This window comes from Panicum hallii, chromosome 1 (genome assembly GCF_002211085.1).
Source record: "Panicum hallii strain FIL2 chromosome 1, PHallii_v3.1, whole genome shotgun sequence".
Taxonomy (NCBI): Eukaryota; Viridiplantae; Streptophyta; class Magnoliopsida; order Poales; family Poaceae; genus Panicum; species Panicum hallii.
The window spans coordinates 11625193-11697281 of NC_038042.1; the positions used below are offsets into that span (position 1 = coordinate 11625193).

General features: G+C 46.3%; 1 protein-coding gene and 1 pseudogene across 1 annotated transcript; one reads left to right on the forward strand and one right to left on the reverse strand.

The window, feature by feature from the left end:
- The first annotated feature begins 13359 nt into the window (after positions 1 to 13359).
- On the forward strand, positions 13360 to 16520 carry LOC112894772 (ribosomal RNA small subunit methyltransferase nep-1-like). Its single transcript, XM_025962607.1, has 7 exons — positions 13360 to 13800; positions 14624 to 14716; positions 15121 to 15265; positions 15361 to 15471; positions 15545 to 15627; positions 15720 to 15777; positions 16270 to 16520. Exons 1-7 carry the CDS (start codon positions 13510 to 13512, stop codon positions 16347 to 16349), a joined length of 861 nt encoding a protein of 286 aa, XP_025818392.1. The 5' UTR covers positions 13360 to 13509; the 3' UTR covers positions 16350 to 16520.
- Positions 16521 to 18576: 2056 nt separating this feature from the next.
- Positions 18577 to 23622, reverse strand: LOC112895951 (annotated as a pseudogene).
- Between the last annotated feature and the right edge of the window lie 48467 nt (positions 23623 to 72089).

Here is a 72089-nt window from a genome sequence, read left to right on the forward strand (position 1 = left end):
AGCGATCGCCATACCCTGCGCCGAACCATATACTCCCAATGTAGTCAACCGAAATTGGTACATTAGCAGCATCTCAAGTAGGCCACTGCTTGAGAAACAGCGTTCGGTTCGCATCACCGACAGGAAGGCCAAGATCCCTCAGTTGGCTGAGGATCCTTACCTTCTTACCTCACGATCGAAGATGTCGTTACAGAAAGTAAGGTTGGGTTGTGCATAAATTTAAGTTTCAACAGAAAAGTAATGCTGGAAGTTAGTCATATATATATATATATATATATATTACAGCCACCTCTAATTCCCATAATAACATTACCCTAGGGCTTACGTACTATACATAATCCTTAACGAATCCAACGTACTTTTAGCAAAATACTTTGTTGGTCAAATTTTATATCGAAAGTATTTTTAAGGCACTTTATATCTCCAGTGTACCTTGTTAGCTCTGATACCAGCTGTGGCAGAACCAACCTGAATTATACCGACTCAAGTACGCGAGTCCTCACCGAAGGGCTACCTCGTACTTCAAACGGTATAAAACCATTGGTCTGTCGGGTAACGTCCCGATAAACCACCGAACTCAGGATCCAATAAGGTACCTCACACGAAGGTGAGTCCAGAGATACAATGCCAAAATATCTTACACCACAGGCAGTTACATTACAACAATGTACAAAACATCAGTAGCTCCCACAGAGGAGAGATTATTACAAGACAGGTTTTAATTTTTAGTCAAAGCAGCGGAATTTGAAAAGCGTAGCCATTATACACGTCGTCTTTATAGATATTATGCTAGCCCTGGCATAATATCACTCGGCGGAATCTGTGTTGGCCGGGGACGGATCCCGTTCCACGGACCAACCATCAGGCAAAGGGTAGGGCCACGGTGTAATGAAAGCTGACTCATCAGGGAGATTACCTGGATTAAATCAACAAAAGCAAGGCTGAGTATACTAATACTCAGCAAGACTTACCCGGAATTGGGTATACCTTAGCCCATAACTAGACTCATGATGGCTTTTAGCTTTGGGTAGGGTTTTCAGCTGAAAAGCAACAAAGAGTAGATCCTTATTTTAAACTTTTAGCTTTCAGGTTCTAGTTGATTAACCATTCTAGGTAAGCACCTACAACTATTCAAACATGGTAGAAGCTTTACTCAAACATCATCTTTGATAATCACATAATTGCTCTTGTTACTCTATGTGGTAAAGGGAATAAGCAGTCTCATACATCGTGAGAGGCGGACGATTCTGAATCGAGATTCAACCCTTGCAAGGTAAACCTAACACACACGCTTGGAACACCACAGGGTCGTTCCGAAGCAACCGTTTACCTTACATTCCGACTCGTGGATCAGATCCACCACAAGCGACTGCAGGTCATACGCACATCCAACGTGCAGGACGTACGTCTGTAGCGCGACTACAAAACCCGTACTCCTGGTTGCCCAGCAACACGTATGCCTACACGTCGAACAAAGTAACCAAAAGAAGCAAATACATGTGGTGGGGGTATGTCCACTCCTCGGGCCGATCGGTGACTAGGCTTACCGCTTACCATATTTCACGGCATGTGGCTAGTACTTTCAAACGCTTAACCACCGCTACCACACACTGCGACCTTATCAAATTCCACAACACAGACGGGATATCATCTTAACCATGATACTTCACAATTCCCGTCCGTCATCCTTATAGTGATAACAGGAATGTAAACATTACAATTCCTATATCGCGCGAGTGACAGGAAATCACCCGACTTCTACCGGTCCTATAAGTAGAGCAGCTATTCGGACTCAATTCTAGTGTTCAATACATTGGTTCTTGGAATAATGCAACTATGGTTTTCAAACAACTCCTAAGAACTTTAATGCATACAGATAGATATAAATAATATAGGTTGCAGTGTAATAAAGTAGGGGTTATGTCCGGGGCTTGCCTTCGTTGGTAGGGTTGGGGTTAGTCAAACTATTTTCTTCCGAACCTTGGTTCGGGGCTTCAGAGAAATCCGCGACGAGAGTTCCAGGGTCTTCAGAATAACCTCCTTCTTGTTCCGGGATCAGCTGATAATCCCCGTCGGCGAGAGTGGTCGATTCTACATGATATGCAGAATGAAGTTTAATGGATGCATACATTTGTAGTTCAGTTCACGATAAAGTTGCAATCTAAATAAAGAGCATTGCATATTAACAATCAACTTAACTACCCTGCACTGGGCAGTCATTTATCGAGTACTAACTAAACTAACTAGTCTCGTTAGGCAACCGGGGTGGGTTACCCTCAAACTCCATCTAACTCCTTTAAGTAGCGTATTGGATTACCTTAAGCAATACTACATACATTTAGCAATCTCCTATTTATTAGTTAAACATTGTAATTAACTTTTAGGTTATTATTTAATTATAGTTAACCTTGAATTAATCTTAGGCAATTTATAATTTAGTAAAATTAAATTAAGACTTATGAAAATTACCCTAAGTGGGTTTGATTGAAATAACCTTACTCTAGATATTTTATACAATAAATAACAACTTACTTAATTAAACAAGATCAAGATTTGAAATTTCAAGGTGTAATTATGACTAAAGTTTTATACTAAAATTAGGGTTCAAAATTTAAGGACATCATAAACTACTCAAGTTTAGCATTCCAGAAAAATTTCATAACTTTTTATGCATTCTAATTATTGTTTATGATTTATCTTGAAATCTAAGTTTGAAATTTATAACTCAAGTTATATTAGGCTTCTGTTTCTCAAATTTTTATGTTATATCACACCCATAAAGACTAAACTATAGTAAAAATTTCATCCCCAAATATGCATAGATACTTCTGAAATTAATTTACCAAGCTTTTATTAACCTATAACAAAAGTAATCAAATACTCTAGCTAGAGGGGCTGTTCTAGGTCTCAAAAATTTACACAGAGCTATTTACATTACCTACAACACATGCTCCAAAAACTAACAGCAACAAGGCTAGGGATTACAAGATTTAATTAATGCATCCTTTTACTAGCATTTAAAATACAGAACAAACTATGCACTTTCATGGCATGGTTATAAAATAAAAGTTGCAGAGCTCATCATAAGGTTTCTAACCCAACCAATTTCGTATTTTTCTGATTTTTCTACTATTTTCTATGCATTTTCAAAGTTCACAGCAAGAAACTCAAATAAGGTTTACACATCAGTCCCTAGAATTAACACAAAACCCCCTAGACTTTCGTTTCTTTTAACCCGCAGTCCCTCCTCCAATCCCCCCCTTCGGTCAAAGCAAAAGCTCGATGTTGACCGGCCTACTCCGGCGACGGCGAGCCCTAGGGGTGAGAACAGAGGGGCGGGGGAGCATCTCGGGCCCTATGCGCACCTGCGCGAGCCGGGAATTGGAGGGAGACGGCTCGGAGCGGCGGCGCGACGAAGGCCTGCGGCCGGCGGCGAGGTGGCTCGGTGGGGCAGTGTTCCTGTGCCTTTGGACGACGGTGGAGAGGTCGGGGAGTTGCCTGGGGGTGTGCTGGAGCTCAGGCCGAGGTCAGCTTGAGCTAGGGAAGGCCGGAAGGTGGAGTCCCACAGTGGACCGGACACAGCGGCGACAAGGATGCTCGGGAAGCTCGTCGGGAAGCCAATACAGGGCCTTAGGAACTCAATTGGCAGGTCAGGGAGCGTCGTAGGGGTGACGTGGTGCAGGCTAGAGCACGGTGGTGGTGTGAAATGGCTTGGGATGGGCTGCCCACGGCGGTGCCGAGCGCGGCCGGAGCTGGGAGAGAGGAGCAACGCGGAATGTGGGTGGAGGGTTCAGGAAATGCCACGGCAAACTGGGGAAATGGGATGTAGAGATTCTGGTAGTGCTTGTGCGCGTGAAAGGTAAGGGCTTCAAGGCCTGGTCAGGCGTCCTCCACGGCGGTGGTGTGGTGGCGACCGATGGGCGATCGGGTTACCGTGGCGTGTGCACGGGGCGACACCGGGGAAGGGCCAGTGCGGTGGGAGGGCCCTCAGGCGACGCGTGGGCATGCGCAGGAGCTGGAGGTGGTGCTCGGGAAGCTGTGCCGGCGGTGGGCGGCGGCGACAGAAGCAGAGCAGGGGAGAAGCAGGGGTGCCAGAGGAGGAAGAAGCAGATTGGAGTCAGAAGGACTCGTTTGTAATTCCCAAAAATTCCAGGGACCCTTCTGTAAACTAAGATTTCCCGTTGATACAAAAGCCTAATGAGAAAAGTGTCTAAAGCAAAGTTGTAGAGAATTTCAAACCCTACAATACTGCTTTAAGGTTCAAGTTCAAAATCCCAAAGAATATGATTTTAATTTAAACTTTAGAGCACAATTCAATTTATAAACTTTGTCTTGTAATTCAAACAAAATGCTCTAATGTTTAGGGTCTTTTTGCAAGATTTCCTGCAGTAATCATTACTAACTCTTTTTACACATTAATCCCTAAACAACTTTGAATTTGACTCCCCTACTTCAACCATTTCATATATAACCCTTATATTTGTTTTAATTACACATAAGTCCTTGATTTCATACGAAGTTTATTTCTTTTGGATTTTAACTTAACATTTGGGCTTTACTTTGCTCTAGTCAAATAAATTTGACATTTAAGAGTATTTTCACACAATTGCACATAGAAACTTATGAAATTCATAATTTGCAATTACACCCCTAGTCCTTTGTATGAAGCTTAATATACATACAACACACTAATATCTAGTGTCCAGATTCTAATTACAAGAATGTTACACAAAGATAATATCATCAACATAAATTTGACAAATAAACAAGTCTTTTCCAATAGATTTAGTGAACAATGTATTGTCAACCTTCCCATTTTGAAGCCCTTAGAAATGAGAAAGTCTTTAAGCCTTTCATACCAAGCCCGAGGAGCTTACTTAAGACCATAGAGAGCTTTTGAGAGTTTATAAACACAATTTGGCTTCTTTGGATCCTTAAAACCAGGAGGTTGTTCAACATACACTAGTTCATTAATTCTACCATTTAAGAAAGCACTTTTTACATCCATTTGATAAAGTTTTATATTATGTGAGCATGCATAAGCTAGCAAGATTCTTATTGCTTCAAGTCTAACTACGGGAGCAAAAGTTTTACCAAAATCCAAACCTTCGACTTGAGTGAAGCCTTGTGCCACCAATCTTGCCTTGTTCCTCACAACAATTCTATCTTCATTTTGTTTATTTCTAAAGACCCATTTTGTACCAATGGCATTATAATTCTTGGGGCTTGGTACTAATTCCCAAACATCATTCTGGGTGAAATTGTTTAATTCTTAATGCATGGCATTACCCAATCCAGATCTCTTAGTGCTTCATATACACGGTTAGGCTCAAAAGAAAATATAAAAGAATAATGTTCACAAAATGAAGCAACATGAGATTGAGTTTGAACACCCTTACTAATATCACCCATGATTTGATCCACCGGGTGATCTTTTGCAATGGCATGATGAATTCTTGGTTGAATAACGAGCTCTTGAGTTGATGTAGATGGTGAAGTAGAAGAGTCCAGTTGATCTTAAACTTGAGAATTATCATCATGATTTTTTTCTCAATTGGTTGATCTTGATCGTTTGAAGTTGAGGTAGAAGGATTCACCCAAATGGAAGTAAATGGACCAAATTCTTCCTCATCTTCTTCTCTTAGTCTAATATCACCAATTGACATATTCTTTACCGCATTTCTCAAACCATCATTTCTCACATCATCTAAATTTTCTTGCTCTTCATGTGACCCATTGGTTTCATCAAACTCAACATCACATGTTTCTTCAACAACACCAATGGATTTGTTATAAACCCAATAAGCCTTGCTACAAGATGAATATCCAAGAAGAAATCCTTCATCACATTTGCTTTGAAATTTGATAACTGAGTTCCCTTCTTGAGAATATAGCATTTGCAACCAAAATCCCGAAAATATGAGATATTTGGCTTTCTTCCAATCAGCAGCTCATATGGAGTTTTGTTGAAGAGTCTATGACAATATAGCCTATTTGAAGCATGGCAAGCAGTGTTAATAGCCTCATCCCAAAAACTATCCGGCACATTATATTCCGAAAGCATTGACCTTGCCATGTCAATCAAAGTCCTATTCTTCCTTTCAACAAGACCATTTTGCTCCGGTGTGTACTTGTATGAAAACTCATACTTCATCCCCTTCTCATCACACAATTCTTCAACTCTTGTATTTTTGAACTCACTTCCATTGTCACTTCTTACTTTCTTCACTTTGAGATCAAATTCATTTTTAGCCCTTGTCAAGAGTTTCTTGAACATATCATATGTGTTGGCTTTATCACGAAGAAAGAAAACCCAAGTGTATCTTGAGTAGTCATCCACTATCACAAGAGAATTAAAATTTCCTCCAATACTTCTATATGTAGTTGGACCAAATAATTCCATTTGTCGATGTTGACGTAACACTTTTGGAGGGATGTGAGCTAGCAACTTATTTCTAGCTTGACAAGCACTACATAATTTATCTTTCTCAAATTTTGCATCTTTCAACCCAACAACTAAATCATATTTCAAGAGACAATTGATTTGTCTCGTACCAACATGAGCAAGCCTTCTATGACATAACCAGCCAATAGATGATTTTGAGAATAAGCAAGTAGTCAAGTTGGCATTGCTAGAAGAGAAATCCACAAGATATAGACTCTCATGTCTAAAATCTTTGAATATGCAATTATTTCCATTCAAACTAGTAACTTCAACACCATCACTAGTAAAAGTGCACTTGTAACCATGTTCACAAAGTTGAGCAACTGATAAAAGATGGAAATTGAGAGAATCAAATAGCAACACATTCGATAGTGAGTGATCATTTGATATAGCAATTTTACCCAATCCTTTCGCTTCACCCTTGCTATTGTCATCAAAAGTGGTATTGTTGTAACCAATAGCTTTATCATCAAGAGAGGAAATCATATTTGAATCACCAGCCATATGTTGAGTGCATCCACTATCAAGCACCCAATATCTTCCTTCGGCCTTGTAATTTACCTACAAAAGGATATTAGCTCTTTTAGGTACCCAAACTTTCTTGGGTCGTTGAATATTAGTAACTAAGACTTTAGGCACCCAAATGGCATTCTTTTTAGCATCATCTATAGGTAACCCAACAAATTTTGTATAAATATTACCACTAGAATTATTCATAAGAACGTATCTAGAGTCAAAGGATATGGCTTTCTTGTTTGTGCAGTTTTTCTTATCATGACCAACTTTCTTGCACTTTTCGCAAAAGGGACAACCCCTATTCTTCACAAAGATGGTCTTTGTTTGAACAAAAGCTTCCTTCCCTTTCTTGGGAATATACTCAAAGCCTTGTTTGTTCAAGGTGAATTTTTTATTTGTCCAACAATGATTAAATTGAGCTCTACTATTATAGCACTTTCTCAAATGATATGTCAAGCATACAACCTCTTTCTTCAACAATTCATTCTCCACAAGAAGTGACTTACCACAAGAGAATTCATCACTCAAGCAAGAAAAATCACTAGAGCTACAAGATGCGTTGGTGAGAATAGAAGCACAACATTTTTCACAAACTAAGTCACAACCAACACCCACACTCAATTTTGCCTTGTTTTCATAAGAAAGCAAGGTGTTGTGAGCTTCCTCAAGCTCCTCATAGCATCAATGTATACTCACTTTTCTTGTGGACCATCCTACACTCATTTCTTCTCAAAAAATTGTTAGTCCACAAATGTTGTCATTAATTACCAAAACTCGAATTAGGGGCCTAGATGCTTTCAATCTCCCCATTTTTGGTAATTGATGACAACATTTTGAAGGAGTGATATAAAAAGGTTCAAGCTAACTTTATACCCAAGGCATAGATTGAACTTCGGCTACACTTACCCATTTTCTTGAAAATTTCAGAATAATGTATGGATAAATTTCACCAAAGTTCGATGAGTAGAGAGAACTCCCTATTGATATGTGCATATAAGATTTCAATAATACCATGAGCACATATATGTTGAACTGAGGCGGCGGATTTTCCCTACAAAGTGGAAATCGAGGCATACAAGATATACAAAATAATTTGGAGTTTTAAGCTCACATGGTTAGCACAACCTCAAAATACCACAAGAACTAGAATGGGCATACAGAAAGATAAGAGTGAGATAAACAAGCCAACATAGTTCACCACAATACAAACCAAGTTCTAGTTCAAACACACATCATGCAAGAGAGATAAATCATGCAAAGTCCATGCAAGAAGTCCATCACACGCATAAAGTTCAACATAAATGCATCAAATAAACATGAGCTCCCCCTAAATCACTCCTCCATGATTCTTCTCCCTTTTTGGCATCAATTTCTAAAAGCTAGTCATCCATCAGTGTTGGAGGTGGAGGTGGAGGATAAAACGGCTGATGTGGATAAGAATGAGGAGGAGGCACTGGAGCTGAATACACTGAGTAGAAGTGATAATGTTTCAGATTTCAATACTAGCTATTTTCCACACTTCTAGCTTTGCATTTACCGTCATCTTTTGCACATTTTAGATGGTGAGTTCGGACAGCTAAACTTTTATTAGGATGGGTGGGCACGCTCCACTTGTCTTCACTTGAGTGGCTTTCCTATGCTATTCTAAGACATGCTCCAGAGCTTGGGGCACACCAAAGCCCCCGGACTCCATGGGGCGTGATTGAGGGCATCAACATTTGCTACATCTACAAGAAGGTTCCATCTTGCCCCGCAATGACAATTGAGGTGCTTGGTCACCTCATGCTAAGGGGACTAGTCTGTGGATGCTTGGGAAAAAAGTTGCCTTGGTTGCGTTTAATCGTGCATGCGAGGATCGTCCCATTGATGTAAACAACTTGTCGGTTATTGCTTTTCCGGAGAGGAATCAGATTGTGGAGCAAGCTAGTAAGAGGGTGAACATTTTCTTGGATCCTGATTGGCATCATCTATTCGATCCTGCTGCTATTCTGCATTTGATGGATAAAGGTCATGGTTAAGAATGATTTCTTTCACCCAAGTTTCAGCAAAGCTGATCTTCAGGAGCAGCAGTTGGCAAGGGAGGTTGAGGATCTTAAGCAGCAGTTGAATGATCATACTACTACTATTGAGCTACTTGAGGGGGAGTTGCAGGAGCCTAAGAAGCACCTTGCCCTACACCACCAGCTTGAGCATGAGCCTGAGCTTGCAGCTGCTGTTGAGGACGAAGATCCTAAGATGATCCATGGGGAGACAGGTGTGGAGTCAGGTCACGAGTAGTGGAGCCCTCGTGGGGCATTAACATCTTTTGATGTAGTTTAGCCATTGCATCCCTTTTGGTGAGATATGATTGATGTAATAGGCAAGATGATGGTTTAGATGGACCTTTAGTCTTATTCATGGCATATATGAATTGGACCAATTGGTAGTGGTGGTTGATGGGATGTAAAAAATTATACATGCGTCTTGATCTATGAATGTGATGTAAATGATGTTGGCAAAAAATATGAACTGTGTTGCTGATCTGGAAATTTGCGCATTGAAAATGACGTTTGTTGCAAAAAATGTACAATATGAAAGTTGTAGAAATTTAAAAACTTATTTTCTGTCAATATTTGAGCAATTTTAGATGGACAGTTTATATGAATTTTGAATTCTGCCATTCCAGAATTCAGCATACGCGCAGAAATCTATTTGATGAGTTTACATTTAGTTACAGTTTAAATTAGTTATGGTCATGAATATGAAAGATATTGCAAATTTTCTATAGATTTTGGATACCAGAATCAAAAAGCTATGATCAAACCAGTAGGCAGACTAGTATTTTTGCATTCATTCATGTTGTCTTTAACAAATTTCTATCATGATTATACATTATGATCAATATGATGAGACTAATCACATCATGATTGACTTGCAGAATTGTGGACAATTGTCATGGGGCTGGTGGTAATGAAAATGATCCGTCACCGTTGCCACCAAATCTGAATATGGAGCAGCTATTAACACACTCATTGCGGAGCCGGGTGAAATGACCCAAATTTTACGACAGCTTGCTCAACATAATGATCTCTAGCGTAAGGGTGGAAAAATTAGGAACTAGATCCTATGGATGGTTATTAGCAATTCTTGAGCACTCAGCCACTGCTTTTCCATAAGACGAATGAACCTCTTGAGACTGATAAAATGTCGCGTGCTATTGAGTCCAAGTTCACGCTGCATCGTTTCAATGATGCAGACAAAGCCCGATTCGCATCTTAGTAGCTCACGGGTCCAGCAAGGACTTGGTGGGACACTTATAATGCTATGTTGCCTACTGACCACCGGTTTCACAGGAGGAATTCAAAGAAGCTTTCCATGGCCATCATATCCCGGAAGGTGTTATGCAAATAAAATTGACAGAGTTCCTGATCATAAAATAAGAAAACAATTTTTAGTATGCACAGGCTCAGTATATTGGATATCATGTTGATATGATAAGAAGAAGCAAGCTTGTTTCAGGCAAGGACTTAATTCTAAGTTGAAGGATTGCCTGACCATCTTCAAATTTTACAGTTTTAGTGAGCTGTTCATTGGGGCCAGTACTCAGGAGAATGCTACCATGGCTCATAAGGAAAGTACAAAGAGGAAGGAACCTTCTGCTAGATCATCTAACCATTCTACACAGAATTTCGTTTGGTTCAGACTGGTCCACAACGTATCGCATACCAGTCCCAGCCACAACGGCAGATAGATTATAGGCCACCTCAGTACTAGTACCAGTATCAGCGCCCACAGGACCAGGGGTCTTCCAAAGCTCTTGTTCCCCAATAGAATGTGCAGTAGTCCTGTGTAGCAGTTGGGCAGTCACCCAAACTTCAATCCCTGATACAAATTGTGGTAGGCCTAGCCACTTTACTCATCATGATTGTTGTATGACACCAAAGCAAGATCAAGGTTCTAATCAAAAGAAAAAGGTTCCTCATTTCAAGATTGGTTGTGTGAATTATACAACGCTTGAAGATGTTTCATAAAGGTCTCAAGTGATGGCGGTTGTGCCACACTGAAGAGATTGAATTTTTACCGATTCAGGATTTTTAGGCAAGGCACCAACGATAAATGAAAATACGGCATAGCCAAGTAGAATATTACGTGTCTTCTAAAGATCAAAAGGTATGAAAATATCAGACATGCGGATAAAAAATAAATGTCTTCTCAACAGATGGTTGTTTAAATTAGGAAGGCGATTGGCAAACCTTACTCAAAGTATCTGAATTTAAAGTATTTGTCTCAGGTTCAAATACAACTTGGAGATTCACATTTTTTGAGAGATGGATTTTCTGGGATGTGGGCCTTTCAAGATAAAGGATGGATCACAAATCAGATTTTTGGAGGATACTTGAATGAGTTCAGAACCACTGAAGGAGAAATATCATATCTTATATAATATTATTCACTATACTCATGCTACAGTGGAAAATTTAATGAGTTAAACGCCGCTGAATATCTCTTTCTGAAGAGCGTTTGTTAGGGATAGACCCATTGCTTGGAATAATCAAGTAGCTAAAATAGCCTCTCTTCAGCTTTCCTTCGGGAGGGGAACTTTTAGCTGGGACTTACATAGACATGGTCAGTTGCAGTACAACACTTGGTAAACAGTGATAGTCCCTTCAACAATAAGTTCGTATGTAATCTCAAGGTTCCGCTAAAAGTAAAGATCTTTCTTTGGTATTTCCAGCGAGGTGTTATTTTAACAAAGGATAGTTTGATGAAGAGGAACTAGTCTAGCAGTTAAAAATATTATTGCTATGATTGCAATGAAAAAATTATACATTTTTTTACTATTAGGGCGTTAGGACCATTTGGAGGGTTGTTCATATAGCTACTGAGTTAACCCCACCAAATCTATAAACCACATGCTTGGAAATTGGTTAACAGGCATAGAAAAAAAGAAAGGCTTTTAATTGTCGTGGGGGTGGCTCTCATGTGGGATATTTACTGTACGCATAATAACTTGGTTTTTGAGAAAAAAAGGTTTATCTTTTTTATACAAGCTATTTCTAGGAGAACATATTGCATTTTTTATCCTACTTCAGCATGAGGAGTCAAAAAAGACCGTCTGTTTGGCAAAAAAGCATTGGGAATCATTGCTTTAGATATCTTCGCCAATAAAGGATGGAAAAGTAATAATAGACTTTGCTTTTTAGTTTTTTCTTTTTTTAGTGTACACTTTCGCCTTTTATACCAGCTTTACTAAGAATGATGTAAAAATAAGGGTTGTATACGGTCCTAAAGGTTAGAACTTTTCTTTTTCCTAAAAAAGAACAGGCACAATGGCGACAATAGAAGAAAGAATGAAACAAGTAAAATATAAGCTTGGTTTGGTTCAAGGGTTCATATAATACAACAAGTAGAATGATTTCTATATATTTCAATTGTATTTTTTCTATTTGGAAAAGTGAAATGACATATCTCAAATGTACACTAATTTGTGCAGTATGTAATTAACATATTGATCCCCCTGCAGTTTTACTAGTTTTTATTTACTCCTTTTATTTTTATTTACATGTCGTATTAAATTTATCCTAAGTCAAATTTAACTAACTTTGACTAAATTTATAGAAAAAGATAGCATGGTCGGACCTTTATTTAATAACAATTAAATAATAATATTTCTATGTTTTCTAAAAGTAAAACGAGAAAATGAGAGTCAAAGCATGATGATATCATGCACAACCATGTAATCATGATTGAACGAGATATCATACTAGTACTTAATGAGCTTCAATTTCGATCTCTAGACCCACTTAAGAATACCGCTAAGTCTTCCTGAACTTGATCCGAACTACGTGGAAACCTAAGTAAAAATGGCTTGAGAATTTTAGCTGATTTTTACGTAGCGTTACTTTAACAAAAATGGGATACCACATTTTAGAGTCTGGTTGGGACCCACTCAAGAAGATGGTAGTTGTAATTTACATAATAAATTATAGAGTATTTTCACAACTATGAATTAAAGAACATCTTCTTGATTGCACCGTTGGACGCTTCAATAATACTGCCAGGTTGAGATACTATTAGCTATACCATATGAGAAACCATAAATAGTGTACATTGTAGGTTTTCATATGGATTTTATCCCTTATACCAAGTTCCTAGTTCATTCCTACTCCCTCTGTTCCATAGCTCACCATCCTAACTTAGAAACTGTTTACTCTATAAATTTAATTAATTTTTTAAAATATATTAATATCTGCGCTATCTGAATATTATAAATGTTAGTGTTTTTTATAAATATAATTAAAGTTAGAGGAATGATTACATTCTAGGATTAATGAACAATTAATTTGGAATTGAGAGAGTAATCCAGTAATTTTTTTTATTCACCAGATCGGGATTCCCCAAGCCAACTCCCCAGGGGCCAGGGCCCAACGCCGTCCATTTCCGTTCTCTCCACTAAACCCAAAAAGCCGCAACGCAAACCCTAGCCTCCAGCACAAACCCCAGCCGCCGGCGAGGGACACGCCTCGAGCCTCGAGCGCGGCGGGCGAGGAGGAGAGAGCTAGATAGAGATGGGACGGCCGTACGCGGTGAAGGGGCGCAAGAAGAAGCGCAGGCTCGACGAGGTGGCGGCCTCGGACGCCGCCCCGCCCGACGAAGAGGCGGAGGATCTGCCTCCGCCAGAGGAGGCCGGCGGCGAGGACAAGGGGGAGGAGGATGGGGCGGCGGCGGGGGAGGACGAGGAGGAGCACGCGGCGGTGGAGGGGCTCCCGGTCGTGCCCAGGCCGGTGGACGGGAAGCGGCGGCCCGGCGCCATCTTCGTGCTCGAGAGGGCCTGCCTCGAGGTCGGCAAAGTCGGCAAGGTACGGTTATTAGGCTGCAACAAGAAATTGCTCTGCTTTCTTGTGCTATTCCACGGCCAATTCGTGCTGGCTCCGTTAGATGATTTATGTACTGTTCGGGTTCGGTCCTGTGCTTAGATTAAGGAGGGATTTGTTCGAGTAATTGGTTTGTTCAGGCAGTTATAGTACTGTTGTTAGTAGGGAAAGGGGCAAAAGCTGAGTAATTTTCACCTTATAATGAAACTTAAATGTGCAGATTTTTGTGAGAAAAAGCACTAGCTTTGACACCTTCACAATTGTGTGGAACTGCATGAAAAAAATCAAGGTTGTTAGAATATTAGGGGATTAAGTGTATGCCTTCTAGGAAGAGTGTTTATTGTCTTGTGCTTTTTTGTAGTTGAACTGAAGGGAAACCAAATTTGAGGTGTTGGTTACTTAGTTTCATGACTCTCGATGTAGGTGTTTGATCATAATATTTGCAGAGGACCAATTATTTTATTGTGTTCGCAGGGCTTGTACCGCAGTAGGCTCGTTGTCGTTAGTTTTTGGATGTAGCTAATGCAATTGTTTCCTCAGGAAAAAGATCGTTGCTTAGCAACCTTATAGAATACCATTATAGCAATGTTAATTAAACTTTACCATTCAGTTGAGTGCAGAGTTGTATATTTGGTGTGATTGATTGTTTACAGTTCCAATTATGTAAAAAGCTTATTCAAAATTTCCTGATTTCCTGATTGTGTGCAGATCAATAGCTTCTGTCATTTGAGACCAAATTCGAGCATAAAACAACTATTTGACATACATGGATAGTAATCTTGACAATTTTGTTTACCATCCTGTGCAGACTATGCAAATCTTGAACTCAGATGATCACGCTAATTATTTGAGGAAGCAGAATCGCAATCCTGCTGACTATAGGCCTGATATCATTCATCAGGTAATGTAAATTTCTTAAAATTACTGGCTATGGATTAAAGCTGTCCCCTTTATATTTGATCATCAAGTCCTTGCTTCAAAGTAAATGTAAATCAGACAAGTCCTCTGTATGAAATCATGAAGTACTTCATTGCTTATTTGCTTATCTATTCTTGTTTTCCATTTGATCATTCCAGCATCCTATATTATCTGTTTTTTTTTCTTTTGGGGGACTTGGCACAGTTTCGACCTCTTAGTATCTGATAGATTTGTCCAATTGAGGTTACTCCAGAGAGCTGTTTTGTATGTTTTTCCACCAAAAAGAAAACTTGAGTGATCTGGTGAAAATTGGAATATAGTTGATTGGATCTGCCCAACAATAGTTCCTCTTACATACATTGAATATGCTTCCAAAATATTTTGCAGGCTCTACTGGCGATATTTGACAGCCCTTTAACTAAAGCTGGAAGGCTACAAGCAGTTTATGTGAGGACTGAAAAGGGAGTATTGTTTGAAATCAAACCTTATGTCCGCATGCCACGAACATTTAAACGTTTTTGTGGTTTAATGTGTAAGTTACTTATAAACTCATATACCTTATGTACTTTTTGTGCTTGTATTCTTTCGATTATTATGCTGATGTGCGGGTAACTAATGATATTGCAGCACAATTGTTGCAAAAGCTGAGCATTACAGCAGTTGGGAAACGTGAGAAGCTCCTTAATGTTGTTAAAAATCCTGTTACCCGCTATCTACCTGTTGGTGCACGGAAAGTTGGTGAGTTTATATTCTTTAGTAAAAACATGTTTCGATATAAGGTAGATATGCTAATTGATGTTTTTTAATCTAGGCCTTTCATTTAGCGCGGAGAAGTCAGTCAACTTGTTTGACTATGTTGCTAAATCCAGTGATGATGAACCCCTAGTGTTTGTGGTGAGTAAAAGCTGTTATACTGTCATTAAGCTGAACAGTTTTGATCTATTAGTCTTTGTGCCTCATCCCGTGCTGTCTGCACATTCTTTCAGGTTGGTGCCATGGCCCATGGAAAGATTGACAAGGAATACACAGATGATTACATCCAAAGTAAGTAGTGATCTCTTGGAACAATAAAACCATCCAATGCTAAGTAAGATCAACTCAGTGGTGATGTGACATTCTATATTTGTTAATTAGTTCTAAATTTGCCACATGCACATGTTCAGGATTATGCCATAGGTTTCCTTTCAGTTGTAATTTTACTGTATAGATGATTTGTCTAATTCCAGGAAGTTTTCTTAGAAACTCAGCAGCAGCTGGCCTTAACTTGGTAGCAACTTGGAATTATGACCCTTTTGTTTTAAATAATGAATATTATCCTGCTTCTGACTATTTTGAGCATGAGCCATTTTTTGCTGGTTCTGTAATCTCTTTTGTAGAACAAGAAAATGGCAAATTTGTTCAGAACCACACACTTCTTAATTTGCTTGGACAAACTGCTAATTTTTAGTCTCTTGTCTCGATGATGTTTTTTTTTTCTCTTTTCTTGTGCCTTAGCTGTAATATAACCATAGTGACCACTGTTCCTTATTGGTGCAGTTTGCAACTACCCTCTCAGTGCCGCCTGCTGTTTAAATCGGATATGCAGCGCCCTGGAGCAGAAGTGGAACATCCAATGAACGGAAATTTTTGAAACAAACATGAAACATCTGTGTACTCAGTAGCTAGTAGTATGTCTTTTTTCTCCATCTTACATGTACTGCCTTTTTGATCCATACTTCGAGCTCCAACAGTAAACATATGACCATTAAATGCTTCAAATTCAACGTTTCCTTATGTTGCATTTTAAACGTCAACACTGGTGCTTAGGATTCATTGCCTCAAACTGGGCCTATCGAGTCATTCTAGCAAAAGCAGACTGTTATCTACGTGATCGGAATTGGTTGGTTCAACTCATTAGCTTAGAGGAAGTCACATTCTGTCAGATCTTATGCCTGGTAATGTTATGCTTACCGTCACATTTTGCCAAGCGAAATATTAAGCACATTTGTTTCTCCTTTTCCTCAGCCATCGGCTTGTTAGATACAGTATATTAGCGCAATGGTGGATGAACAGGCACATCATTAACCGTGGTCCTTGGTGAATATGTCATGAAGTGATAGCTTCCTCAGTCTGCTGAACACAGTGCAGAGTTGCTTTCCTTGTCACAGTCAAATATTCTCTCCTTGCCTCCTTGGAAGCTCAATGTTAGGTCTTTTAGAGCCGTGCAACCTCTTAGAACGACATCGCTTAGCTTGAACCCTGGAAAGCTGGAACAGCTGCGCATATGGGGTGCAATTCCGTAAGGGATGGGACAAGACGTAGTGACAAGGGAGCATTCGGACAGATTCCAGCTTTGGAAGGTGCAGCACCTTAAGCTTCCCCAGGCAGCAGGTGCCGAGCTCCAGCACTGCAAGATGCGAGCCGCTTGCAACAGTCAAACAGGAGGTGATGCATGTCCCATTCAGCAAAGCAAACATTGTCTAGGATAAGCGCTGAAGAAGCCATCAACAGCACCAGCTGGACGGAGCATGTCATCGTCCATGCAGTCAGCCCGCTCCTTCAGCTCTTGAACTGGCTCCCGATGTCATTCTGGTCCTCAAACTTTCAAAATGCACGTTCAAATCCTTAAACTTACTAATTATATCACGTGAGATCCAAATCACAATTGTTTAAACTAAATTAAAAGTTATATAATTTGTTCAAATAAAAAATTATATACACACAAAAATAATTCATACCTATTTACTTGTACAAATATATTCAAATACAAAAGATCCGTATAGAAAAATTGTAACACAAGAAAATTATATGATCAAATTTGTAAAAGATAGAAAATAAAAAACATAAATTTTGAAGGAAATATTGGCAAAGAAAATATTCTGCATAAAGTTTTGAAACAAAATTTTGAATTTTTTTTAAAATATAAGAGTTGAGCAGAAAATTTAAAAATAAAATGTGGACCCACATTTAAGTTCCATATAAGTTGAACACTTTACTTTATAATTTAAAAATAATGATTTGGACTTCACTTGATACCATTAGTAAGTTTGAGGATCTAAATATGCATTTTGAAAGTTTAGGGACCGGGATGATACCCCAAGCCAAGTTCGAGGACCGGCGGTGCATTTTACTCCAAGATCTAGATCCTTAAAAGTCCCAGTGTCAATTGCTTCACCGAGTAGAGGGACAAAAACATCGGAGTACTCATGATCAGATAGAGCTTGAGTTGCAGCAGCCTTGTGATGGTAGCCTCCCTCAGTAGTCAGTCCCTTTGGGGGGCACCCAAGAAGCTCCTGAATCCTAATTACTTTGGTCAGGGATGCCATGGCAACATCCATATGCTCAGATCCAACAGGGTTTGGCTGTGGGGTAGGTAGGAAATCTCTGACGACGATGGCGAGCTCGCGGATCAACCATGGAAGGTGTCTCCACCGTGTTGATAAGACACTTGTTCTTGCAGCCGTGGCAATGTCGACTCTCCCCAAGATGGACAGTAAAACATGCTCGTTACTGTTCTCCAGTGAGGAGTTCTCTTAAGGTCTTGGTTTTTTTCCCAGGGAAACCACATCGCTTTATGCAAGGGAGAAGCAGATGTGAGCAATTCACAACCCAACTGTGAGGAATCCAATATGCAAAGACAAACCAAGTTAACTTCACAAGGAGTCAGGAGTCCCCTTCGTCTACTCCAGCAAGAAAAATAATTACTTCCTAATTACTTCTAATTTCTTTCATGACTTTTTTTATGATGTGTATTTAGAATAGCAAAGTATGTTCACCAAGCCAACAGCTTTGACAAAATAAATATAAATGGGAGCGGCTGTAATTACGTCGCTGAAATCTACAATTCTATGTTCTTCTCACCTGTTAAGTTGCTAAATGCTGAATAAACCCACAATCTACTGCAAACTGAAAAACGAAACACAAACTGGAACAACTACAGTTACAGATGGTTCACAAAATACTGCTGAGACTTTGGATGACGTTATTTTAGAATATATTCACAAAGTATTGTTGGAAAATGTAAAAGGCTAGAACATCCTACTATCCTAGCTCGTTATTGAGATCGACTTCTATACTTAAAAATCTACAGCTGGATGGAATCAATGGATACACATGGTAATTTTACAGCATGTTATCAAGACGATGGTCCATGGTAATGCAAAGCAGAATAAAGCTGTAATAAATATAGTATTAAAAGCAGCAGGCTATATGGTTGACGCCTTACAGAAACAAAACATTTAGTGAATAGGAGATTAATAATGAAGATATTGTTGAAACTTTATAGTTTTCTGTGCTGAAAAATAAGTATGGTTTGGTAATTCAAGTGAGCTGTTTAGTAAAAACACATACCTTCTCTGGGAGGCAGTATCCATGATCAATTGGAACCGACTGCATCTGATCTCCATCTTGGCACACTAGTATGTTCCCTGCATGACGATCAGCATTCGCTAACCTAATATCAAACACGGCAATTTTCTGAACCTCCTTGACAAAAAAAGCTTGAGGGCCCATATCCTCACAACTTCCCTGATTCTCCACAAACATCTGCAGTGATCCAATTTTAAGCTCCTTCCCCATATGAAAAGAACGAACCAATGCAGTGGGAGGTACGCCAGAAAATCCAGTACCATCGTGGGATCTGCACCCATCAATTGGATGGTCCAGAAGATACGCCGCTACCTCTCTTAGTCCGCCTTCCCCGACTCGTGTGTCCCTTTTCAACCCCTCACCATCAACTGACAAAGGAAGGCCCCTGGGGCTGTTCTCCGCCATGGGTTCCTCATCTATAGGCTTGAACATTGCAATGTTGCTTTCACCTGACTGATCCTTCATTAAATAGACTCCCCCTGAACCTTCTGCTGACATGACAAGAAGGTATCCATTTTCCAGACCAGCAATTGTTGCGCCAATCATATCCATAATGGCAGGAGAAAGCTTCACATTTCTATTAACGACAATTGGCTCAACCAGTGGCGGAGGACGCGACGAAATTAAGGCATTGCTAACGCGAAGAGGTCAAAATTTACAACACAATCTAGACCAAACTAATATAAAAAATATACAATGAAAGCGGAAAATACCTTATAAAGAGGTCATCGTGATCATTATCCATTTACATTAGGCTACATACCTCTTAAATTTGAAAAAAAAATAAATATGAGTTAGGCAATTGCATTTGTCTAGTGAAATCTATAAAAAAATGTTAAACTTGTGAAATAAAAAATATCTCTAGTTACGTCTAGGTCTAGGAGACCTAGGCAATTGCATTTGTCTAGTTTTCTTATTTTGAAATGCCTTTTTAATTTGTTGAAGATGTAGCACACCATCAAGTCATTCAACCATCCATCGGTCATCTTGTTGCGCAATTCAGTCTTAATAATTTTCATAGCCGAGAAGACCCTTTCAACCGTTGCGGTTGCCACTGGTACCAACAATGCCAACTCAATGAGATGATAGACCAATGGAAACACAATATGTCTCTCAAGTTGAACTATTTTTTTTTATAGACTCGCAAGGTCATAACAAGCCTTGAATTCTTCAACTCTTCGCACATGAATAATAAAAGTTCTTAGTTGATCTTTTATAGTCTTGCGGTCATCAAAAGAGAAATTCTCATGATAGATATCTGCAATCCGAGCAAGCTTCTCCGCATCAAACTTAGAGAATGAATTTGTTGGATCAAGGCAAGCAAAACACACAAGCAACTCTGAAGATAGCTCGTTAAAGCGATGATCAAACTCTGTGGTGATAGAATCTATAGCAGCATAGAAGGTATCCACACGATAAAAATGTTCTTGAGTGATATTATTTCTCCCACCTTTCCTTGATCGGCCAAACCGTGGCACAGCATCACACATATTTGGTATTGGGATATCATTTGCAAGGCAAAATGATTTGGTTTCTTCCAACAATGGCTCCCAACCCTCACTTCTCAAATTAATCAAACGTGTTCTCACATCCACAACCAACGACATAGCTTGGACAACATTTTGATCCTTCCTCTGCAAGAGAAGAGAGAGCTCATTTGTGATATGGAGGATTTGCAACATCATTTTCATCATAAACACAAAGCTGAAACACTCCATTTTTCCAACAAAGCCACCTGCACCAGATGGATTGCGCTCATCTTGATGCACAATTTCTAAGACTTCTATTACTGAATCCCACATTGATTCAATACGAAGCAAAGTCTTATAATGAGATCCCCATCTTGTATCTCCGGGTCTTGACAATGTTGTTGCTTGTTGTTTGCCTCTCCCTGATGAAATTTCTCCACTCTCCAACTTAGATAAGAGATTCAAGCGATGCTTATGCAACAATAAATCCTTCCTTTTGCAAGAAACACTAGTGCTACTCACAATCAATATTACATACTCAAAGAAATCCTCAAGGGATGAGCAACATTTTGAGACAGCAACAACTACCAATTGCAATTGATGAGCAAAGCAATGGATATAGAAAGCATATAGGTTCTCATCTCGAATTAATTTTTGAAGACCATTAAATTCACCTCTCATATTAGAAGCACCATCATACCCCTGCCCTCGAAGTTTTACAAAAACTAATCCATGATCACTTAACATCTCAACTAATGCTTTCTTCAATGACTCTGATGTTGTGTCCTTCACATGCTTGATACCCAAAAATCTTTCTATTATTTCTCCTTTTTTGTTGACAAATCTCACAACTATAGCCATTTGTTCTTTGACTGATATATCACGGGATTCATCAACAAGAACGGAGAATAGACAATCCCCCATTTCTTCTTTTATTGCCTGTGTGACTGCTTCAGCACAACAGTTTGCAAGTTCTTTTTGAATCGTTCCAGAAGTCATTTTGGCATTTTTTGGACACAACTCATCAAAAGCTTTTCTAACCTCCTCATTTCTTTGTTTGTACCAATCAAGAAATTCTAAAAAAATTGCCCTTATTTAAGGAAATGCTAGTCTCATCATGCCCCCGAAATGGTTCACCTTGCAATGCAAGATAACTTACAATACCTAAGGAAGCTTCCAACCGGGTCTCATATTTGACCAATGCATCTTGACTGTAACTTGACATTCTATGATTTACACTTGACCTTTGGTTACGAAAATCATGGAATGCTATTGTTGCAACATTGTGTATGCTATTAGGCCCACCAACATGTTTTGGAAATGCCGTGTACACATTCCTCCACTGTGAGAAGCCAACTTTTGTAAATGCATCATGACAAAATTTCTCCTCCATCCGATCATGTTTGAAAAGATAACAATAAAAGAAATAAGCCTTATTCTTCTCCAAACTATATTCCAACCAACTATGATTCCTAAACCAATATTTTTGAAAACTCCTCTTACCATGTGACTGTGGAAATATATGACCAATTGGTTGAGTCGGACCTTTAGCTATGAAAGCCCTTCTAACTTTATCTCTAATATTAGGAGCAAAACGATCAATCGGAATACGAAGTCCCGGATCAGAAATAATGTGATCCGAGTTGAATTCAGTTATACCTTCCACTTCTTCACCATTAATTTCTTCATCATTGCCTTGATCATGTGCATTTTCTTCGACTTGTGCAAGTGGAGGAGCAATGTTTTCTTCCACTTCTTCAGGTTCGTGATAAACACCACTACCATGAGTGCTTGGTCCACTAGCATGGGTGCTTGGTCCACCTTGACCACTGCAAGTAAAATAGCTGTAACTCACTGTAATCAAACAACAATATGTATTAGACATTACAGCAAATCCGAAATCAAACTCATGGAATGGAATCAACAATTGCTGGTAAATGGCAAACATACCTCTGGTTCTTTGGCCAATCGCCCTCCCCCTCCCCCTCCCCTGGTTCTGGTTGTTTCCGGACATGGGAACGGGGGATCTCCGGATCTGGGACGGGCGATGGTGGCCTGGGCGCCTAGCGGCATGCGGGCGGATGGGCGGCGGCGGCCTGGCGTCTTGGCAGTGTGCGGGCGCACGGTCGGCGGCGGCCTGGCGCCCTGGCGGCATGCGAGCGGACGGGCGCACGGGCGATGGTGGCCTGGGCGCCTGGCGGCGTACGGGCGGATGGGCGGAGGCGGCCTGGGCGCCTGGCGGCGTGCGGGCGGATGGCGGCGTGCGGGCGACGGGGCGGCGTGCGAGCAGGTAAGTTCTTTTTTTTAAGCCCTGCTACCCTTCTTGGGCTGGGCCAAGGTATTGCCCAAGCAATACCGGGCCACATTGGGCCCTCCGCCCATGGGCTCAACTAGAGCACCTCCATGATTAGCTAGTTCTATATTGTTCAAGGCAGCATCTATGTGGATGTTTCCTTCGTCTTCAGGGGTAACGAATGTAACCATAGTTTCTTTATAAATAGTTTTTGTTCGCACCTTTGCCGGCTCACGGATAAACATGTGAATCACTACATCATCCTTCTTTGCAATATCAGTGATCAACTGGTGATCCTCAAGCTCCTCATCACCAAGTACAAGCCTTTGATCCTTTAGGCTCTCGATTTCCTTCCCGGTCTCAGTAGCAATCTTGTTCTTGAGGTACCCAACATCGCGGCCACATTCCACCTGGAACTTGAACTCTTCCATTGACAGTCTTGTTTGTTATAGCACGGAGATCAGCCAACCGGACAACTAGGTGAAGAACATTGCCATCTGCAAGCCCATAATCCGTGACAAGGGAGCTGTTGCGTGTAAGCTCATGCCCGCCAAACACAAGCCTCTACTTTGTCACGACAAAGCCCCTGAACCACTGGATCCGGAGCTTGACAAAGGCGACAGACTCCGAGTCCAGAACACGCATAGGCAGCAGTGGCTTGCCGGGCACAGCGAGGAAGATCAGAATTGAATCCAGTGGCTGCGCCTCAAATAGACATTGTGGCACAAGAGCAAGTTGGTCCTCCAGGGGGCTAAGCGTTGCGTCGCCGGCCGCCGACATCTTCTTCTTTGCTGATTCCCAACAGGCGTTGCGTAGGGGAGGCGCAAACCCCTAACAGTGAAACACCAGTAGAACCGAGAGCCGAGCTGTTTACACTATTTGTGCTAGTGTAAACCATGGAGAACAAGAGAAAGATCCCTAGGGTTTTCTCCGGTCAGCAAGCAAACCCTAGGGGGCCCCACGTTACACGCCTATGCCCGTGCCTATAACCCCATCTCGCCCTCAATTTAGTTTAATTCAATTGTTCCTGCACAGAATCGCAAACTAAGGTCAGCACGTACGCGATTGGGTTCACAGAAGCAGCAATGTGACAAAACCCTAAAGAGCATGAGGGATTCTTACCGGAACCGGTGGGATTGGATGAAGGCTCCGTGAATCCTTCCACTGCTGCTGCGGCTCCAATAATATCACAACGCATCTGCAAAACCCCGCAAGAGGGAAGGAAAACTGCAGGTACGCGGTTGGGATTCGAACTAATACACGTACAAATAAGATTAATCTAAAAAACGTACAAAATAAGAAAACAAAAGGAGTCGATTTCACAAAGCTACAACTACTAACACCTAGAACTCCTAACTTTCAAGGAACTATACAATTTCTAGGACTATACACGTACAGTTATAACTTTGTAAAATTATTAACTCGAAACTGGAAAAAGGAAAAGTATATTGGAGCCATTAGTCACCAGGGTTAGTTGATGATATAGCCGCGTGATCGACCAGCAGACCCTCCGGCATTTGCCTCCGATCCGATCCTACCACGCCACGGGTTCCTCTTCTAATTGGGGCCTACAGAGCACCCACCAATGGCATCACCAATCCGATCCAACCAATGCATGGATTGCCAGCGGCGTAGCTACGCAGAGCGGTGGGTGGGTGGCGAATCGGAAAGAATTGAAGAATGGCCGCACGGAGGAGGAGGAATCGATCTTACTGCCTATACAGCGGGGGGTGGCTACAGATCGAATCGCCCACTTGCCGGCAGAGCGTTCCGGAGTGGCGGAACCGAAGGGCCGGGCGGCATTTGCTTGCAGTTAATATATGGGGATGCCGATGCTGACTGGGGTTTGATGGTAGGTTTTGACTTGATCCGTCGTGTGTTTGGCGGTGAAGTTCGCGGTGAAGGAAAGGATCCTATTGAGTTTGGACTTCAATCCGTATAAGATCACCTCCAAAGATAACCGTAAGTTATTTCATGTTATTTTTAAAATGTTATAAAAGATTAAAAGTGTGTTTGGTTGGACTTTTCAACCTGTTTTGACTTTTAGAAAAACTAAAAATCAACTAAAGGTTGGTTTCTATCAAAGCCACAACCAAAAGTAGCTGTGGGCTGGTACAAATTTCACAGCATCCTCACGCCTGCTTTCATCTGCTTTTAGATTCTAAGTTTTCATCAAAATTACTCACTTGGCCAGTTAACTATTGGCTTGCCGTCCGCGACCTCCCTGTTCCTGTTGGCGACGCCCCAGTGGCCCCACGACCCCGCCGGCCGAGGGCGAGCTCTGCCGTCCTCCCTTCTTTCTCCGTCCCGTCCTCTACTCCTCTCTCCGTCGCAGCTGCCGCTTCTGCCCGATTTGCTTCTAAAGGAGGGTAGGAGGTATCTGGTGCTTGGATTTGGTGCGGTGGAGCTCAGCTGTTGTTGTCTTGTTGGACAAAAAGAGAGAACTAGGTGCTGTTTGCTAGCATCTCGTAGGAACTCGAATTGAAGAGCACCTTGGAGCCTTGGATTGAAGAAAGGGGAAAAGATGATATGGACGGTATGCTGCAGGGAATATTGCCGTGCTTGAGCAAAATTGCTGCGACTTGCTAGCTTCAGTGAGCGGAAGCGACGGCCGGGCAACTCGTGGCGGGACGCATTGGCAGGCCGACGTGTGAGGCTGAGCTCCGCTCCCGATGGAGGCTGCCCGTGGAGACAGCCCTGCTCTTCTCCGCGCCCCGCCCGCCTGGACGCAATAGCTCCCAGCAGGGGCGGCGCGAGCTCCCCCGGCGGGAGGAGAGGAGAGGGGGGCCGCGGGCGGGTGCGGGAGCGCAAGGTCCGTCGCCGGCGCGCGTGAGATCCGCTCGTCACTGTACCGCCGGGAGGAACAAGATGCTGACGCGAGTGGGTCCGCTGGTCAGGGAGAGTTGAGCGGAGTTGACCGCGAATGATCCGTGGGGTCCGCTCGAGGGTGTTTTAAAAAACTACAGATATTTTACCAAATGTCTTTTAATTTTTTTAATTCACAATCTACAGCTATTTTTCTACTCACAGCTCAATCAAACGCACTTTAATTCTCCACAAAATTAACTTTTGATACACTATTCAATATTCTATCGAGCTCATACCGTAGTAAATATTTTTGGCTATAGCTCTCCTATTTTCTGTTCTCTCTCTCCTCTCTCTTCATGTACATCTCGATTTGTGCGAACTCTCGGTTTTTATGCCATGAACGTGGTTAAACACTTTTAGCTTTTTTCTCTCTCTGCCACATCAGCTGACAAAGCCAATGACGTCCTTCCCGCTGGAGACGGCCTAAGGCCATTCCTATTAGAGTTTCACCGTAGGACCTACCATCTCAGCAAATTTGATATACACTATTTTTAAGACTATAAAACGTATCAAAAATACCATTGAGACAGCTATGGAGGTTCATTTCATCTGATTTTATCCAATCCGATATATTGCCATTAATGTCTATGACTTGCCTATGAAACTGTGATATAAAACTATGCATTGAAGATATAGTTTCGTTCATCGACTAAAATTAGTGACGGACGTAACCCTCTGGGTACCCTGACAGAGGGGTTACCAGAGGAAACTATGCATTGAAGATATAGTTTCGTTCATCGACTAAAATTAGTGACGGACGTAACCCTCTGGGTACCCTGACAGAGGGGTTACTAGAGGGCCTGGTAACCAGATGGGCCGGGCCGGCTGCACAAGAAAGGCATATTCTCTATAGTTATAATTCGACTAGAATTTTTATAGTAACCAACTAGGAAACTTGCCATTTAAACCCTATCTCCGGAGTATATAAGGAGGGGTAGGGGTACCCCCTGGGGTGGCCCAGACTCGACGGCTTCTCATCCTGAGCCTTGACGGCAAGACCGCACATTTCACAAACTCTAAACCAATCAATACAATTCAGAATACAGGACGTAGGGTGTTACGCTCTCGGCAGCCGGAACCTGTCTAAAACCCTTGCGTCATTGTATGACTATCAAGTTCTTGGATTTGCGATCTCCCTAACATACAAATCTACTACCTGAGCATACCCCAGGTGGACTTGCCGAAGTACAAGTTGGACAATTAGCGCTTCAGGTAGGGGATCTCCAAGATCCTTACAACGAGCTTGATGACAGTAATCATCAACGACCGGGTGAGTCGTTCTTAATATCAGCACCATATCAATTTGCTTTCCAGGTGACTAATCAAGATCAAATCTCTTTTTTCTGATTTTTATGCTCGAGACCTCCTCCTGATCGAGCGCCGCCCGGCGCTGGTGGGTTCAGCCGCCGCTGCGAGCATAGAGCATGCAGGTATCGCCATCATGATTTGATCGCCGTCGGCTTACACGAGCAGGCGAGCAGGCAAAACGGATCAAGCTGTTTTAATTTGATTAACACGAGCCTTCCAACGCATGCATGCAAGCTATGGCCTGTGCTCCACGACCACATCAACAAGGAGCGTACTCCTTCCTTCCATTACTTTAGTTTCCGTTTGCATCTGCAATCAGCTAACGCATGCTAAAGATTCCTTTGTTTCTTCCATATAAAAACTTACGTAATCAACTATGTGCCTGAACTGCACGTACCGGATCCATCGACTGCCGCTGCCCAGAGCAATGCTGTACTATTGCGCGACGCTCATTGGCTGCTTCAAAAGCTGCCAACTCGGCCGCGATGACCGATCCAACTTGGTCACGCCGACTACATCCATAGCCGCCAACTCGGCCGCGGTGACTACTTTGGCAGCCATCTACTCGGCCGCGGCAATCGCTCCGAGACTACTTCGACAGCCGTCTGCTCGGCTACAGCGATCCCTCCTACTCTGTCACACTGACTAATTCAACAGCCGCCTGCCGACGACTACTTCAACTTGATCTCGAATCAAGCTTCAATAAATATTTATCAATTAAATACTCTCTAATCTCAGTGACTATCGCCGACCATATCATAAATATCCTCGACTGCCTACACGGACTGCCCGTACAGTCGGGCTGCACCCTGCGAGTGCGCTCTACACGCGCTCACTTGTCTCGCACGTTGCCAACTGCTTTATGTTTTCTCCCAACAGTAACTAAAGTACTTGAGTAGTACACGCCTTAATTCGTGAAACTTAAGCTTCCACTCCAACTCTCTCATCACGTGTCCGATAACCCGCTCTCAGCACAATGAGTTGAGGTCGCGCACATATGCTTAAACGTAACATGCTAACTACTCGGGGAAATTACATGGTCTGACAAGAGCAAAATGCAAAAGCAATCATGTTGCACCCGATCGATTCCGACACCTTCAATGGTTTAATAATTTTACGTTATGCTACATAATATTTGTATTGTTCTTTACAGCACTGACTACTCGGTGTGCCTTTGGCGGCTCGTCTGGCTATCATGCTTGGGCTGGGCGCGACAGGGACTCGGCATGCCTTTTGCGGCTCGTCTGGCTCCCATGCTCAGGGGCTGGGTGCGACAAGGCACTCAGCGTGCCTTGGCGGCTCGTCTAGCTCTCATGCTCGGGGGCTGGGCGTGACAGGCACTCGGCGTGCTTTCGGCACCTCATCTAGCTCCCATGCTCAGGGCCTAGGCACGATGAGACACTCGGCGTGCCTTTGATGGCTCGTCTAGTTCCCTGGCCCGGGGGCTGGATGCAAGGAACGACCCAGCTACCACTCCAGATGATCTATCTTTGAAGACTCAGGACTTTTGACCCTCAAATTAATTATTCTAATTAATCTAAGGCTTGGAGGCTACTTCATATGGAGTGTGACTTGCGTTGCTCTCCATATCAAGGTTCATTGAACAAGTCAGGAAGGATGGAACGGGTGTTCTTCCCATTATGAGCACCGATCGGCTTTGTGACGACCTGAGCAGAAGATCGACTCAGCTGCTCAACGCTCGGGGGCTTGACGGAGGTAGATCCCTGGGTACCCTGAAGGAGGGCCAGACCAGCAACCAGATGGGCCGGGCCGGCTACACAATGAAGGCATATTCTCTACAGTTGTAATTAGACCAAATCTTTTGTATAGTAACCGATTAGGGAACTTGCCATGTAAACCCTATCCCCGGAGTATATAAGGAGGGGTAGGGTACCCCCTAGGGTGGCCTAGCCTCGATGGCTTCTCATCCCGAGCCTCGACGGCGACGAGGCAGCTAGCCCGCACATTCCACAAACCTAAACTAATCAATACAATCAAGAACACAGAACGTAGGGTGTTACACTCTCGGCGGTTCGAACCTGTCTAAAACCCTTGCGTCATTATGTTACCATCAAGTTCTTGGCTCTGCGATCTCCCTCACTTATAAATCTACTATCTGAGCATACCCCGGGTGGACTTGCCGGAGTACAAATCTAACAATTAGTTTTCATGATATGGCAATGTTGGAAACATACCATGAAACATTCCACCGAGAATGGTCTAAAGCACCCACTACGTCTATGTTGTCGCTCAAAACCCACCGGCGAGCAGCGACAGGCAACACGAGGAGCCGGGAGGCTTCCGGGACTGCTGGTGGGTCCCGGTCCCTCGGTCAATGGCCCAGAAGTCCGGCACACGCCCTGGCGTGGTGAAGTGCTAGGCGTGCCACCTGACCTATACCTGATCAGGAAGGTGTAGAAATCGTTCGTCAGCTATTTTCCTGCAAGCACAGCCATATCAAACATTAGTCCGAACCGTGATCGGCTCTGACAACGACCCTAAGATCAGCTAAAGAAGCCGACGGAATCATTGTACTAGATTGGTCCTTCGGGTACCTTTCAGAATCGGCTACAAGAAGCTGATTGCCACATTGAACAGATTGGATCTATTAACATGTGAATGTTTTGTATGAATCCGATAGAAAGATAAAAGCATGCTCTGTAATTGCCAAGCTAATCCAATCTGCGACGGTAAAAGCTTTCACCGTATAACCGGAACATCCTACGCGTGGTTAAGCCTAACGAACATGAAAGATAACAATACGCTAACCCAAAGAGAGGCCTAAAAACCAACTAACAAGTCGATTCCCGGAACAATCCCTCGTTAGGTTACCATAAGGCACCAAACATGCAGCTGGAACATTTAACCCGTTTGAAGGGTCTAATTATACGGATATTAAACCAATTCCTTATACCACAAAGAACTACCATAACAGATTAAATCTACTAAACAATAACAGAGCAAGGCGCTACCCTTGCACCTGGGATCACGCACAAGAGCAGCTAAACGATTACGAACAGCAGGCGAAACATGGATTTTCTATTCAAAACCAATTCAGTATCATAATCGTTTATGATAACTAGTGTCACTCGCCATCAAAAACGCTTCAGTACGAGAAACACAAGATAAACAGATAAACGCAACGCTGCTCCGACCATGTGGAACATGATCGGAGCAGCATGTCGATTACCTGGAGAATGCCCTTGGGGAAGGAGTGGCGATGCGCCGAGAGTTTGTTGTGAATGATTGATTGATTTATTGAATCTCACGATACATATTTATAGTCCGCAGACTTGCTCTTTTCTAACTAAACCTAGCTGATTACGATACAATCTCTAACTTACTATATTTAAACTATCCTTAGGTACACGGCCATCCTGGCCCTTGACACGTTCACACAAAAGCCGATTTGCAGACTGTTACCATGCTTTCCTTCAGCCCATGATGCTCTCGGCCCATCCTTTGGCCCAGTCAAATTATGGCGATAACACATGGCCCCCTGGTTTTGGCAATGATAATTCCGAAACCATTGCTTCTTCGACTTCTCAGACTTGTGCACACACATACCGCTCCCAATGCCATTGGACGCGGCCCTTCGACTTCCAAGGCCTACACACGCGCGCTGTCTTCCAATACCACCGGACGCGACCCTTCAACTTCTCCCTCAGGAACCGCGATAACGCTGCTTCGCCTTCCATCTGTGCCTTTATAAACTATCATCGGCGGATTTATTTCTATCCATCTTCTCTCCCCTTGCATTAGTCGCATCAGCACACTTCTGCATCCCCTGACAATGGCTTCCTCTTCCTCTGTTTCTTCCAATTCCCCTTCGTCTTCTTCCGTCATCTCCATCACTTCTCCTGACTTCGAAACCTCCAGGGAGGCGACGTCGGAGTTCGATCCAATAGCTTCATACGAAGCTCTCGCTCCTCTGCATTGGGACGTAGAGGAGTGGGACTTCAGCACTTGGTCAGAGGACGATGAGCCCCTGACCGATGATGAGGACCTCCAGACTCTCCTTCATGGGGACCTGGATGAAGGCGACGATGAAGATTCCTGGGATGATGATTTCTTCTCTTTCTCAGAAGAAGATGCCAAGGACACTTCCACCGACGACGACTCAGCAGCAGGAGGGTTCCTGCATGGCGGATCGTCGACTTCAGAAGACACCGGGGACGCCAGCGACGACACCAGCGATGATGGTGGCGATGGCAACAGCACCGGGGGCAATGATGGCAGCAGCGACGATGACACCAACGTGTCCCCCCCGTACAAACGCCGCAAGATCTTAGGGACTTACTGGTGGTAGTTCATAGGGTCTTCCGCCGTTGTGCGCATAGCCGGTAGATCGGCTTCTTTTGCCATAATTTCTTGTAAATGAACCCTTTTGTTTCAGCGAGCCAGTGTTAAAGAATCTAATCTTCTAAAGTCCGATGGCATCGCATCGGCCTCTTTCCTTGAATTGCCCAATCCAATCTCAAACTTTTCTTTATTCTGGATCAAAAATCCCAAGAACTCGAGTACCCTTCAAATGATCTCGTTAATAACAAGAGTACTCCGCAGTCGACTTCTTTGCTTGTTGTTAAATCTCGATCCCCAATCAGGTCAAAAAATATGAGTACCTAGGAAACCCCGCAAAGAAGTCGAACCTGTTCTTTTAAGATCAAGAGACACCTTCAACCATCCCCTCTGCTTTTATCGAAACCCAGGATTTGCAAGGCCCGATTATTACTCCTAAAGTCGATGGTTTAACATCGGCTGTTCAACCTTCAGCTCTGTGCACGGACCGGCGCTGCTTTTTCTTTAAAGATCTAGCTTGCTCATCTCATTCCACCTTACAGCCTGATGCATCGCACCGGCTTCCAAAGTACCCGATAGATACTATCCTGCAGCCTAGTATACCACGAGGTACCCGATCAGATCAACTCGATGTACCGTAAAGTACTCGATTATATCGTGCAGCCCAACGTGTCACATCGGCTTCCCTCGCAAACACCCTGATTGCATTGGTCCATAGCCTGATGCCTTACATCGGCTTCATTACTCATCTTTCCACATGCTCGGAAAATATTTCTTGAGATGCTGACCATTGACAGCCACTGGAAATTTAACCCCATCCAATTCTTTCGAGCATGTATGCATTCCCTGGCAGAGCTTGATCAACTCTATAAGGCCCGTGCCAATTCGGAGACCACTTACCATATGCCGCATCCTTAGTCCCCAATGGTAGCACTGCTTCCCACACTAAATCCCCAACTTGGAATTCCTTCGGTTTAACCTTCTTGTTGTACGCACGGGCTACCTTGGCCTTATTTTCCTTGATCTTTTCCAGCGACCAAAGCCTGAGTTCTGTAATGTCTTCTACGTTGTCGCTCATTAGTGCTGCATATTCTTCAGCAGTCAAATCATTCTGAAACTCTATCCGTCTTGATCCGGCCGTAATTTCCCATGGTAATACGGCCTCCTGCCCATACACCAAATGATATGGTGAAGTTCTTGTTGCCCCGTGGCATGACACACAATAAGCCCATAACGCTTCTGATAATACTTCATGCCAACGCGTGGGTATTCATCAATCTTCCTTTTGATCAGCTTGATCAAGCTCTGATTGGATGCTTCGGCTTGTCCATTTGCTTGAGCATAGTATGGAGATGACTTGATCAATTTAATCCCCATATCGGCAGCAAACTTCTTGAATTCATCAGATATAAACACTGACCCTCCATCTGTTGTAATGGTCTGAGGAATTCCAAACCTATGAATAACGTGTTCTTTGACGAAATTGATGATGTCCCTCGACGTTACTGAATTCATAGAAACAGCCTCTACCCATTTGGTAAAATAATCTGTGATGGCCAAAATAAACTGATGGCCTTTACTTGATGGAGGATTGATCTTACCGATCATGTCCATGCTCCAGCCCCTGAATGGCCAAGGTTTGATGATAGGATTCATTGCTGATGCTAGTACTATCTGTATTTTTCCAAACCTCTGGCAGGCCTGGCATCCTTTATAATACTTGAAGCAATCTTTCAGCATATCAGGCCAATAATATCCCGAGCGTCTGACCAACCATTTCATCTTGTGAGCTGATTGATGAGTACCACACGTCCCTTCATGGACTTCATGTAAAAGCCGATTGGACTCAATCGACCCCAAGCACTTAAGTAGTAGCCCTTCCAGAGTCCTGTAGAACAAGTCGTCCCCTATCAGGACGTGCTTCATGGCTCTGTAACATATCTTCTTAGGTGCCCCCCGAGCCGGATGCTGTGTAACATATCTTCTTAGGTGCCCCCCGAGCCGGATCCTTCAAGTAATTGAAGATATCGGCTCTCCAATCCCCCTGATCCAGCAGGTTTATTGGAAAATCAGCTCCATCCGCCGTGTCCTTGTAACCGGAAGCCATCTGGGCAAGATCATTAGCCTCGGAATTTTGTACCCTTGGTATCCAGTAGAAATTTATATATCTGAACTGGGCCATTAGCTCCTGGCATTGTCTCCACAAGGGAAACAACAACTCGCTCTCACATCGGTATGTCTCCGTGAGCTGAGAGATGACCAGTTTGGAATCCCTAAAAACTTCTACTGCTTCTGCTCCAGCTTCAAGAAGTAACTCCATACCTTTGTGCACCGCTTCATACTCGGCTAGATTATTGGTGCAAGGTGTTGGCAATCTGATTGAAAAGGAATATGTTGCCCCCCGAGGCGAGACAATCAAAATACCTATGCCGGAACCATCTCCACAGACCGACCCATCAAAATACATTGCCCATGCGCGGATGGAAAACGATGCTATGTTTGAGCTGGTCCTTTCCGCAACGAGGTCAGCCAGCGCCTGCCCTTTGACTGCTTTCGCAGGCTGGTACCGGATATCAAATTCTGATAGAGTGAACATCCATTTACCGAGTCGGCCTTTCAACACCGGGGCCGACAGCATATGCTTTATAACATCTGATTTGCAGATGACAATTGTTTCGGCAGAAAGCAGGATGTGGCGGAGCTTCGTACAGGTAAAGAATAGACAAAGGCATAGTTTCTCAATTTCAGGGTACCTTGTCTCTGCATCTAGCATCCTCCTGCTGAGATAAAAACAGTCTGTATATTCTTTCAACAGTACTATTATCGCCTCTCGTAACTCTGGATTTAACTTTTTGCTGATAAATGTTGGCCGTGGCTTATCCCCAGGACCAATATCGACTTCTTCCAACTCGTCAGCAGATGTAAACCCGTATCCTAGCTTCCCTTCATCCATCAAGTCGATACTGTAAATAAACAAAGAATATGAAGCAGAAGGATTTGGCCGATCGCAGGGATCGGCCGACTTGTTCTTTGCATTAATGTGTATTATTTTACAATCACATGGCTGACTACTCGAGCAGGCCTCCTTGCGATCATTATAACAATGTAACATGGATGACAAAAACAACTCGATTCTATTTTTTGGGGGCCGATCGCAGGGATCGGCCTGTCCTGTTACTTTCCCATCTACTCCGTAAGGCCAGTGGATAAGACCAGCCTCACCCCGTTTTTTGTAGCTTCCGCGCGGTCGCAGCCCTCCAAGCTAATCCCTGAGATTGGTTCCTGGTCCTCCGTATCCCAAACACTCATGGCAGCATGTGAAATTTCAACAGAGTCGTCCGCGTGGACCACTTCTACTTCATCTCCGTCCCATTGAATCAGACACTGGTGCATTGCAGAAGGGATACAGCAATTGGCATGGATCCAATCTCTCCCAAGCAGAACGGTGTATGATCCCTTGCTGTTGACCACACAAAATGACGTAGGGACGGTTTTACCTCCTACCGTCAGATCCACGCTGAGGACTCCTTGCGCCTTTGAAGTTTGTCCGTTGAAGTCACTTAGCGTGATGTTGGTTTTGATCAAGTCCCCAACAGAATGCCCCAACTTGCGTAGCACTGAATACGCATTATATTAACCGCTGCTCCTGTATCGACTAGCATCCTGCTGACAGGCTGGCCGTTTATGTACCCCTTGAGATATAGCGCCTTCAGGTGCCTGTAATTCTTTTCTCGGGGCTTCTCGAAAATGACTGGTCGTGGCCCCAAGTCAAGCTGAGCCACTGGCACCTCCTCATGTCTTGGTGCATGAAACTCTTCTTGGAAGAACTCTCTGCTTTTCGAGGGTTGTGGACCTTTTCCGCCAAATCTGGCCGCGCCTTCCTTAATGTTTCTAAGTATTAGGCCTCTGCTTCCTCTAGGCTGCGAGCCGCTGTACCCTCCGCTTTTGGGACCGGTTGAGCCCATCAGGACACCAGCGTGGTCGGTGATATTTGTCCTCCTCATCTTCTAAATTTCCCGCTGTATGTGTCGACTTGTCTTGTTCATGGCGGGGTTGCCCTGGTCCCAAACGCTGAAAAACCGAGGCGTTTCTTGTATCTTGCTTCTGAGAATTGCATTCTGGGCAATCCTCAAGGGTAGGTAGTCTTTTCATACCAGAATCCCAGCGATATTTAAAGAACGGGCAATGCCAATGATCTCGTGTATCCTCTCTCTTCCTGAGGCGTTTCCCAGTGCGTCGCTCGTATTCTTCTTCTTCAGTCTCGCGTTGGAGACACTGTTGATACTGATACTGATATTTTCTCAGAAGATGAGAGGAAACGGGTCGTTGATTCCTGACGTGCTTGACCTGTTCCTCGGTGATATAGCCCCTTTCTTCCTTTTAGGGCCGATCGCGGGGATTGGCCTCTTGCCTCCTTGATGCATGTTGACATGATATATATCCTGCCATGTTGATACCGAGAGTGAAATCCAGCTGATGACGTGTTGACCGGTCGTACCCTTCTACCATGTTTACATTCGGGAATGGTTGAGTATCGACCTTGATGGCGTACTGCCCCAAGATTAATCGGCCTTGCTCAATGGCCGATTGTATGTGTCGCTGGAGTTCCTTGCAATCATTGGTACTGTGAGTGAAAGAGTTATGCCACTTGCAGTATGACCCCCCTGGAGCTCCTGAGCTGTTGGGATCTTGAATCCTTCAGGGAACTTCAGCTGCTTTTCCTTCAAGAGTAGGTCGAATATATGATCGACTTTGCTTACATCAAAATCAAAACCTTTCAGAGGGCCCTATTGTTTCACCTACTTGCAGGGCACGGGCTTTGCCTCCCGTGCCTACTCCACAACTGCGAACTCCTGGTCATCCTCAGAGTCTTCAGAGTCTTCAGCGTCAACCATTACTACTTGACGTTTGAACTTGTCCTGGTATAATTCTGGGTGACGCTGCTCGTATACTGTCATCTTTTGTACCAGATGAGCCAAAGAGTTGAACTCCAGCTGGAAAACCAGATCTCTGATCGGCTTTACCAATCCCAAAGTCGCCAATTCAACTGCCTCTTTTTCTGAAATTCGAATCGAGTAGCATCGATTCTTGACTTCCCTGAAACGTTGGATGTACTATGCCACTGTTTCTCCTCGCTTCTGGCGGACCTGTGCCAAATCAGCAATACCAGCTTCTGCAGCTTCTGAATGGTATGGTATATGGAATTATTCTTCTAGCTACTTCCAGGTGCGGATAGAATCAGGGCCCAATGATGTGTACCATCCAAAAGCCGGCCCTGTGAGAGACTGCAAGAAGAACCTTACCCGCAATGGATCCGACACCGAAATCATCCCCAGCTGCGCCAGATATCAGCTCACATGTTCTATGGAGCTGGATTTTTCTGCTCCGCTAAACTTGGTGAACTCAAGTAGCCGATACTTGGGTGGCAGAGGAATCAGGTCGTAGTCACTTGGATACGGCTTGGTGTAGCCGATTGCTCGCCTTCTTAGGAGAATGCCAAATTGATCTCTCAAAATGGCACTAATTTGATCCACTGTATGAACTCCTGGGGCGAGTGCGTACCTTCATGACTCGGCCCTATTGCATAAGTAGCCAGCCATGCTTGTTTGTCGGCATCGACTGCAGATGTTTCTCTAGTTGTTCTCTGCATGGGTTGCGCCGGATTACCACCATCTGGTATATACGCACAAACATATCCATGCGGTACCTCCTTGGGTGGTTCACTGAAGAATGGTGATCAGCAGGGTCACCTCCCACCTTGTATATGACATATGCTGGAGAATTCTGTTGCTCTGGGGCGGCAAATGCGTAAGGCACTGGTGGTCTGGATTGAGAAGGCAACTCCCCTCTGTGACTCCCTAAAGCAGGTCCTGTTGGAGAGTACTAGTGTTTCATAATTTCCTGCACCACGCGCATCGCAACGCGCTCGAGGGTGTTCACCAAACTCTTGGAATGTCGATGTATTGAGTGAGCCACCATGTAGTTGACCTTCTGGTGGAGAGCTCGCGTACATTCTTCCGTAGGAGTAGATAGATCCACTTCGTCGAGTGCCCCTTCAGATGAAAATCCCTTCCATCTGATGCCGTGGTGACGAGTTCTTTCAAACGAGCCGATGAGATCGGCTTCAAAAGCAGCTTTTATCTCATTGTACCTCTGCTTGTGCTCATCAGACAACTCCTCAAAAGTAATCAGGTTCTCGTCCGGCATCTTGACAATGGAAGTCGATGAAGCCGAAGAAGATGATGCAGCTGATTGTAGTCGATGTAGTCGAAGTAGTCGATGTAGTCGACGTAGTAGTCGATGTAATCGGTGAAGTCAATGAAGTAGTCGATGAGGTCCCACCGGGCGTGCCAGAATGTGTTGTCGGTCAAAACCCACCGGCGAGCAGCGACAGGCAACACGAGGAGCCGGGAGGCTTCCGGGACTGCTGGTAGGTCCCGGTCCCTCGGTCAACGGCCCAGAAGTCCGGCACACGCCCTGGCTTGGTGAAGTGCTAGGCGTGCCACCTGACCTATACCTGATCAGGAAGGTGTAGAAATCGTTCGTCAGCTATTTTTCTGCATGCACAGCCATATCAAACATTAGTCCGAGCCGTGATCGGCTTTGACAACGACCCCGAGATCAGCTAAAGAAACCGACGGAATCATTGTACTAGATTGGTCCTTCGGGTACCTTTCAGAATCGGCTACAAGAAGCCGATTGCCACATTGAACAGATCGGATCTATTAACATGTGAATGTTTTGTATGAATCCGATAGAAAGATAAAAGCATGCTCTGTAATTGCCAAGCTAATCCAATCTGCGAAGGTAAAAGCTTTCACCGTATAACCGGAACATCCTACGCGTGGTTAAGCCTAACGAACATGAAAGATAACAATACGCTAACCCAAAGAGAGGTCTAAAAACCAACTAACAAGTCGATTCCCGGAACAATCCCTCGTTAGGTTACCATAAGGCACCAAACATGCAGCCGGAACATTTAACCCGTTTGAAGGGCCTAATCATACGGATATTAAACCAATTCCTTATACCACAAAGAACTACCATAACAGATTAAATCTACTAAACAATAACAGAGCAAGGCGCTGCCCTTGCACCTGGGATCACGCACAAGAGCAGCTAAACGATTACGAACAGCAAGCAAAATATGGATTTACTATTCAAAACCAATGCAGCATCATAATCATGTATGATAACTAGTGTCACTCGCCAACATTGCTTCAGTTGCTGGCCAACTCACAAACAGTCAAGACCCCACTGCACAAAAAGCTCTCTTGCTTACTCAGAAGGCTTGGCTCCAACTCGATCACCAGAACCCGACTCCATCGGTGCACACGGAGAAGATTGGCGATTGTCAGCCCGAAGGTATTCGAAGTACTGGAGGATGACCACGACGATCGGTTGGAGGCAACAACAGAGCCAACAACACCACTAAAGGCAGCCGCACTGCTGTTGGGATACCAAGACAACCTGTGAGGGGCAATCAAGATCCAGAACCTCCATCAGGTGCGAATAGTCGCAACAACCATCAACAACTTGAGAATGCCCCCACAGGAGATCTTCGCCAGTACATCAACAGGGGGTGCGACACAGCTGCATCAGCAACGCCATGGCATGAGGAACACGCTGCAGCCGAGGGGTACCGCGCCCTGGATGACAGCGATCGCTTCCTTATGTTCACACGCCGCTTTAGCTTGGCATCATACCCAGATGGCTTCAAACCAGTCGGCATCACCAAGTATGATGACAAGAAAGCAACGCAGTAGTGGATCAGGTACTACTCCACCAAAGTCGTCTACTTCCTGATGGCACTAGAGCCCGCCCCACTCACGTGGCTGGAGAGCCTGAGACTTGACTCTATCGACTCCTGGGAGGACTTGAAGTGGATATTCATTGACAACTTCCAGGGATCAATCACTCGAGTAGGTACTCATCATGACTTGTCCCAGTGCAAACAGGAACATGGCATGGCCTTGTGCAAGTACACCCGCCGCTTCTTCTAGATGCGCGCCACCATCCCCAACATCTCTAAAGAGGACGTCATCTACTGCTTCGACAACGGCATCAATGACCAACTCCTCTATAGGGATTTTGGCCACAATCACCCAAAGACCATCGCAGTACTCCGTGACATTCTGAAGCAACGGGCGGACCAAGAGGAGTAGGAGCGTGACCACATCCTTAGGTGTGGCGGTGACTACAACAACAATAATGGCAAGCGGGGCAACGATCACCGCAATGGCAAGGGCTAGTGGGACTACTTGGGATCCTCACAGAAGCGCAAGTGAGATGATCTCGTCGCGGCTATCGACCGTCCCCTGCATGGCAAGAAGTCAGGAAACATGCAAGAGCAATTCGAACAACTCCTGCAAAAGCAGTGCCCATGGCACCCGAAGGGCAAGCACTCGGCGTGGGAGTGTTTCAACCTCTGCAAGTCCCTCAAAGCTCCGATGCTCGAAGATAACCAAAAGAAGAAGGGTAAGAACAAGGCGGATGACAACCAAGAGGACAAGTCAGGGGGCGACAACTTACAGGATGCCTCGAAGACCGTCAACATCATATTCGGCAGTGACTCCGGCTTCCCCTCCAAGTGAGCTCAAAAGCTCACACTCCGCAAGGTCATGTCCATAGAGCCGGCGGTACCACGGCCCCTATAGTGGTCGGAGGTCCCATATCATTCTCTAGGGATGATCAGTGAACCAGTTTCTCTAAGCTGGGAAAATTATCACGCGTGCTTGACCCAATGGTGGCCTGCGTCAGGCTTACTAGGGTGCTCATCGATGCTGGAAGCGGGCTCAACCTTCTATTGGCGAATACCTTGAAGAAGATGGGGCTAGACTGTGACATCCCAAAAATTTGCTAAAGAAATCACACGCTAAAACATTTTCGTCGAAACCCTAATCCCTGAGCCGACACCGAATCCGGCCGCGGCCCCGCTCCTCGTCCTCCTCGCGCAACGTGTGAGCGTCGCGCGCGTGGCCGACCGGCCACGGTCACAGCCGCAAATCCCGCCGGCACGCGTCATTTTTCTTTTATTTTCTTTTCCCCATTTCCTTTTCTTTCTCCTTCTCCTTTTCTTCCCTTTCTCTTTTCCCATTCCTTTTCTCCCCTTTCTCTTTTTCCCTTTCTTCTCCCCTGTTTCCTTGCCTCCTCCCTTCTCCTCCCTCCTCTCTTTCCCCTTCCCCTGCTCCCGAGCACCGCCCGGCTCCCGAGCCACGGCCACCTCCCTCCCCTCGCGCGCACGCACGCCCCTGCGCTCGGCCGCCCGTGCCCACGCGCGCGCGCCCCGCGCGTGCACCACGTGCCGCGCCAACCGCCGTGCCGACCGCCGCTTGCACGCGCACGGCCGAGCCGCGACGCCGCACCGGCCCTGTCCGCGCCGCGCGCGGGCCTTGCCCCGGCCGTGCCGCGACGCACGCGCATGCGCAGCGCGTGGCCGCGCGCCGCGCCGTGTCGGCCGCCGCTCGCGCCCCTACTCTGGCCCGCGCCTCGCCGCGCCGTGGGCGCACGCGCGCGCCCGGTCCCGCGCGTGCCGCGCCGCCCGTCGATGGCGCTCCACCCCGCCGCGCGCGCCGTCACGTCCCCGCCACTGTGCCAGCACAGTCCCCACGTATGACACCTCGACGCCCTCGCCACCTCGCCGTGCCACGATGGCCGCGAATGGCCAAATGCCATTAATGGCCGCCCGCGACCGCCGCCGGCCGAACTCCTCGCCTCACCGCCTCGGCCGCCTATTAATAGGGCCGAGGGGCACCCCTGGCACCCCACGACCGCCGCCGCACGCCCAGCCCCTCGCCTCCACCGCCCTAACGCCGCCCCCGCCGTACTCCCGAGGCCGCCGCCGCCCGCCCCGTCGACCCACCTCCACGCGCCACCCCGGCCCGAGGTGAGGTCGGGAACCGGTTCCCCATGCCCCCCTCTCCCTCACCCCCCTTGCCCCGGGCCGCCCTTGGCCCTGGCCGGCCGGCGAGGCTGCCGCCGCCGCCCCAACTCCCCTCCTCTGTTTCGGTCACGAGGGGGAGAGGAGGAAGAAGGGGCTTTTGCCCAAAGCCCCCCCTTTCCTGTTTTCCCCAAAGGAACCCCCCCTTCTCTCTATTTCCCATGAGCACCCCCCTATCCACTCCCTTTTGCAAAAGAAGCCTCGCTCTTTCTATTATTTCAAACTGAACCCTCCATTACATAAACCTAGATACACTCGACACCCTTTAGCAGGCCCTGAGTATTTCTAGGGTTCGCAAAAAGATCCTTACTCCCTCCGGATAATTGCGAATGAACCCCTGGACCCCTGTTTAGCCCCTGAAACCCCCTTTACCTCATCATTTTTTGCGCCAAACGGTCTCCGATCGACCCGAAACTTTACCACACCCTTTCTAGTATAGTTCTAGCCATGCCATTAAGAAACCACCCAAAAATATTACCCCTATCTCCGTAACTAAATTATTTCCGATTCAAGCTCAACGATGAAAGCTTTTAGTTCTTTCGCATGATTGTGTGTTTGTTTGTTTGCACCGTAGGACACGGAGTGAACGAGGAAGGTCCCGACTGTGACCAAGCGAACGAGGACCAGTTCTACGACCCTGAACCCGAGGGACAGTGCTTCGATCAGGACCTCCCGCAAGGATTTGATGATGGCAAGTTCAATCCCACCCTTTGATGCATGTTTCTGTCCTAGTTTTTATAAACACAACCCAGTGGCCTGTTTTATAAAATTGCATGGTTTTGCTTACTGAGAACATGGTAGGATAGCCACCCTTGTTTGTGATAACCATACCTTGACCACCTGGTTTTATAAAGAAAATGTGTGTGTGTGGGAAGGGATAAAATGTGATTTTGAAAGATGAGTCGGACGGGATGGATGGCATTTCTGTGTGAATTGCCGTTGGTGTGCTCGTACCTGTGTGGTTGAGCGAGGAAGGGAGATATCCATCTTGTCACCCCTAAGGACCGAGTTGATGTGTCATCTCACCTAGCTTCCTGTCGTGCAAACCACTTGACCGTTGTATGGGTAACGGCTTAGCATAAATCCCACTAGTTAGTCTGATAGCCATCAGGAGGGCTGAGAGCAATGGGTGATCAAGGAGAAGGGATAAGCTCTGCGTGACTTATGCCCCGGTTAAACCTCAGAGATAGGTCGAATGACCCCTTGATGGATCCCGTGGAGGCTAGTCAGGCCTAGCTAAGGTGGGTAATGGCTTTGTTTGGATCTGCACCAACACTAAGGTGATCGTGCTGTGGTACCACACCTGTGGGTAAAGTTGCACACCTCTGCAGAGTTAAAATCTATTCGAATAGCCGTGCCCACGGTATTGGGTAAGTTGTGGTGTGGTCACATAACTAGTGTTTCTCTCTGAGAATGGTTGAGCTAGTGTGGGTTGTTTGGAAAGTGTCCGGCAGTTGTGCCGTGTGCTACGGCGGACGGGGAGTCCGGTAGCAGCTTAAAACTTGGATCCTGTGTGGATCAACACCATGTGCTCCTTGGTATTTAAAAACTTGTTTTGAAAATTGTTTTAATCAAACCTTTGCAAATAACCGAGTTTCCGTAAATGAACCCTGGCTCTATCCTTGGACTGTCCTGTGCATTGATTTCTGATATACCCCCCCCCCCCCGTGGGTGTGATTGGACTTGTTGAGTACGTTTGTACTCACCCCATTCTTACTTCTTACAGCAGAAGATCCAGACTACATCCCAGAAGACGTCGAGTAGGATTTCGTCCTGCACCCAGTCTTGCCTGTGGCTAGGGCCACCGCTGGAGTTCCGTATGGCGCAAGACTCTGATGACCCTCTTTTCGTAGCTAGTATAGTAGTGTGGGTTTTAGTTGTAATCCTCGCGATAGTGGCGCTTCACTGCCTATTATCGCGTAGAGTTGTACGGTGATGTACCATCTGATGTAATAAAAGTGTTATCAGCCTCCTGGGACTGATAAAGCATCACTTTTAAGTCTTCCCCGATGGGGGGGGACGTTTCAGGTGGTATCAGAGCCGTAGGCTAGCCGTAGGACGTGACCCTAGAGGCGAGACCCTTTTTCCAGACCCTAGGACTTGTTCTGACTTAGTTCTTTACCTGCACAAACACTCACCACTGGTTTTTGCCCTGTTCCAGATGGCTGACAATGGATGGGTTGACGGAATCTGCCACGCAGAGCCCGGCCTTCCTAAGTTATTAATACTCAGCCTGGAACGCATCGGAGTTATGGAACCACCAGAGTACGCCTACCGAGAATACACCTCCAAGGGCACCCTTCAGTGCGACATGATGGTCTTTGTAGGAAAAAGCACCCGCTACCCTGACGTGGACCCCTGGTTTATCTCCACCTCTGGCTTTCGCTTCCCTGACACCTACCGAAAGGCCGCCCGTAAAGCCCTGCGACGACTGCGTGTGATCTACAAGCACCACCTTCAGCGGACTCCTATGGGATTTTTCCCACCTACTGAAGGAAGAGGACGCACTTGGATTGCCCGGATGAGAGGACTCGGAAGAGAAGAAGAAGACCTAGAAGATACGGTCTCCCACCTATCCATCTACCTTACCGGCTTGGATGAACTCTACCACGAACAGGCGGCACAACTGAAGCAGCTAATCCATAGGGCAGAAAAAGCAACCCAGGAACTGGAAGAACAACAGTTAAGAGCCGCACGCGCTGAGTATTCCTTAGCCGCCCTCCAAGCCCAGATGCAAGAGTACGAAAACCGCAGAGGAATAGGTGGATGGATAGAGGAAGAAGAGGAACCCAAGGAAACCCATTGGGATAAAGGTATTCAGACCGAAGATGAGGTGATGGATCGGTGCCTCCCAATAAAGAAGCGCCCTATCAGAATCGGGGAAGAATCCCCATGATAGGAGTAGCACTCCAAGCTAGAACCCTACCCTAATAACCACGTATCCATGGAAACTGTACCCCCATGTTGCAATAATAAATGTTATCTACTTCCTTTTGTACCTGTGCTAGATTGTTTACCCTGTCCTTGTTTCAGATGGCTGAGGAAGGATGGACCCAAGGCGATTGCCAAGCAGCGCCTGGCTTTCCCAGCCTTTTTATCAACGCCCTGGAAAGCCTTGGCGTTACAGAACGCCCGAGGTACTACAGCAGAGAGTACGAACACCATGGTACTCTCCGCTGTAGGGTGATCCTGGTCATCGCCAGGAGCAACCGCTACCCCGACATCCAGCCGTGGCGAGTGACTGCCACAGGGTTTAGGCACCAGGACACCTACCCCTTGACCGTCAGAAAAGCACTCCATTACTTATGCCGGATTTTTGAAGGACACCTCGCCGCCACACCAGTAAGGTTCTTCCCGCCGGCCATCAGAACCCCAGTTTGGGAAGCACGCATGAGAAGTCTGGAACGACGCCGCCATGAAGAAGGCCCTCTGTACCAAGTGGCTACTTATTTAGCTGCCTTGGACCAACTCTTCGATGAGCAAGCCAACCTTCTGAGAGAGCAGACCCATCGAGCTGAGCAAGCAGAGCTCGCAGTGAGACTGCAGCAGATCCAAGCTGCCCAAGCCGAGGCAAGGGCCGCAGCCGCGGTCAGCAGCGAAGCAGTCGCCCAAGAGAGCCTCAGGCAGGCCCGAGACCGGCGTATGCAAGAGTGGACCCAAAGTGGAACACCAGTCCCGGCAATCGGAGAAGACCATGTTTTACTCGGGACGCCGGATGGGGACCACTCTTTGGAAACGCACAAGCCCCACACGAGAACCCTGAAAGTTCTGCTGCCGCCGTCGAAAGGGATGCTGCCGCGCAACCCTTGACAGATGGGAACCCAGAGGACGGCGGGCAAGGATTGCTCACACTCCCCGCCCCAGAAGAAGGCACGCCTCACGAGTGAAATAACCGACGCCTCCCTAGCAATGTATCCCCAGCCTCTTTCGCTTAAAACGTGCCCTTAGGCGTGACCCTGGACGAGTAGTACGAAACCTAGCTTTACCCCCAAGCTGTACCCCCCTTGCAGTACTGAAGTTGTTTGTGCTTGTTGTGATGTTGTGTGCTGGTTTGTTGTGCTGTTTGTCTGTGTGACTACCGGCAGAAGGTAGATTCTGCCTTATATACGAATTAAACAACTTAAACATCACATAATCGTAACCCCAATCTACCCAATCAACAGGTGACTCCCCGGAACGTCGCGAGGGCCTCCCATAGCCGGAACCCCGCAGCCGCCGGTGCCGGAGCACAGCCTGTTAAACAAGACCCTCCTCAGGGAGAACAGGAAGTAAGCCAGAACCGAGGAGAGAGTCAAGGAGGGGAGCAACTACCACCACCCCCACCCCTCGGAGACCTGGCACAGATAATCCACAACCAGACCCTCATACTGGAAACACTGGCCAACGCCCTCGTTAACCGGCAACCACGAGGGCAGAGCATGAATGACAAGCTGACAGCCTTTCTGAGGACCAAGCCGCCCACCTTTGCCGGATCTTGCAACCCTTTGGATGCAGACGACTGGTTACGAGTAATTCAGAGGAAACTCGAACCGTTTGAATGCCAGGACCGAGACAAAGTCCTTCTGGCAGCCCACCAACTCACTGGAACAACATTAGCCTGGTGGGAAAATTATTGTGCCGCAGCCGAGGATGCCTCTACTATCACTTGGGGGGAATTCGTGAGGGAGTTCCGCCGTTATCACATCCCTTCGGCCACCATGAAGCGCAAGGCGGATGAATTCCGCGCACTGCAACAAGGAAGCATGACGGTGGAGGAGTACACCCACCGGTTCATAGAATTGGCCCGATATGCGCCGGAGGAAGTGAACGACGACGACAAGAAACAAGACATGTTCAAGAAGGGATTAAACCCAGAACTCCGGACCTTGCTTACCCGTCAGATCTATCCTGACTTTAATACCCTGATGAACAAGGCTATCCTTACGGAAAGGGCCAAAACTGAAGAGAGGAAGGATAACAAACGCAAATTCCTGGAAAGTAAGGCCCGCCAACAGGACCGATTCCAAAAGCCGAGGAACTTCAGCTACACTGCACCAAGATCTCAGGCCCCAATGCAATATAGGACTCAGTCTCAAGTGACAGGACCACGGGCCCCTGACACACAGCCTAGAAGCCAGAATACCATGAGGGCCCCGTAGAGCAATACAAGTCTGGTCGCCTCCGACAACAACAATGTTAGGGCCTGTTTTAACTGCCGTGAGACAGGGCATTACATCGCCAATTGCCCTTATGCCAAGAATAAGCTGGCTACATCGGCCTTCTCCAACACGGTGAATGGACCCAGACTAGCCCTGACCGGTGCCAACCGAGTGCCCATCCACAACAACGACAACAGTCAACAGGTGAAGCAGCCCCAGCAATCATTTGGACGAGCACGCGTCAATCACATCGACGCGCAGGAGGCTCAAGAATCTCAGGGCGTAGTGCTCGGTGAGTACCTAGTCAACTCAGCTCTGGCAACAGTACTATTTGATTCTGGAGCATCGCACTCATTCATATCCTCAAGCTTTGTGGAAAGACACAAAATACCTACAGTACTACTAAAAACACCCCTATTAACCCGAACGCCTGGAGGCGACATCAATTGTCAATTAGGTTGTCCACGGGTAAGGATCAATTTAAGTGGGGTAGAATTCCTAGCAGACTTGATAGTACTTAAGTCTGGGGGAATAGATGTGATCCTCGGGATGGACTGGTTAAGCCGACACAATGGTCTCATAGGCTGTACTGACAAAGTGGTACACCTAACAAACCCCGAAGGAGTACGAGTAATCTGCCATACTCGGGAAAGTGAGTTTGACCCGATGGTGTTTAGCATGGAAGCCAAGCCCTTAGAGGGAGTCCCGGTAGTAAACGAATACCCAGATGTATTCCCCGAAGAGCTTCCCGGTATGCCGCCGGACAGGGATATAGAGTTCGTCATTGACCTTATCCCTGGGACCTCCCCTATAGCCAAGAGACCCTATAGGATGGCAGCCTCTGAGTTGACAGAGTTAAAGAAGCAACTAGAAGAACTGCAACCAATTGGCTTCATCAGACCAAGCTCGTCGCCGTGGGGAGCCCCAGTTCTGTTTGTCAAGAAGAAGGATGGGAGTATGAGGTTGTGTATAGATTACCGGGCACTGAATGAGGTTACCATCAAGAATAAGTACCCCCTCCCCAGGATTGATGACCTTTTCGACCAGCTAAAAGGAGCCAAGTACTTTTCCAAGATCGACCTGAGGTCAGGATATTTTCAGCTCAAAATTAGAGAGAGTGACATCCCTAAGACAGCTTTTGTCACCCGTTACGGGCAGTTTGAGTTTACCGTAATGTCCTTCGGACTAACCAATGCCCCTGCCTATTTTATGAACCTCATGAACAAAGTGTTTATGGACGAGCTGGATAAGTTTGTTGTAGTCTTTATCGACGACATACTTATCTACTCCAAGAGTATCCAGGAACATGAGCAACATCTACGGGTAGTATTGGAAAAGCTGAGAATACATAGGCTATATGCCAAGTTTAGCAAATGCGAATTCTGGCTGGAGAGAGTAGCTTTCCTTGGTCACATTCTGACCGCAGAAGGCGTAGCAATGGACCTAGAGAAGGTCAAAGCAGTTTCCAACTGGCAGCGACCGACTAATGTTAGTGAAATTAGAAGTTTTCTTGGATTAGCTGGGTACTATCGGAGATTTATCGAGGGATTCTCCAAGATAGCCCGACCCATGATGAAACTTCTTAAGAAGGAGAAGAAGTTCGCCTAGACAGAATCTTGTGAAAGGAGTTTTCAAGAATTGAAGCAAAGGTTGACAACCGCCCCAGTGCTGACCCTACCAGACATTCATCGGGATTTTGTCATTTATTGTGACGCATCCCGACAAGGATTAGGGTGTGTGCTGATGCAAGATGGGAAAGTCGTTGCATATGCTTCCCGCCAACTCAGGGCTCATGAGCAGAACTATCCGACCCATGATTTGGAATTTGCAGCCGTAGTGCATGCCCTTAAAATTTGGAGACATTACTTGATTGGAAATAAGTGTGAGATTTACACCGACCATAAGAGCCTGAAGTATATCTTCACCCAGCCGGATTTGAACTTAAGGCAAAGAAGATGGTTGGAGTTGGTTAAGGACTACAATTTGGAAATCCATTATCACCCCGGAAAAGCGAATGTGGTAGCCGATGCCTTAAGTCGGAAATCCTATGGACCCAAAGATGACTATCTGCGCGAGGAAATGGCACGATTAAATGTGCACATTGTTCCTCGAGGTTCCAGCCATGTGCTGAATGTCCAATCAACACTAGAGGAAAAAATTAGAGAGGCTCAAAGCTCAGATCAGGAGTTAATAAAGATCTGCAGACAGACTGGAGAAAACAAAGCACCAGGTTTCAGAGTAGACGATAAGGGAACGCTATGGTACGAGAATAGGATTTGTGTACCCCAGAATGGAGACTTTCGGCAAATAATCATGGACGAAGCCCATAACTCGGCCTACTCCATCCACCCAGGATCCACCAAAATGTATATGGACATAAGGCAAAAATATTGGTGCAATGGGATGAAGGCGGATATTGCACGATTTGTGGCTCATTGTGATACTTGTCAAAGGATCAAGGCCGAACACCAAAAGCCAGCAGGATTATTGCAATCCCTACCCATCCCAGTTTGGAAATGGGATGAGATAGGAATGGACTTTGTAGTAGGCCTACCAAGAACACAGAAGGGACACGATTCCATATGGGTAATAGTGGACCGACTCACTAAATCGGCTCATTTCCTACCCGTACGAGCTAATTACGGTGGAGAAAAACTGTCAAAACTTTATATGGAAAGCATAGTAAAGTTACATGGAGTGCCTAGCAGAATTGTCTCAGATAGAGGAACCCAATTCACCTCTAGGTTTTGGAAAAGCTTGCATCAAGCCATGGGCACCAAATTAGATTTCAGCTCTGCATATCACCCACAGACTGATGGTCAAACCGAAAGGGTAAATCAGATTGTGGAAGATATGCTGAGGGCATGCGTCCTGACCTATGGAAAGGATTGGGAGCAGAGTCTGCCTTATGCAGAATTCTCGTATAACAATGGTTACCAAGCCAGCTTAGGCATGTCACCATTCGAAGCCCTCTATGGGAGAAAGTGCAAAACTCCCCTAATATGGTCGGAGGTCGGAGAACGTGCCCTGGTGGGACCCGCACTTATAAAAGAAGCATAAGAAAAAGTAGCGGAGATCCTCGAGAAATTGAAAGCGACTCAATCTCGACAAAAGAACTACGCAGACAAGAAAAGGCAAGAAATAAGTTTCAACCCAGGAGATTTTGTTTATCTCAAGGTCTCACCTATTCGAGGAACGCGGAGGTTTCAGGTACAAGGTAAATTGGCCCCTCGATACATTGGACCGTATCAGGTTCTGAAGAGAGTCGGAGCAGTGGCATACCGACTGGAGTTACCAGAAGAAATGTTGGATATACATCCAGTGTTTCATGTCTCGCAATTAAGAAGGTGTTTGAGAGTACCCGAGGGAGAACACGTGCCGGTGGAAACAATAGATCTACAGCCGGATCTGCGATACCAAGAAGTACCTGTCAAAATTCTGGAAACTGTCACTAAGAGGACAAGAAACTCCGAGGTACGGATATGCAGGGTTCAATGGAGCAGACATGGAGTAGAAGAAGTGACATGGGAACGCGAAGAGGCTCTAAAGAAGGAGTTTCCCCATCTATTTAGGAGCCAGCCAAATCTCGAGGACGAGATTCATTTTTAAGTGGGGTAGGTTTGTGACATCCCAAAAATTTGCTAAAGAAATCACACGCTAAAACGTTTTCATCGAAACCCTAATCCCTGAGCCGACACCGAATCCGGCAGCGGCCCCGCTCCTCGTCCTCCTCGCGCAACGTGCGAGCGTCGCGCGCGTGGCCGACCGGCCACGGTCACCGCCGCGAATCCCGCCGGCACGCGTCATTTTTCTTTTCTTTTCTTTTCCCCATTTCCTTTTCTTTCTCCTTCTCCTTTTCTTCCCTTTTTCTTTTCCCAATCCTTTTCTCCCCTTTCTCTTTTTCCCTTTCTTCTCTCCTGTTTCCTTCCCTCCTCCCTTCTCCTCCCTCCTCTCTTTCCCCTTCCCCTGCTCCCGAGCACCGCCTGGCTCCCGAGCCACGGCCACCTCCCTCCCCTCGCGCGCACGCATGCCCCTGGGCTCGGCCGCCCGTGCCCACACGCGCGCGCCCCGCGCGTGCACCACGTGCCGCGCCAACCGCCGTGCCGACCGCCGCTTGCACGCGCACGGCCGAGCCGCGACGCCGCACCGGCCCTATCCGCGCCGCGCGCGGGCCTTGCCCCGGCCGTGCCGCGACGCACGCGCACGCGCAGCGCGTGGCCGCGCGCCGCGCCGTGCCGGCCGCCGCTCGCGCCCCCGCTCTGGCCCGCGCCTCGCCGCGCCGTGCGCGCACGCGCGCGCCCGGTCCCGCGCGTGCCGCGCCACCCGTCGATGGCGCTCCACCCCGCCGCGAGCGCCGTCACGTCCCCGCCACTGTGCCGGCAGAGTCCCCACGTACGACACCTCAGCGCCCTCGCCACCTCGCCACGCCACGACGGCCGCGAACGGCCAAATGCCATTAATGGCCGCCCGTGACCGCCGCCGGCCGAACTCCCCGCCTTACCGCCTCGGCCGCCTATTAATAGGGCTGAGGGGCACCCCCGGCACCCCACGACCGCCGCCGCACGCCCAGCCCCTCGCCTCCACCGCCCTAACGCCGCCCCCACCGTACTCCCGAGGCCGCCGCCGCCCGCCCCGTCGACCCACCTCCACGCGCCACCCCGGCCCGAGGTGAGGCCGGGAACCGGTTCCCCGTGCCCCCCTCTCCCTCACCCCCTTGCCCCGGGCCGCCCTTGGCCCTGGCCGGCCGGCGAGGCTGCCGTCGCCGCCCCCACTCCCCTCCTCTGTTTCGGTCATGAGGGGGAGAGGAGGAAGAAGGGGCTTTTGCCCAAAGCCCCCCCCCTTTTCCTGTTTTCCCCAAAGGAACCCCCCTTCTCTCTATTTCCCATGAGCACCCCCCGTATCCACTCCCTTTTGCAAAAGAAGCCTCGCTCTTTCTATTATTTCAAACCGAACCCTCCATTACATAAACCTAGATACACTCGACACCCTTTAGCAGGCCCTGAGTATTTCTAGGGTTCGCAAAAAGATCCTTACTCCCTCCGGATAATTGCGAATGAACCCCTGGACCCCTGTTTAGCCCCTGAAACCCCCTTTACCTCATCATTTTATGCGCCAAACGGTCTCCGATCGACCCGAAACTTTACCACACCCTTTCTAGTATAGTTCTAGCCATGCCATTAAGAAACCACCCAAAAATATTACCCCTATCTCCGTAACTAAATTATTTCCGATTCAAGCTCAACGATGAAAGCTTTTAGTTCTTTCGCATGATTGTGTGTTTGTTTGTTTGCACCGTAGGACACGGAGTGAACGAGGAAGGTCCCAACTGTGACCAAGAGAACGAGGACTAGTTCTGCGATCCCGAACCCGAGGGACAGTGCTTCGATCAGGACCTCCCGCAAGGATTTGATGATGGCAAGTTCAATCCCGCCCTTTGATGCATGTTTCTGTACTAGTTTTTATAAACACAACCTAGTGGCCTGTTTTATAAAATTGCATGGTTTTGCTTGCTGAGAACATGGTAGGATAGCCACCCTTGTTTGTGATAACCATACCTTGACCACCTGGTTTTATAAAGAAAATGTGTGTGTGTGGAAGGGATAAAATGTGATTTTGAAAGATGAGTCGGACGGGATGGATGAAATTTCTGTGTGAATTGCCGTTGGTGTGCTCGTACCTGTGTGGTTGAGCGAGGAAGGGAGATATCCATCTTGTCACCCCTAAGGACCGAGTTGATGTGTCATCTCACCTAGCTTCCTGTCGTGCAAACCACTTGACCGTTGTATGGTCAACGGCTTAGCATAAATCCCACTAGTTAGTCTGATAGCCATCAGGAGGGCTGAGAGCAATGGGTGATCAAGGAGAAGGGATAAGCTCTGCGTGACTTATGCCCCGGTTAAACCTCGGAGATAGGTTGAATGACCCCTTGATGGATCCCGTGGTGGCTAGTCAGGCCTAGCTAAGGTGGGTAATGGCTTTGTTGGGATCTGCACCGACACTAAGGTTATCGTGCTGTGGTACCCCACCTGTGGGTAAAGTTGCACACCTCTGCAGAGTTAAAATCTATTCGAATAGCCGTGCCCACGGTATTGGGTAAGTTATGGTGTGGTCACATAACTAGTGTTTCTCTCTGGGAATGGTTGAGCTAGTGTGGGTTGTTTGGAAAGTGTCCGGCAGTTGTGCCGTGTGCTACGGCGGACGGGGAGTCCGGTAGCAGCTTAAAACTTGGATCCTGTGTGGATCAACACCATGTGCTCGTTGGTATTTAAAAACTTGTTTTGAAAATTGTTTTAATCAAACCTTTGCAAATAACCGAGTTTCCGTAAATGAACCCTGGCCCTGTCCTTGGACTGTCCTGTGCATTGATTTCTGATATACCCCCCCCCCCGTGGGTGTGATTGGACTTGCTGAGTACGTTTGTACTCACCCCATTCTTACTTCTTACAGCAGAAGATCCAGACTACATCCCAGAAGACGTCGAGTAGGGTTTCGTCCTGCACCCAGTCTTGCCTGTGGCTAGGGCCACCGCTGGAGTTCCGCATGGCGCAAGACTCTGATGACCCTCTTTTCGTAGCTAGTATAGTAGTGTGGGTTTTAGTTGTAATCCTCGCGATAGTGGCGCTTCACTACCCATTACCGCGTAGAGTTGTACGGTGATGTACCATCTGATGTAATAAAAGTGTTATCAGCCTCCTGGGACTGATAAAGCATCACTTTTAAGTCTTCCCCGATGGGGGGGACGTTTCATAGACATTACCGATATGCTCACCCCAAACAAGGCTCCCTTCTACGGCATTGTTCCAGAGAACTCGGCTACACCACTCGGGATGGTGAAACTGCCAGACACCTTTGGCACACCAGAGAACTACCGGACTGAGTACAGCACGATCGAAGTGGCAAACTTTGAGTCATCATATCATGCCATCCTCGAAAGATTAGCTTTGGTCAAATTCATGGCCGTTCCCCACTATGTCTATCTACTTTTCAAGATGTTAGGAAAGCATGGTGTGCTAACTTTTTGAGGCAACTTTAAGAAGTCATATGACTGCGACCAGGAGGCAATCGAGTATGCCTCGATGACACGTGTGCCGGATTCTTCAGGAGAAGTACTTGCAGCCACGCAGCAACTCTCCCATTCTGGCTTGGAGATCCCAACCAAGAAGTCGAGTCAGTCCAAGGTGTAGACCACCAGGGATGAGGGTGACACGACCAAAACAGCCGTGATCGGTGTAGGACTGGGTGACAAATAGGAAAGGGCGCTCATTAGCTTCTTTAGGGCCAATTGGGACATATTCGCATAGAAACCAGCGGACATGCCTAGTGTGCCCAAGGAGCTAATCGAGCACTCCCTAATTTTCGACACCAAGGCCACACCTAAGAAGCAGCAGCTACGGAGGTTCGCTCCGAACAAGCGAGAAGCAATCAAGAAGGAGATAGCAAAACTAGTTGCGACTGATTTCATCAAAGAGGTGTTCCACCCAAAGTAGCTAGCTAATCCTGTACTTATAAATAAAAAGAATAATAATGAATGGAGAATGTGTGTTGATTACGTCGATCTCAACAAGCACTGCCCGAAGGATCCCTTCGGGCTACCGCGCATCAACCAAGTCATCGACTCTACAGCCGGCTGTGTACTACTCTGCATCCTTGAGTATTACTCGGGCTACCATCAGATTTCCCTCAAGGAAGAAGACTAGATCAAGACTGTGTTCATCACCCCATATGGTGCATATGCTTACAAAACTATGTCATTTGGGTTGAAAAATGCAGGCGCTATGTATCAACGTACGATCCAGCTCTACTTCACGGACCAAGTACACCGCAATGTCGAGGCGTACGTGGATGATGTGGCCATCAAGACTAGAAATCACGATGACTTGATTGCAGATCTCGAGGAAATTTTCAACAACCTATGCAAGTTCTCGTGGAAGCTTAACACGATAAAGTGCGTCTTCAGCGTACCGTCTAGGAAACTACTCGGGTTCATCATCAGTGATCGAGGAATTGAAGCTAACCTGGAGAAGCTCACTGCCATCACTGACATGGAGGCACCAGTCACAGTTAAGGATGTCCAGGAGCTCACAAGGTGCATGTCGGCCTTGAACAAATTTATCTCAAAGCTTGGCGAACGGGGACTACCCTTCTTCAAGCTCCTCAAGCAGCAAGATAAATTCCAGTGGACAAAGGAAGCGGAACAAGCACTTCAGGACCTCAAACTCCATCTGCAGTCACCTGCAATCCTCATGGCCCCACTACCGGTGAGAACCTACTACTCTACATTGCCGCGGCTACTCATGTGATCAGCACAGCCATTGTGGTGGAGCGACAGCAGGAAGGCCTTTTATTTCTAGTGCAGAGGCACGTGTATTTCGTCAGCGAAGTTCTTTTTGAATCCAAGGTTCATTACCCATCAATTCAGAAACTTCTCTACATTATACTCATCACATCCAGGAAGCTTTACCACTACTTTGAAGAATACCACATCTCCATTGTCACCGACTTCCCACTGGCAGATATACTCCACAATCGGGACACCACTGGACGCATCTCCAAGTGGGCATTAGAGCTGGGGGCTGTCTCCATCGACTTCAAGCCACGCATAGCCATCAAGTCACAAGCACTAGTCAATTTCATGGTAGAGTGGTGGGAAAATCAAATTCCAACACGACTCAACAAGCCAGAGCATTAGATGATGTATTTCAACAGTTTTCTCAAGCTCGACGATGGCGGTGCGGGAGTTCTCTTCATATCTCCAAAAGGTGAGCAACTCAAGTATGTTCTCCAGATCCTTTGGAAGGTATCCAACAATGAAGCCAAGTATGAGGCATCATTGCACGGGCTTCGCCTGGCAATCTCCCTCGGCATCAAGCGACTACTCATCTACGGCGACTCCTTGCTAGGTGTTCATAAGTCAACAAGAAGTGGGACTGCAACAAGGAAACTATGGATGACTACGTGATGGAAGTACGATAGCTGGAAAACAAGTTCTCAGGATTGGAGATTCATCTTGTGATCTGAGACAACAATGTTGGAGTAGACGTACTCTCCAAGCTGGGGTCTACTCAAGCCCAAGTACCTGCTGTTGTATTCATGCAAGAGTTGCATCACCCATCAATGAAGAAACCAGATCCAATGATCATCGAGTAGGATTCCCAAGAGCCCGACTGAGAGGTCATGGTGATCGAGGTTGATTGATAGGTACTCTTGATCGACTTCCTTAGAGAGCAAAAGCTATCCCCTAATGTCAAACTAGAAAGTGCAGGGGTAGCACGCATCATGAGACGTAGCAAGGGGTATGTTTTGGTTGCTGACAAGTTATACAAGCGAGGAACTGGCACAGGAGTACTCATGAAGTTTGTCCAAATGGTGGAAGGCAAAGGCATACTTCGTGAAATTCACGATAGAGCTTGTGGCAACCATGCAGCATCACACACACTAGTCGGAAAATCCTTTAGATTAGGGTTCTATCGGCCAACAGCCTTGGCAGATGCTGAAAATCTTGTACACTGGTGCACCAACTGTTAATTCTTCAGCAAGCAAGCTCATGTCCCGGTGCACAAGGTAATCACCATACCACCTTCGTGACCGTTTGCCTGCTGGGGCCTCAACATGATTGGGCCACTGACAACGGCGCCAGCGGGTTTTCCTCATGTATTGGTGAAAATTGACAAATTCACAAAGTGAATCGAGTACAAACCAATTACAAAGCCCATAGCATATAGAGCGGTTGACTTCATCTGCGATATCTTACATCGGTTTGGCTTCCCCAACACTATCATCACAGTCCTGGGCTCCAACTTCGCAGCACATGCTTTCTTGGAATTCTGCTAGAGTAGCAACATCCAAATAAAGTACGTCTCGATGGCTCACCCGCGGGCCAATGGCTAGGTTGAACGCGCCAATGGCATGGTCCTTGACAGCTTGAAGAAAAAAACTCTATGGCGCAAACAACAAAAAAGGTGGCAAGTGGATTCATGAACTCCCACATATCGTCTGGGGGCTACGCACTCAATCTAGCAAAGCCACAGGATAGTCACCTTTCTTCCTGCTAATATCATGTGGACATCTCTTAGGCTGGAGATGTATGAAGAAGGCAAAGTTGATAAAGTCGGACAACTCGAGCTTGATTCAGTTGAAGAAGCATGATGCAACGCTCTAGTACAATCAGCTCGCAACCTACAAGGAGTCTGGCGCTACCACGACCGCAACATCCAGGAGAGGTCCTTCAGCATCGGTGGACTTGGTCCTTCGCCGCATTCAGGATGAGACCAGGCTACATAAACTCAACTCATGATGGGAAGGGCCCTTTATGGTCTCCAAGGTGATAAGACTGTGACACTCAGGTACTTGGTATTGACACACACTAGATTTTAGTATGAAGTTGTGTGCAAAATATTGTGAAAGTGTGTTTAAAAATTTAAATCATAAGGGAAAAGGGGTATTTATATAATTATAATTTAATAAAGGTCCTTTTGTGCAAATGTGCGAGAATGGGAGGTAAAACTATGTTTTGCTTGGGTTGTTTTGAAAAAGTGCAAGAACTTCCTTTTAAACCATAGATAGAAGTGAAACTACCTCTAGGATTCATTTTGAGTGTGGTAGTTAAAAGAGTTATTTTTGAAATTTAACTTTTGCCCAACTTTTAACTTATTTTCAAATCCTTAACTCTTTTGAAACTAAACCTTAAAGCAAAATTTTAGATCTTGTTGAAATCTACACTTTTGGTTTTGGGCACATTTTCATTTGAGCTATGGTTTGAAAGTTACCAAGACATTACAGTGAGGTCCCTGCACTTTTGGAAAATCACAGATCAGTCCTCATCTTCCTCCTCCAGCCCCGGCTCCTCTGTTTCTTCTCTGCGCCGTCCCCGCTGCCCTCGCCGGCCGTTCTCCCGAGGCCCATCTGCCCCAGCGCCGCTCTCTCTCGTTCGACGTGTCGTCTGGCTGCTCCTCCCACCGCCCGCGCCGCCTCTGCTGGCTCCCCTTCGCCCTGCCACGTCGAGCCGCCGGTGCCGAGCGGCCGCCACGCATGCCCGAGGGGCACATCGGCGCCGCCCGTCGACCTAAGCCCGGCCTCGCGTCTGCTCTCTCTCTCCCTCTCTTCTACAGAGCGATGCTCCCCTATAAAGCCCGACCCGAGCCCTTTCCTTCCCTTTGTTTTCCCTTTCTTCTTCCTTGCGACCACCAAGCCGACCACCGAGCCGCTCGCTGAAATTCTCTGCGGCCGCTCCACCCGGCCCAAATCCCAGCACCCAGGAGCTTCCTCTCCTCCCCTGCCAGCCTTCCGACCCGCTTTGGTCGAGCCTCTGACTTCCCTTGGCTGGAATAGACGCGATCCCGTGCCGCTGCTCGCCAGAGGAGCCCGAGGTCCACCTCACCGTCGACGACCCCCATCCGCCCCACCTCCGGCCAAATTGGGTACTGGAATCACACCCCACATCTCCATGGTGCTTATGCACGCCTTGTTCGTCCACGTTCACCGGCCCCTCGCCGGGAACGTGAGCACGCCGCCACGGCCGCCGCGACCCCTCGCCGCCGGCCATGCTCCACCACTGTTTCTTGTGCACATCACCCACCATTGAGATCAGCACGTCCTGTAGGTCGTGTAGGGCCTGTTCCTCCCCGCCAAAGACCTCGCCGCCGGCGAGAACACGCCGGACAGACCGGCCGGCCACCGTCGTGGGCTGGCGAGGACCCATTTGCAATTTACTTTCCTATTTTAGGGACCTTTAGACAAAACCTAAGGGCCTCTTTGTGAACTCCTTTGTCATTTCTTGTTTGCAAAGCAGCCAACTTGCAAAATTTATAGGAATTTGTAGAAAACTCCAAAAATTGTCAAACCAGTTTTCTTGGAAACTAGAAATCAAATTCTACAACTTTTATTAATAGAGTTTGGTTTGCAACCCAATGTTTTCAAAGTTATTTAAAACTTTAGAAAAAGAGTATCTTGGGCATAACTTTTGCATATAAGCTTATTTTCTTATAATTTTTGGTTTGTAGCCTGTTAGGTCATGAGTAAGCTTGTGTAAAAATTTCATGCTTAGTACCGCTTTGTAGTTTAAGTTCTTCTAAACTTTTGCAAATCAAATTTGAAGTGGTTTGAATTTATTTAAGCATGTTCCTGAGGCTTTTCTGTTTAGATCTTTTTACCATAACCTAATTTGTTGATAATTAGTTCATAATTAAATTTTCAAGAATTTATAGTTCTGTTTACTCAGGATTTGAATTTAAACTTGAAATTTGAATTCAAATTCAAATGCTTTACTTTCTGTTTTCAGAAAAATTATGAAAAATTCACAATAAGCTTATTTGTTGAAAATAAGCTTATCCACAAAAATTCAAGGTCAGAACCTTTATGGTTTTTAAAATAAAAATCAAACTTTTCAAATTACTTTAAAGTGATTCCATTAATATGACAAGGCATTAAATACAAATAGTAGAATTGAATCCACCCCCCTTGTTTCATGAATTTATGTTTGTTAATTTATTGGATTGCAGCTTTATTGTGAAGTAAAATCCTTGACTCAAGAACCATCTCACTTAAATCATTGCATATCATGTAGAGTCAGCAACACTCGACGACGGAATCTACGAGCTGGTTCAGGAACCCAAGCTTGGATTTTCTGAAGATCCTGCAAGCGTCGCCGAGATATTAACTGAAGCCCCAAACCAAAGTTCGGAAGTCTCTGACACCACTGACCCTAGCCCCGCTCAAGAAGGCAAGCCCCGGTGCATAGCCCAGTATTTAATTTACTACAATTTTATACTTATATATTATATCTTGCATTAAGTCTAGGAGTTGAAATGGAACCCTAGATGCATGAATCCTAGGAACCTATGTATTGTGCCTGAGTCCATATCGAGTAGATGCTCTGCTAATAGGACCGGCAGAAGTCGGGTGATTTCCTATCACTCGCGCGATATAGGAGTTGAATGTTTACTATTTTGCAATCACTATAAGGATGATGGACGGGGTCATGTTCACTATCATGACTTGGAAAGGTTACCCCATCTGTGTTGATAAAATTTGATAAGGTCGCAGTGTGTGGTAGTGGTGGCTAAGCGTTTGAAAGTACTAGCCACATGCCGTTAAATATGGTAAAGCGGTAAGCCTAATAACCAATCGGCCCGAGGAGTGGACATACCTCCCACCACTCGTAATTTGGTTTTTCTCACGCACTGACGTGCGGGAGTACGTTTCGCACAGGCGGACAGGAGTATGATCATGTAGTCGCGCTACAGACATACGTCCTGCATATTGGATGTGCGTATGGTCCTACAGTCGCTTGTGGTGGCCCTGTTCCACGAGTCAGAATGAAAGGCAAACGGTTACTTTGGAGCTATTGTTGGATGTTCCAAGCGTGTGAGTTAGGTTGCCTTGCAAGGTTTGGAAATACGATTCAGAATCGTGCGTTTCTCGCGGAGATTGAGACTGCTTATTCCTTCTGCCACATAGAGTAAGAACAATAACCATTATGGGATAAACTGGATGGATGCTAAACCATACCTTGTTTGTCTAGTATAGGCGCTAACCTAGAATGATTAATGAAACTAGAACCTGACAGCTAAAATATGAAAGTTAGTTCATATTCTTTGTTGCTTTTCAGCTGAAATTAAGCCCAGAACCATTTCAAGTCTTCATGTGTCTAGTTACATGGCTAAGTATACCATGAAGCGGTTAAGCCTTGCTGAGTATTAGTATACTCAGTCTTGCTAGTAAAATTTTCAGGTATGACCTTCGAGAACCCCACGGATAGTACGGCATGGCCAACCTCTGTTCCGTTTGGCTGGTCCGTGGAGTGGGATTCGTCCCCGGCTGGCAGTGACCCTCCTGAGTGACATCAAGCTTTGCACTGAGCGCGGTGTCAACCTTCGCAACGTGCGTAGTCGCGTGTTTATTTTTCTACCGCTGTGAACCTGGACAAGCTGTTTAGCTTATCATTTGAACAATGTTTGTAATAAATTTACTTAAGTCTGAATATTTTATAATAATGTTTAATATTCTGTAAATTAAAAGTTGGTGAGCTGTTGTGTGATTGTAAACTCACCTTCGTGTGAGGTAAACCTGCTTCGATCCTGTTGAACCGTGGTTGCATTGGGCGGAGACCCGATAGACCAATGAGTTGTTCCGTTTGAAGTGCGTTGAGTTAGTATCGGTTGTATAGCGATGACTAGCACACTTGAGACGGAATAATTCAGGCGGTTCTGCCACAGCAGGTATCAGAGCTGTAGGTTTACTCTTACAACTACAGCAGCTTTTAAAAAGTGTTTTCAGGATAAAAATTTGTTAAACAAAGGAATTTACAAAGTGCGTTGGATACGTTAAGGTTGGTGTTAGATCGTGAAGCCTTAGGGATTTATATGTGAATAATCAGGTGGCTATTGATATATATATATATAGGGTATAACCCTAACTTGCAGCACTACTTTCTGTCAAAACTTAAATTCATGCATAACCCAACTTTATATTTTGTAACGACACCTTCGATGGTAAGGTAAGAAGATAAGGATCCTCAGCCAACTGAGGAAGTTTGGCCTTCATGTCGGTGATGCGAACCGAACGCTGTTTCTCAAGCAGTGGCCTACTTGAGATGCTTCCAGTATACCAACTTTTGTTCATTATATTGGGAGTACATGGTTCGGCGCAGGGTATGGTGATCGCTGTTCATACCTCCGCATTTTGCGGTATCCCTGTGAATACGTTGTTTTAACGACATATGTTAATGTTGTCTGTACGGCGGTAATGGTACGGATGCTGTTTCTATAGTGAACAATACTATTTGGGGACACTTTTATGTCATGCTGCCATGAAAGGTTCATGTTATATATATGTGGTCTTTTGCAGGTACACTAACCACGATTAAGAGGTTAGGACGGATAGGACTTATCGACTAGTTATTAGAGAGAGACGTATGTGTTATGCCACCGAAGTTAACCGCGTAAGCCCAAAGATATTCGGCAGTTGTTTTGGTTGTGAGGTCGAATAGTACATGCATGCATAATCCATCATCAAATAAATGAATGCTTAAATGTATTGTTCTTTAAGAACAGGTAAAGTGTTGTCTATCCTTAGTATGGTTCTAATAGGATTCTTGTGATAGCTCTAGTTGATTACCTTAAGCATCCATCTGATTTTCAGCCTTTGCTGTTAGCAGAATCGATTGTCTCGTTCCATTTATCTTGTGAGTTCTCAGCAGGGTAAATATATCTCAAAATTTGCATTCTTGGTGCAGATGGCAGCCCCTTCAAACGTCTTTTGGGATCACACAGGGCATCTCCACACCAATGCCTTGCACTGGGAGGGTTTTCCCCGTCTTTTATGGGAATCTCTAAGTTTGTTTTTTCTACACCGAGCCTCCACAATACGATGGAGTGGAGTATCGGGAAGAAGGTGTTCCTCGATGCCGAGTCAAGATGACTATCCCTCAACATCCTTTCCGCTCCCAGTGGCAGCCCATCGAGGTCGATGTGGTGGGCTATCGTCTAGTTGACACTATTGAGACTGCAGCTCTGGAAGCCATCCACCTCTTCTGCAACCAGCATCCTATGGAAGTTGCAGGGCATTCCATTGACCTATTCCCTGCAATAGATTCCAGTGACCCTAAGTGGAATTTTTGGATAGCCCATTATGGTCACATGTTGGGAGATTTAGCTGAAGAAACGCTCCGAAGTACTATCAGGTTCATGAATGTTTAGCATCACTATCAACTTCTGCTACGCCGCGGTATGGGTTAGTTGACCAGTATCGCGCAAGGTCACTATAGGAATGCTGACCAACAGGTCACCAAGATAGAGCAGCTTCAAGCTTTGGTGACAGAGGAGGAAATTATCGCTACAAGAGAGGAGACATTCTTCACCGGGAGGACCAGATCGATGAGAATGATGCAATGATCACTCAACGCAACACGATCATTGAGTTTCTCCAGGAGCAGATCCACGACCTTATCCTTGAGGTCAATGATGCCCATGCTCACATTGACGAACTCCAGCAGCAGCTAGTACCTCCTGCTGTACATGTAGCCCCCGAAGGTGGAGAAGAAGACCCGGAGGAAATCGAAGGAGTTTTCGATCTCGACTCCGAGCATGGAGATCCAGAACCCAATCCTCAGCCACATCATTCCTCTTCCAGCAGCCAGTCCTCCGTGGGCAACCTCGGCAATTTTTAGTTTATCCAAATCGTCGATATCTTAGTTGTAAATAGTGGTGTGATATAGGTCGTGAGTAGATTACCTAGACTTAGAGCCACTTGTTGTACCATATGTGGCATGTGTACATAGGGTCTGACCCATAGCAATCGAACCATCCTAATGTATTAAGTTTGTTTTGTAATTCAAGCCTCGTGTTCTGTTATCTCGTCTCGATATTTTCGCACCTGGAATGAGTTGGTTAAACAAAACATGTGATTTACATATCTGCTCAGTCACATCGTATCATCTGAAAATTGGAGTAAGGAAATGCTGATAATAATGGATATCTCCTCTGTTTCAGATGGTTGGAGCTACACGCGGAACTTTGGAAGGTTTCCGGCCCGATCAAGCTAGCGGTTCCCAGCAACCGCCACCAGCCCCGCCAAATCTAGCCAAGGTCATGGCCTGACAAACAGAACTCCTCAACCAGCTAGTGCAGGCTCAGATGGGCCAATTTCATCACCAGTCCCAAGGTCATGATGAACCCCCATCGGCCAGTTATCAAGATTTTCTCAGCACCCAGCCTCCATTGTTCCATAAGACAGACGAGCCCCTCGACGCTGACGCTTGGCTCCGCACCATCGAGTCCAAGTTTGCACTATTGTCTGCCCCATGTTCAGATGAGAACAAGGCGCTCTTCGCAGCCTAACAACTTCGCGGCACTGCCTGCATATGGTGGGATCATTACCATGCTATGCAGCCGGCCGGTCATGTCGTCACATGGGATGAATTTCGGACCGCTTTTCGAGTGCACCACATTCCCGAAGGACTCATTGAGCAAAAGCTCAATGAATTTTTGAATCTGACACAGGGAACCCGCATCGTCATGCAATATGCACAGGTCTTCAACCACTTGTGCCAGTACGTGGGTTATCATGCGGACACATGCCCGCAAATGAGATCATTTTCGTCGAGGCCTGAACACCAAACTTAAAGAACGACTGAATTTGGTAAGGGCTGATAACTTTAATGAATTGGTCAATATGACCATCACGCAAGAAGACTGCATCTCAGCCCACAGGGCAGAAAAGAAAAGGAAGACACCCACTGGACCCTCAACAGCGCAACCGCCAAGGTATTGGTTGGTCCAGAACACTGCTACCCGAGCCCCACCTCGTAACAATCAACCAGACAGATGGGTAGCCAGACCACCCCAGCAGGCTCGATTCAATCGGCCACCTGCACCACAACCTCAGCAGCAACAACAACAAGGCCCGCGGCCGAGCTTTCCGCCATCCAACCAAGGAAACAACAATTATCGTTGTTTCAATTGCGGTAGCCCGTCCCACTTTATCAAGGATTGCCCTCAACCTAGAAGATCCTTTCAAGGACAGACATCCAACCCAAACAGTAAGGGCAAGGGCAAGAAGCAAGTGGTCCAAGTCCGCCAGAGAAGGGTGAACCTCACCACTCTCTCCGAACTCCCCGAGGGGACACCAATAATGATGGGTACTTTCTCTATCAACCACCAACCCGTGATTTTTCTTTTTGACTCTGGTGCCACCCATAGTTTTATCAGGTGCCAATCCAGCTGGGTAGCCACCATTTGATAAAAACAGACTTACTATTACTAGACCTAGAAAGAATGGATGTTCTTTTAGGTATGAATTGGATGACTCAGCACCAAGTGTCATTAGATATCTCCTCATGAACCGTGGAGATAGATTCACCCGAGCATGAACCCACCATTCTTTATCTTCCACAACGGGAGTGCATCAATTCGTGCACCTATGCTGCAACAGGGATCAAGTTAAAGGATATCCCTATCGTTTGTGAATACCCAAACGTCTTTCCAGATAATTTGCATGGAATGCCCACGGACCGAGATATTGAGTTTATTATAGAACTCCAACCCGGCACAGCCCCCATCTCTAAGAGTCCCTATCGTATGCCACCCAATGAACTGGCCGAGTTAAAAATTCAACTCCAAGACCTCCTTGATAAGGGTTTCATTCATCCGACTGCTTCACCATGGGGTTGTCCAGCCTTATTCGTGAAAAAGAAAGATAATAGCTTGAGATTATGTGTAGACTATCGTCCCCTCAATGCGGTAACCATCAAAAACAAGTATCCTCTGCCCCGCATTGACATTCTCTTTGATCAGTTGGCTGGAGCCAAAGTATTCTCCAAAATTGATCTTCGTCCCGGCTATCACCAAATCAAGATCAGGCCAAGTGACATTCCAAAAACAGCTTTTTCCACCAGATATGGGCTATATGAATATCTAGTCATGTCATTTGGTCTCACCAATGCTCCAGCATACTTCATGTATCTGATGAATTCTGTCTTCATGCAAGAACTCGATAAATTTGTTGTGGTCTTCATTGATGACATTCTAATCTATTCTAAGAATCCGGAAGATCATGCAATACATCTCCGTATTGTTCTTCAAAGGTTAAGAGACCACCACTTGTATGCCAAATTCTCCAAGTGCGAATTTTGGCTGGATACTGTTAAATTTCTAGGACATACCATCTCCAGTGACGGTATATCTGTTGATCCCAGTAAAGTTCAAGAAGTGATGGATTGGAAACCTCCAACATCAGTCCACCAAATTCGCAGTTTTCTTGGCCTAGCTGGCTATTATCGTCGTTTCATTCCTGACTTCTCAAAAATAGCCAAGCCTATGACTGAACGATTAAAGAAAGGCGTTAAATTCTCCTAGGATCAAAAATGCGAAGATGCATTCCACACTCTCAGAGCACATCTCACAACTGCCCCAATCCTAGCTCAACTAGATGTTTCCAAACCTTTTGACATCTATTGTGATGCTTCGGGAATCGGACTTGGTTGTGTGCTTATGCAGGACAACCGAGTAATTGCTTATGCATCACGAGCACTCAGGACTCATGAACAGAACTACCCTACCCATGATCTTGAACTTGCAGCTGTCACCCATGCACTTAAGATCTGGAGACATCATCTGATGGGTACAAAGTGCCATATCTATACTGACCACAAAAGCCTCAAATATATCTTCACGCAAGCAGATCTAAATATGAGGGAAAGACGCTGGCTAGAACTTATCAAAGATTATGATCTAGAAGTACACTATCATCCAGGCAAGGCCAACGTCATCGCGGATGCACTTAGTCGCAAGGCACATTGTTCTTGCTTATCTGTGGAAGCTTTCAACGAGACTCTTTGTTGGGAGATGAGAAAGCTAAATCTAGAAATCATTCCCCAAGGTGGCTTGAACCATCTCTCAGTTGAAGCCACACTTAGGGATAGCATTGTTCTAGCACAGCAACGCAATAAAGGGATCAGAATCATCAAGCAGAAGATAACATAAGGAGAAGGAAAGTATAACTGCTTTCGAGTAGATCATGAAGGAGTTTTATGGTTCAACGAACGTATCGTTGTACCTAAGGACCATAAGCTCCATAAACAGATATTGGACGAGGCCCATTTGTCCAAATTCTCTATGCACCCTGGTAGTACCAAGATGTATCAGGATTTGAAACGGAACTTCTGGTGGACTCGCATGAAGCAAAAAATTGCCAAGTACGTCTCAGAATGTGATATCTGCCAAAGAGTTAAAGCCAGTCATATTAAAACTGCTGGTAGTCTTCAACCTTTACCCATTCCCTCTTGGAAGTGGGAGGATATCAGTATGGATTTTATCATTGGTTTACCCAACACCTCCCAGAGGCATGACTCTATTTGGGTAATCGTTGATCGGTTAACCAAGACTGCCCATTTCCTTCCTGTGCATACTACCTACAATGCCAACAAGTATGCTGAGATCTATCTAGATCAAATTGTACGTCTCCATGGAGTGCCTAAAACGATCATTTCTGATCGCGGGGCACAATTTATTGCTCGATTCTGGGAGCAACTCCAAAATGCTCTTGGAACTAAACTAATCCGAAGCTCCGCATATCATCCTCAGACGGATGGACAAACAGAGAGGATAAATCAGATCTTGGAGGACATGCTTAGAGCCTGCGTACTTCAGTATGACAAGAACTGGGACAAATGCTTGTCGCTGGCAGAATTCTCCTACAACAATAGTTATCAAGCAAGCATTAAGATGGCTCCGTTCAAAGCATTATACGGTCACCGATGCTGAACTCCTTTGAGTTGGTCACAAACCGGCGAACGTAAGATCTTTGGACCCGACCTGGTCATTGAAGCAAAGGATAAGGTGAAGACTATACAGACTAATCTAAAGGCAGCCCAATCTCAGCAGAAAAGCTACGCCGACATCCGAAGAAGACCGATACAGTTCCAAATCGGAGACCTCGTCTATCTTTGAGTATCTCCTACCCGAGGTGTTCAAAGGTTCGGCATAAAAGGGAAACTTGCTCCTCGTTATGTCGGACCCTTTGAAATTACCAAAATCTGCGGACCCATAGCTTATCGTCTCCAACTTCCTCCTCAACTAGCGGCCATTCATGATATCTTCCATGTATCTTAGCTTAGGAAGTGCATCAAAACTCCTACTGAGATCATAGAATCTCAAACCATTGACATCCAACACGATCTATCCTATGTCGAACATCCAATCAAAGTCCTAGACGCCAAAGAAAGAAGCACTAGGAGGGAAACCATCAAAATGTACAAGATTCAGTGGAACCATCACACGGAAGAAGAAGCAACATGGGAAACTGAAGCGTCCCCCCCCATCAGGGAAGACTTAAAAGTGTCACTTTATCAGTCCCAGGAGGCTGATAACACTTTTATTACATCAGATGGTACATCACCGTACAACTCTACGCGGTAATGGGCAGTGAAGCGCCACTATCGCGAGGATTACAACCAGAACCCACACAACTACACTAGCTACGAACAAAGGATCATCAGAGTCTTGCGCCATGCGGAATCCAACGGTGGCCTCAACCATAGGCAAGACTGGGTGCAGGACGAAACCCTACTCGTTGTCTTCGGGGACGTAGTCTGGGTCTTCCACTGTAAAAATAGGAATGGAGTGAGTACAAACGTACTCAGCAAGTCCAATCACACCCACGGAGGGGGGGTAATACAGGAATTAATGCAAAGGGCAATCCAAGGATACGGTTAGGGTTTATTTGCGGAAAACTCAGTTATATGCAAGGGTTCATTTTGAAAACACTTTTCAAAACAAGTTTTTCCAATACCAAGAAGCACACGATGTTGATCCACACAGGATCCCAGTTTTAAACTGCTACCGGACTCCCCGTCCGCCGTAGCACACGGCACAACTGCCGGACACTTTTCCAAACAACTCACACTAGCCCATCCATTCCCAAGATAAACACTAGTTATGTGACCACACCGTAACTTGCCCAGTACCGTGGGCACGGCTATTCGAATAGATTTTTAACTCTGCAGAGGTGTGCAACTTTACCCACAGGTGGGGTACCACAGCACGAACACCTTAGTGCCGGTGCAGATCCCATCAAAGCCATTACCCACCTTAGCTAGACCTGATTAGCCACCACGGGATCTATCAAGGGGTCATTCGACCTAACACTGAGGTTTAACCGGGGCATAAGTCACACAGAGCTTATCCCGTCTCCTTGATCACCCGTTGCTCCCAGCTCTCCTGATGGCTATCAGACTAACTAGTGGGGTTAGGCCAAGCCGTTGCCCATACAACGGTCAAGTGGTTCGCACTACGAGAAGCTAGGTGAGATGTCACATCAACTCGGTCCTTAGGGGTGACAAGATGGATATCTCCCATCCACGCTCAACCACACAGGTACGAGCACACCAGCGGCAATTCACACAGAAATGCCATCCATCTCATCTAACTCGCTTTTCAAAACCACATTGTATCCCTTCCCACACACACGCATTTCCTTTATAAATCAGGCAGCCAAGGTATGGTTATTTCAAGCAAGGGTGGCTATCCTACCGGGTTTCCAGCACACAAAACAATGCAATTTTATAAAACAGGCCATTGGGTTGTGTTTATAAAAACTAGGACAAAATATGCATCAAAGGGCGGAATTGAACTTGCCATCGTCAAACCCTTGCGGGAAGTCCTGATCGACGTACTGTCCTTCGGGTTCGGGGTCGCAGTACTGGTCCTCAGTTGCTTGGTCGCGGTCGGGAACCTCGTCGTTCACTCCGTGTCCTATGACGCAAACAAACAGACACCCAATCAAGCGAAAGAATTAAAAGCTTTTACCGATAGGCTTGAATCGGAAATAATTTAGTTACGGAGTTAGGGGTGGTATCTCTAGGTGGTATCTTAATGGCATGGCTAAAACTATACTAGAAAGGGTGTGGTAAAGTTTCGGGTCAATCGGAGGTCGTTTCGCACATAAAATGACGCGCTAACGGTGGTTTCCGGGCTCAAACGGGGGTTCGAGGGCTTGTTCGTAAATATCGGAAAAGAGTAGGGATCTATCTGCGAATCTTAAAAATATTCTAGGCATGCTAAAAGGTTGTCAAGTATATCTAGATGTATGCATTGGAGGGTTTGAATTGGAATACAAGACAGACGAGGTTTCATTTGTAAAACGGGAACGGATAAGGGTACTCTTAGAGGAGGGGTTTCTTTGGAAAACAGAAAACAGCAGGGGGTTTTGGGCAAAATGGTTTCTTCCTCCTCTCCTCCCCCGTGACAGAAACAGAGGATGGATAGGGGGCGCCGGCGGTGGCCTGACCCGGCCGGCCGGGGCACGGCGGCGGCCCGGGAGTGAGGGAAAAGCGGGAGGGGGGCGCGGGGAACCCATCCCCGGCCTTACCTCGGGCCGAGGTGGAGCGAGGGGATGCCCCACGGTGGGCGGCGGGCGGCAGGGGAGGCTATGGTGGCGGCGGCTCTGTGGGCTTGGGGAGGAGCTGCAGGTGGCGGTGGAGGCCGTGGGGAGGCGGCTGCGCGGTGGTGGGGGGTTTTATAGGGAGAGGGCGGCGGAGAAGGGGGCCCCCGGGGGAGGGTGGCGGCCGGCGGCTGCACGGGGCGCCATTAATGGTGCCCCGGCGGCTTGTGTTCGTCGTCGAACGGCGAGGGCACCGAGGGCGGGGCGCTGTGCGGCCACAGCGGCCAGGAGGGGACGGCGTGCGCGCGGTCGGGCAGGGCGCCAGCGACGGGCGGCGCGGCACGCGCCCTTGCGCGCGCGGGCGGCGCGGCGAGGCGCGAGCCCGGGCGGGCGTGCGGCGACGGGTGGCGCGGTGAGGCGGTCAGCGCGGTACGCGGGCACGCGGAGCACGCGGGGTGGGCACGCGGCAGCACGGCCGGGCCAGCGCGGCGCTCGGCCTGGGCGGTGCGCGGGCGAGCGGCAGAGGAGACCGGGAAGGGAAGAGGGAGAGGGAAAAGAGAGAAGGGAAGAAAGGGAGAAAAAGGAAAAAGAAAAGAAAAAGGGAGAAAGAGAAAGAGAAAAGGGAGAAAAGAAATGGAAGGGGGAAAAGAAAGGAGAGAGAGAGGGGAGAGATGCGTCGGCGCCGGCCGCGGCGGCGACCGCGGCCACGCGCGTGCGGGGATTCGTGCGCGACACGAGAAGCGCCGGCGCTAATTGCGGTAGCGGTCGCGGCCGGTCGGCCATGCGCGCGGTATTCGCGCGAGGAGAGGAAGAAAAAGAGGGGAGTCGCGTCTGCGTAAATCTCGGCGGACGGTCGCGCGTGGGTGGGCGATGCGGAACGGATCAGTACTTCGGTTCGGTTTAGGGTTTTGATGTTGAACCGTTTTTACGAATCACTCTAGCGCACGATTTTATTAAGTGAATTTTCAGGGCGTCACAAACCTACCCCACTTAAATGAATCTCGTCCTCGAGATTCGGCTGGCTCCTAAATAGATGGGGAAACTCCTTCTTTAGCGCTTCCTCGCGTTCCCAGGTTGCTTCTTCTATTCCGTGTCTGCTCCATTGAACCCTGCATATCCGCACCTCAGAGTTTCTGGTCCTCTTAGTGACAGTGTCTAGAATCTTGACCGGCACTTCCTGATATCGCAAATCCGGCTGCAGGTCTATTGTTTCCACCAGCACATGTTCCCCCTCGGGTACTCTCAGACACCTTCTTAATTGCGAGACATGGAACACTGGGTGTATATCTGACATTTCTTCTGGTAACTCTAGTCGGTACGCCACGGCTCCGACTTTCTTTAGAACTTGATATGGTCCAATGTATCGGGGGGCCAATTTTCCTTGTACTTGAAACCTTCGCGTTCCTCGGATGGGTGAGACTTTGAGATAAACAAAATCCCCCGGATTGAAGCTTAGCTCCCGCCTCTTCCTGTCTGCATAGCTCTTTTGTCGGGACTGGGCTGCTTTCAGTTTCTTGCGGATCTCCGCTACTTTTTCTTCTGCTTCTTTTATGAAGTCGGGTCCTTCTAGGGCACGTTCTCCAACTTCCGACCACATTAAGGGAGTTTTGCACTTTCTTCCGTAGAGGGCTTCGAATGGTGACATACCCAGGCTGGCTTGGTAACTATTATTGTACGAGAATTCCGCGTAGGGCAGACTCTGTTCCCAATCATTCCCATAGGTTAGTACACATGCTCTCAGCATATCTTCCATGATCTGATTTACCCTTTCGGTTTGACCATCCGTCTGTGGGTGGTATGCGGAGCTAAAATCTAACTTAGTGCCCATGGCTTTATGTAGGCTTTTCCAAAACCTAGATGTAAATTGGGTCCCTCTATCCGAGACGATTCTGCTGGGCATTCCATGTAACTTCACTATGTTTTCCACGTAAAGTTTTGCCAGCTTTTCTCCACCATAAGTGGTTCTTACGGGTATGAAATGTGCCGATTTAGTGAGTCGATCCACTATTACCCATATGGAATCATGTCCCTTCTGTGTTCTGGGTAGGCCTACTACGAAGTCCATTCCTATTTCATCCCATTTCCAGATCGGGATGGGCAAGGGTTGCAATAATCCTGCTGGCTTTTGATGTTCGGCTTTGATCCTTTGGCAGGTATCACAATGTGCCACAAATCGTGCAATATCCGCTTTCATTCCATTCCACCAATATTTCTGCCTTATATCCATATACATTTTGGTGGATCCTGGGTGGATGGAGTAGGCCGAGTTATGTGCTTCGTCCATAATTATCTGCCGGAAGTCTCCATTCTGGGGTACACAAATTCTATCCTCGTACCATAATGTTCCCTTATCGTCCACTCTGAAACCCGGTGCTTTGTTTTCTCCGGTTTGTTTGCGAATTTTTACTAACTCTTGATCCGAGCTTTGGGCTTCTCTAATCTTATCCTCTAATGTGGATTGGACGTTTAGCACTTGGCTGGAACCTCGGGGTATAATGTGCACATTTAATTGTGCCATTTCCTCTCGCAGATGGTCATTCGTGGGCCCGTGGGACTTTCGACTCAAGGCATCAGCTACAACGTTGGCTTTCCCGGGGTGATACTGAATTTCCAAGTCGTAATCCTTGACCAGCTCCAACCATCTTCTTTGCCTTAGGTTTAAATCCGGTTGGGTGAATATATACTTCAAACTCTTGTGGTCGGTGTAAACCTCACACTTATTTCCAATTAGGTAGTGTCTCCAAATCTTAAGGGCATGCACTACGGCTGCTAGTTCCAAATCGTGGGTCGGATAGTTCTGCTCATGAGTCCTGAGTTGG

Excerpts from the sequence above, each read along its gene's own strand:
- LOC112894772 (XM_025962607.1), top strand. The coding sequence starts at position 13,510 with ATGGGACGGCCGTACGCGGTGAAGGGGCGCAAGAAGAAGCGCAGGCTC. Across the intron at positions 15,266-15,360 it reads ACGTTTTTGTGGTTTAATGT|CACAATTGTTGCAAAAGCTG; the intron begins GTAAGTTACTTA and ends ATGATATTGCAG. Across the intron at positions 15,472-15,544 it reads TGTTGGTGCACGGAAAGTTG|GCCTTTCATTTAGCGCGGAG; the intron begins GTGAGTTTATAT and ends TTTTTAATCTAG.